This window comes from Microtus pennsylvanicus, chromosome 12 (genome assembly GCF_037038515.1).
Source record: "Microtus pennsylvanicus isolate mMicPen1 chromosome 12, mMicPen1.hap1, whole genome shotgun sequence".
NCBI classification, from domain to species: Eukaryota; Metazoa; Chordata; class Mammalia; order Rodentia; family Cricetidae; genus Microtus; species Microtus pennsylvanicus.
In genome coordinates, this window is record NC_134590.1 from 65,263,550 (window position 1) to 65,330,889 (window position 67,340).

General features: G+C 48.1%; 2 protein-coding genes across 11 annotated transcripts; both read left to right on the forward strand.

Moving 5' to 3' along the window:
• Positions 1 to 343: 343 nt before the first annotated feature.
• Pes1 (pescadillo ribosomal biogenesis factor 1) lies at positions 344 to 16,461 on the forward strand. The gene is made up of 15 exons (XM_075944092.1): positions 344 to 445; positions 5,229 to 5,308; positions 6,192 to 6,345; positions 7,360 to 7,469; positions 10,040 to 10,211; positions 10,289 to 10,378; positions 12,767 to 12,883; positions 12,966 to 13,040; positions 13,248 to 13,334; positions 13,478 to 13,608; positions 13,957 to 14,082; positions 14,188 to 14,372; positions 14,709 to 14,872; positions 14,960 to 15,121; positions 16,076 to 16,461. Exons 1-15 carry the CDS (start codon positions 422 to 424, stop codon positions 16,157 to 16,159), a joined length of 1,761 nt encoding a protein of 586 aa, XP_075800207.1. The 5' UTR covers positions 344 to 421; the 3' UTR covers positions 16,160 to 16,461.
• Positions 16,462 to 23,611: 7,150 nt separating this feature from the next.
• Gal3st1 (galactose-3-O-sulfotransferase 1) lies at positions 23,612 to 42,583 on the forward strand. 10 transcript variants are annotated; one of them, XM_075944097.1, is made up of 4 exons: positions 23,612 to 23,848; positions 33,413 to 33,501; positions 40,319 to 40,461; positions 41,174 to 42,583. In XM_075944097.1, the coding sequence occupies exons 3-4, from the start codon at positions 40,331 to 40,333 to the stop codon at positions 42,312 to 42,314; spliced, it is 1,272 nt and encodes a 423-aa protein (XP_075800212.1). In that variant the 5' UTR covers positions 23,612 to 23,848; positions 33,413 to 33,501; positions 40,319 to 40,330; the 3' UTR covers positions 42,315 to 42,583. The 10 variants fall into 10 exon arrangements, with proteins under 10 accessions (XP_075800212.1, XP_075800209.1, XP_075800208.1 ...); XM_075944094.1 differs by having other exon boundaries at positions 40,322 to 40,461; XM_075944095.1 differs by lacking the exon at positions 23,612 to 23,848 and adding an exon at positions 33,246 to 33,270 and having other exon boundaries at positions 40,322 to 40,461.
• The last annotated feature ends 24,757 nt before the right edge of the window (positions 42,584 to 67,340 follow it).

Sequence of the window (67,340 nt, forward strand, 5' to 3'; positions counted from 1 at the left end):
CAACCCTGCTCTCACCTAAGAAATGCAGTTCCTTCAGCAACCCAGAAGGCTCCGGGGCAGTCGCCCAGCCTTCCGTCCTGCTCTATCCCGAAATGCAATGCGGCTCTCACGTTGTCAAGCAACTGTATTTAGGGTGGTCGTAAAACTGCCTACATTTCCACGCTATTTTAAAGCTTGTCTACATAGAGTTGGCAAATAAGAAAAGTACAGAAAGAGCAACCCCAATGATTGAGCTTTAGAAAGTTTTATCGTAAATAAAGAGGTCGTCAGAAGCCTAACGTTCTCTGCATTCGCACAGGCATATTTTCGGGCAGCCCTAAACCGGCGGCGTGGGGTCCTTCGGGGTCCTGGGTGGGACACGTGCGCGAGGAAGTGGCTCTGCCTGTGCGCGCGGCTTTCGGGGGTCTCTCAACGTGGAGCTATGGGAGGTCTGGAGAAGAAGAAGGTGAGTGGTTCCCGGGGTGGTAGGACCTCGGACTTGTCACTCTCCCTGGCCGCTGGGGACCGAGAGGTCAGGAGACGGCGCCGGGGTGGAACTGCTGCGCGCAGGCCCCTGGAGGCCGGGGAAACGTGTGCTCTGTGGAAGGAGTTGTGGAGACGCAGAGCCGCCAACCGGCAGTTAAAAGAGTGAGCCACGGACGTAAAATTCATCATTACGACTTCGGACTTTTTGGGTTGAGCCAAGTCCGGTTTTGGACACTGGGGACTGAGAAGTAAGCAATCAGCTGGGGCCCCCACTTTCCCGGAGTCACTTCCCGTTGGACAAAAATACAGTGGCCAGAAATTAAGTGCGCGCTAAAGGAAGCTAACGAGATGCTAGCAGTGAGATGGAGAGTAACAACAGAATCAGTCCGATTAGTGTTGTTTCGGAGGTTCTCTTCTGACAGCATTTCAGTGGAAATCTGGACTGTCAGAACACTTAAGGTGGTGTGGGGCATGGAAGTGCAGGCTTGGGGTGTCCTCCATCTTTCCCGACGAGAAGTTCTCGGCACTCAGATAAACCCACCCACCCGTAGCTTAAAGAGGCCCGGGCTCCGGCAGAAGTGTTTCATTGTTTATAGGGTTAGGCATTGTCACGATCTCTATTTTAGGGTGACTCCTTAGACCAAACGAGACTTCAGAGCTAAGCAAGTTTACAGAAACTGAAATTTTCAAGCTTCTGGTTAATTTTACCTTTAGCAAACAGAATTTGTTGTCTGAGAGAGTATTGGTGGGAAGCAGGTGTGTGTGTGTATTCTTTTTGTTTGTTTCTGTTCTTGTTTTCAGAAAAGAAGGAAACGGTGAGCAGGTTTACAAAATAGTTCAGTTTTAGCTTTGTTTCAGATCAGAGATAGTTTTTTGTTTTGTTTGTTCAAGACAGGGTTTCTCTGTGTAGCTCTGGCCATCCTGGAAGTTGCTCTGTAGACCAGGCTGGAACTCACAGGGATCTGCTTGCCTCCGCCTCCCGAGCGCTGGGATTAAAGGCGGGCGCCACCACTACCTAGCCGAGACAGAGTTTCTTATTTCTGTGTAACCTGTGTTTCCTAAGTAAGCTTGCCAATGATAATGCCAAAGCCTGCTATTTCCCTTTTCTCCTTCAGATACTTAGTGAAGGAAGCCACAGTGGAAACTAAATGCCAAGGCCGGTAGGCAGGAAAAGCTGGCAGTATACAGGGTTTTGGAAAGACATCAACATGGCTGTGAGACAGTGAATAAGTGAGTTCCCATCTAGGTGATGTTGGGGGCTGTGTCGTATGTGGCTTAGGGTTATTCTGAGCAGAGAAGACAACTAAAGAAAGTGACTCGATCTGAGTATTCTTGCTTCTGTGTGGAGAATACCTGGGCGTGAAGGGACTCCAGGATGGGGAAGGGAAAGATGAGGTGGGCTCAAGTCTTTCCTTTGGATTGCAAGTTTCTGATACCAATCTGTTTTGTTGTGATTTTTAATCATTCTTGAGGCTGTAATATAATTACATTATTTCTCCCTTCCCATGTACTCCCACTTGCTCTTTCAAAATCATGCCCCCTCCCTTTTTTAGTAACTATTGGTACGTATATATGTGTCTGTGTATGTATATTTTCAGGACTGACCATTTGGTATTGGTAGCTAACTGGTGTGTTCTTCCCACTCAGCATTCCTTGGTTGCCTGCAGTTCTTTGTGTAGGGCTGAGGTCTCTTGGGTTGTCTTCTATCCACATTGGCAAGTCTGCTGTCTGTGTTCTGCTCATTTGGGCATGTTGGTGAGGCTTATGGGTAGCTTCTGACATTCCTAGAAGACACAGGCTCAACAAATGCACTGATCCTCTGGCTCTTAGAATTTTTCCATCCCTTCTTCCGCAATGATCCCTGAGCCTTAGGTGTGGGAGTTGTTTTGTAGTTGTAGTTAGGGACTATGCTGGTTTAGGAAATCAACTTTAGTATTGCAGTTGTAGGTTATCCTTCAGGATCGGTGGCTTTACTAGCTCCAAGCAGCTGGCGAGGTTTCCAGTACCGGGCAGGATTTCCCTGTGTTAGAGGGTCTGAGGTCCAGTTAGAAAACGGTTGATTACGCCGTGGTGTTCATACCACTGCACCCTTCAGGTTGTCATGCCATGCTGATTGCTGTTGTGGTTCCTGGGTAGCACAGCTGGGTAGGACTGCTGGTTGCTTCCCTCCTGTAGAAGCTTGCATAGCTCCTGGTACTCGGGGAGTAAGAGGGTCAGGTCAGTTTCAGCTGAGTGATGTCTGATCCCTGCATCTGAAGTGGGCGGTGTTTTCAGCAGTGGGGACTTATTTCCATCTCATGTACGTAACCAAGGGCAACAGCAAAAGCCTGTCATGTTTTGGAAGTCACTTGAACAACGTGACCAACAACTCCCAAAAAGGCTTCTCATGCCTGGGGTTGGGGTGTTTTTTTTTTGGGTGGTCTTTGACTCTTGGAGGGAGAATTGTCAGCCCAGACGAGAGAATTTCATTTAAATGATATGTGTATATTTATGCACAGGCTTAATCTGTATTATTGCTTTGTGCTGTTTGTAAAGAGTCCCTCAGGACTTTATCAGACATCCTTACTGTTATTTTACCCTCCTCTCCTGCGTCTATCTCCCGACTCCCTAATTTAGAACCCCCTCCCCATTTGTCCCATTTACCTTTATCTGATCACTTGTTCCCTGATAGTCCCTTCTCTGTTGTGCACCCCCAACCCCCACCCACTGGCCTCTTTTTACTTTCCTGGTTTCCGCAGTTACTCCAGGATATGTACTCACATCTGAAGGTGTAGGGCCAGCAGCCTCCAATGAGAGAGAACATGTGATGTTTGTCTGTCTGGGTCTGGTTTACCTCCCTTAAGTATGTTTGGGTTTTTTGTTTTTGTTTTTTAAGTTTCATCCATTTCCCAGGCTAGACCCTGAAGAAAGATCCAAATTTGTTTTAACCTAACACTTTCTTAAACATCTAGCAAGTGCTAGCCATTTATAAACTATAAGAAGGAAAACTTGGTCTGGAGGCAGAGGCAGCCAAATCTCCATGAGTTGGAGGCTAGCCTGGTCTACATGCAAATTCTAGACCAGCCAGGCCTACATAGTGAGACCTTGTCCCAAAATAAAAAGGGAAACCTGTACTTCGGATGCAAGTAGAGATGTCTCAGCGAGCTGTAACATCCGACACTGGGTTCCAGAACAGTTTTGACTCTTGAGGCCAAAGTATCTGTTGTGGGAATGGTTTGTCTTACTCATTGTAAGGTGTTTAGAAAAATGTTGTACTGTCCAACATACACACCCTAATCCAAAAAGTTAACTCACCATGTGAACCAGGTTTAATGTTTACAGTGGCAGTGCACAGTAACGAGAGATCCATGTGGCACGGGAAAATGGGAAACATCTTGTTTTCTAGCACTGGAGTTAGTAGTGAGACAGGCTCTCACTGTATACCACAGGCTGGCCGGAAACTCATTTTCGTCCTGTTTCTTCTTTCTGCGTACTGGAATTTAGGTGTTCACCACCATGGCTGGCTCAGTGGAAATACTTTTCCTTTTTACATATACTTTGTGTGTATGTATGTGTGTGCCCCCAAGAAACACGGTGCACATATGGAAGTCAGAGAACAACTTGTAGGAGACTGTTCTCTTCTTCCACTGTGTGTGCTCATCGGGATTTGTGGAAGTGCTTGTACCTCTGAGCCATCTCACAGGCCTCCGTGGAAAACATTGAATGAAGACTGTGGACCTTATCTTCGGCTCCTCCAAGGCTTATCATAGGCCTTTTCCCAATAGTCAGTGTCTGGAGGAAAGGATGAATAGTGTTTCATGTCTGTGGTTTGTTTATAATATAGGTAGTTCAGGGGACACTGACTCCTTAGATCCAGACCTAGGTTCAGAAGTTCCTGCTGTCTCCCTGCAGAGGAAGTTTTTTTTTTTTGTTTTTTGTTTTTGTTTTTGGAGTGGACACAGGTGGTTAGTGCTTCAGGCTGTTTGGAATAGGATGCTGCTTCTCTTTAGCACTGATGTGTATGAGATAATCCAGATGATTTGACAAGACCACCTGCTGCTTGGAGGCAAGTAGAAGCCAGGCCTGTTGTCTTCCTTACCCTCATAGCATCTAGCTTAATGCTTTGAACTTGGTTGCTTTCTGGTGAATGAAGCGGGTGAGGGTGCTGGGCAATGGTGTGTGGCTTAAGACAAGCATTTCCAGTTAGAGTAGTGTCATCCCTGAGGGAGGGGGAAATGGCTAGGGGATATCTTAGATGTTGCAGTGGTTTTCGTCTCCCTCCCGAGGAACATACTCTGTTAGTCTGTAGTAGTAACATTTTATGTGCCTGTGGTCCGTATGAAAAGGCTGGTGATTAAAAAGGGACAAATAAGATTATGAACAGAGGTTTAGTTAGGCATGCAGGCTCTGGACTCAGACCTGGGTTTGGAGACCTAACCCAAGCTTGTAAGCTGTGTGGCTTGAATGGGCAAGCTGGAAATGGACATTCCGATGGCTCTTACCCCACAGGCTTGTGGAGACTGAGGGATATAAACTGTGGAATTACCGTATGTTAGACAGGATATAGAGCTGTGCTGGGTAGGTCAAGACCCCAGCATCGCGTGGGTGCGGTGTCCAAGGACAGCATAGAGCTCCTTTGGGCGGGCCATTTCACTCCCTACAACAGTCCTCATCCTGGAAATCTGTCTCTGTCACCTACCCACTTAGCTGTCTCTAGAATTCCCTTTTCCCAGAGTTGGATGTCACTGCTGTTGTTCTAACAGAATTTTTTTTTCCTCCCTAAGTATGAACGAGGCTCTGCCACCAACTATATCACCCGAAATAAAGCCCGGAAGAAGCTGCAGCTGAGCCTGCCTGATTTCAGGTGAGGTTGGAAGGGAGCATACTAGGGTCTGGGAGCCTTGGTAATGGCATAAATGCACAGGGAAAACTCCCGGCCTTGCTTGAGCCATCCCAGCCGTCCTGTGATGTTTCTCCTCTTCCTCACCTCGCTTTGTCAGCTGTGGTCTGAGAACTGGCTCTTCAGATCCAGCTGCCTGGTCATTGCCCTTTACTGTTTCCCTTCTAACAGAAGGCTTCCTGAGTCCTACAACTGGGGACTCTCCTTGTAGAATCAAGTCCAGATGTCTCTGCAGTCTGTGGGTCCTCCCATCAGGCTAATCTTGACCACTGCAGCCTCCACTCTGTATGTGTTCTGTTGTGGGGAGGGGTGTGGTGGTTACAGGCTTTTGTTACTGATTTGAAGAGATTTTTTTGTTTTTGCTTTGGTTTTGTTTTCTGCAGGACTGGTCACTGAACATGCTACTCACATGCTACGCACACACTCTGCCACTGAGCTATATCCCAAGCCAGTTTTTTTCCTCTTGTTTGAGACAAACGCCCATAGTCCGGACTAGCCTCAAACGTATGCTCTTCCTGCCTCGGTCTCCTGGGTGCCAAGAGAACAAGTGTTCTTACTTGGCTGTCTCTCTTAGAGTGCGCAGCCTTCTGCCTTCTATATGTTTGAAATGTTGATTTCTCAGTATGGCATCCTGGTTTAGGTGCCTGCCAGCCTTTGTGGCTGTTCTGTCTGCTCCCACTGACACGCCTCTCACAGTCTTCTTGCACTGTGTGTTTAGGAACTTGTGACCACCAGACTCACTTGAGAGGTGAAGCACCAACTCCTTTGCTTCCTGGTCACGCTTGCTTTCTAGCACGCTGTGGCCAGTGTTGTGCCTTTGCTGGTTTAACGGTGGCTTGTCTTCCAGGCGGCTGTGTATCCTGAAAGGCATTTATCCCCATGAGCCCAAGCATAAGAAGAAAGTAAATAAGGGCTCCACAGCAGCCCGAACATTTTACCTCATCAAAGATATTAAATTCCTCCTCCATGAGCCCATTGTCAACAAGTTCCGAGAATACAAGGTGAGGCCTTGGTTCTTTCTTGTGTTTGCAGCTTTGTAATTCACTGAACTTGGACAGGTTGCTGATGTACTCAGGGCCAGTCCTGTAGAGAAGGGGAGGTCTTTCTACCTCAAAAGGATGTCTCAGACGGCCTGCCTAAAAATCATTTGCACCGGACCTGCACATAATTGTTAACCAATTCTGCTCCCCCACAAGACTATGACTATTTGCCCTCAAGGCAGAAATGGTACCATGTCAGGGGCTTTTGGTGCCTTCTCTGCTCCCAAGCCCTCCTGTTCTTTGTGGGGTTGCTCTCAGGGCACCTGGGCTTCAGTTCCATACACAGAGAAACATTAATACTAAATGCCACAGGACAGGGACAGCAGAAACCTATTTCCATCATGTGCAGAGGGTGGAAAGACTAATTGAAGTTAAACTGCTGCCTCCGGCGGGAAACAGGGTTTTTTGAGGAGTGGGCGCCACCTAGTGGCCAGCAGGAGACTGGGCAACAGCTACATCAAACAATGCTAGAAGTGGGCAAGTGGTGGGAAGTGTGTCCAGACCTGCTGTTTATAATCCCACATACTGTTTGGGCTTCTCAGGAGCCCTGGGTCTGGTTTTGAGCATCTGTTGGTTTGGAAGATGTGGCCTTAAAGTTTATCTCAGTTGGTTTTATTCTGGGTAGCTTGTTTTCATAGAGGTCAACAACTAGCTTTGTGTGCTGTCTAAAAGCGAGCCCTTCCAGCCATGATCTACCTCCGTGCAAAACAGGGCTCTTCCTAGGTGTGCATGTGGTGTCAGCATACCTGTGCATCATCAGAGGGGCCCTGGGCTGGCTCTGGTCATTATCATGGATCTGGAGCTCCATGGACTTGGCTATTTGGCAGAGCTTGGCCTTAGGGGCCTGATGGCATGGGCAGTAGCTGTGGCTGGTTTCAGAAGACACTGAGACAGCCTGTCTGGTGTATTCACTCTCCATGGAGGAGCTGCTCAGAAGCCCATGCCACAGCATCATGGCTCCTGCTCCCCTTCCAGGTGTTTGTTCGGAAGCTGCGCAAAGCCTATGGAAAGAGCGAATGGAATGCTGTGGAGCGCCTGAAGGACAACAAACCCAACTACAAACTTGACCACATCGTCAAGGAGCGGTGAGTCATGCTCCTCAGCGTGCTGCGGTTGCAGCTGAGTGCTGTCCTAGTGCTGGGGATGCAGTGGGGCGAGGAAAGACTTGACTGGGAGTGCGTGTCCTTTCAGAGGCGCTAGACCGAAAACCAAGCTGGCACATGAGTGTCGTGATTATAAGTTGCACTGGGTACAGTAAAGGCTGTACGGCAGTGTGCAGAGAACTGGGTACATTGATTACGTGCCCAGAGAGACCTCTGGAAAAGGACCTGTTTGAGCCAGCCAGGAGAGCACATTATGAGCAGAGACAGCAGCAAGTTCAGAGCCATGAGTTCCCACACTACAGACTTAGAAGGCATGGTAACATACTTCTGGTTCCTCACTCAACCTTCTCAAAAAGCCCCTCCCCTTCACTGGCTAATCAGTGAATCTTTCCTCTTCAGGAGAATTGGCAAATGCCTGAAGACCCTTGTAGCTTCTACAGTTTGGATGGAATGTGTTTGGTATCTAATGACTAGAAGCCAGCATTGCTGCTGAGTAGTCTTCAGTGTTGATAATAGTTACTGTATCGCAGGACACTTTTGCCTGGAATTGATCAGGTGTAGAACCCTATGCTAGTGTCTGTTTTATAGAGTGAAGGCCGACACATGCTCAATTCCAAAATGGTGATGGCTCATAACTTCCTGGGATGTGGAAGAGCCTTGACCTTGGTTTCATTCATAAAAGAAATAACATCTGGTCTCCTTAGCCAGAACCAAGGCGCATAGAAAACCTAATAGTCTAGAAAGGGTGTGTGTTTGTCCTCCAGATTAGAAAGTTAGGAAACTGAGGCACCAAGGAGACTGGGGGAAGTTCCTGACTTCTGTCTCAGGAACCTAGACAGCTGTCTCATCACTTGTTAAGTTCATGCTAGGCCTGAATCTTAGCCTGCTTTTGCTGACCTGAGACCTCTCAACTCAGTTGCAGTAAACAGTTCTGTCTGGGGCGTGGGACCTCAACCATTTGTAGTCGTGTGCCCTTCAGAGCTCTTTATGACAAGGCGGATCATCATCATTGTCATCCTTTTTGTTTTGTGTTTGTGTGCGACAGGTTTTCTCTGTGTAGCCCTGGCTGTTCCGGAACTCGCTCTGTAGACCATGCTGGCCTCAAAGTCACTGAGATCTACCTGCCTCTGCTTCCTGAGTGTTGGGATTAAAGGCGTGTGCTACCACAGCTCAGATTTTTTTTATAGTTTTTGGAGATAAGCTCTCCCATAGCTCTGGCTGTCCTGGAATTCACTATGTAGACCAGGCTAGCCTCAGACTCGCAGAGATCCTTCTTCTGTCTCCCAAATGCTGGGATTAAAGGTGTGCACCACCACTCCTGGCAGACCCTTTTCTTCAAATGAAGCTTCCTGGAATGTGGTTCAGATATCCTGCAGCTCTAGGGCAACCTGGCTGGAGGAAGGGAACTGAAACCTCTGCAGATGCAGCCATACTCAGGGTTTGTTTAGAGCCACAAGAAGTAGATGGATGGGTGGCTTGGTTTGGTTGATTTTAGTTTGATTTTTTTGGAGATAAGGTCAGCCTCCCAAGTGCTGGCTAGGATTACAGGTATGTACCACGCACCACTAGATCTGGTTAAAGATAACCTTTTTTTTTTTTTATAAACCTCGAGACAGGGTTTCTCTGTGTAGCTTTAAAGCCTGTCCTAGAACTCACTTTGTAGACCAGGCTGGCCTTGAACTCAAGAGATCTACCTGCGTCTGCCTCCCAAGTACTGGGATTAAAGGCGTGCGCCACTACTGCCCAGCTAAAGATACACTATTTTAAGTTAGCATTTTGTCCAGCAGTGTCATTTTCTAGATAAAATTGGAGCTAGAAGAGGCCTAGTGACCCAGTTAGGGTCGCAGCTCAGAACGGGACTAGAGTCCACGTGTCAAGACTTGTGGCTCAGTGTCTTCACTTTGTACTACAATTCTGCCCCTCTGTTTGGAAACTGTCAAAGACAGTGGTGACTCTTACCCAAGTGACACTTTGACCGCTTCCTCATTCACCATGGGGTTCCTGGAAATTATTCTAACTGGACATAGTCCCTGTGCCAGCATTTTACATTGGTTCTGTCAATTACACGGATCTGGGTGCTGAGGAATAGGAAGACAAGGCCCACTCAGGTGACCTGTAGCCTTGCCCAGGTGCAGGTGCTGCTGGGAAAGCAGCCCTACTACTCTTCCTGGCCCACTAGTCCAGCTTTCCATTTTTCCCTTTTTCTCGTGGGTCTTTGAAGATTGCACTTTCAAAGAGAGTCAGAGAACCACAGTTTGGTGTCCCCTCATTCACAAAAAGGTAACAAGTGGTCAAGGGTTCTGTGCTATGTCCTGAGGTGATCAGAGTTCCCTGGGAGTACCCTAGTTGTTCAGTCACTATAGAGTTGTTTCCAGGTGCTAGTCAACTTGGGGAAGTTGTTGCTACCACTGGGGCAGGGAAGAGCTGTGGCAGTGCCTGCCTGGCTTGGGTGTCAGGGCCTCTGGGGTTGCTGCTGGGGTGAGGCAGAGTGGGTAGAGACCCTTGGAGCCCAATAGAATGGGCTCATGCGCACTGTTCTTCCCACCTTACAGGTACCCCACTTTTATCGATGCTCTGAGGGATCTTGATGATGCCCTGTCAATGTGCTTCCTCTTCTCCACCTTCCCACGGACAGGGAAGTGCCATGTGCAGACCATTCAACTGTGTCGCCGACTCACTGTGGAGTTCCTGCACTATGTCATTGCTGCCCGAGCCCTGCGCAAGGTGAACTAAGGTTCTCCTGGGATCCCTGGTCCTCCCGTTAGCCCTTGGTTTTCATACTGTCTCTCCCCACCCCCCAGGTCTTCCTGTCCATCAAAGGCATTTACTATCAGGCTGAGGTGCTGGGCCAACCCATCGTATGGATTGCACCCTATGCTTTCTCCCATGATGTAAGTGTGCCTTGGGTGGGTGTGGGGGGGTGCCTTGTTCTTGTTCCTAAAAGATGTGGGTGGGTGCTGTCTTTGGAGTCCAGCCCTTGCTGGGTTCTTGGTTGTTGACTGCTGTGTAGGGGTGGGGGAGTTGGGGAGGGCAGGGTAGGATATGTGCTTTACAGCCCAGTCAGTCAGTAGTGCTGGATCAGTCATAGGATTCTCAGTGTCGGGTGTACACTCCGACCCACAGGCTAATTCTAAATAGGCTTACCTCCTCCAGCACTTCTGTTAGAGTGTGGTTCTCAGCCTTCCTAATGCTGCAGCCCCTTAATACAGTTCCTCATGTTGTGTGGCTCCCAGCCATAAAGTTATTTTTGTTGCGACTTCATGAATAATGTTGCTACTCTTATGAATCATAATGTAAATATCTGATGTGCAGCTGGCCTTAGGCGAGTCAGATTGAGAACCACTGTGCTAGGTGATCTTGAGCATGGTCCTTCACCCTTCTGTCTCAGTTAATAGCGTTCTCATCTTCTCAGGGGAAAGAAGTCTTGAAAGGACCTGGCACTGAATGGGTTTGAATTGAATTGTGATTGAATAGGCAGTGAGGATAGCTCCGGGGGCTGTGTATACTCAGTGTTTTGTACAGTTGCCACCTGACTCAGGTGGCAGAGCCCAGCCCTCCTCTCAGACCCACTGGGGTCTTTGTTCCCACTCGGCCTTTGACACACCATAACAAAAATGCTTTGCTCCTGTGTCCTCTGCCCATCCCCCCACAGCCTGGAGCCCTGCTGACTCCAGGGAAGGGAGCACAAGAGAGGCACTTAGCACATGGCACTGACTTTTACTGGCTTATCTGTAAGTGCTTAGGATTGTTCCTAGGCCTCTGCTAAGAGGAGTCTGGTTTTGCTTTCCATGGAAGCCTTGCTAGCTCCCAATCCCCCAGAAGGTCAGTCCTAGCTGGGCTTGCCCCCTGAATTGTCGGTCTGTGGGCTGTACTTGATCTCCTTTCCCTCATTCCCTCCTGTTCACTAAGCAGGGATTGGTAACTTGCATAGAGAACAACTGTCAGAGAGAGCTGAGGCTCTGTGCTCGGTGGGCTGCAGGGGTGCCTGAGACTGGAACCTGCCGTGTCTGGGTGAACTGGTAGTGGGGCTTCTGTCTGTGAACAAGAAGTGGCCTTGGAGTTCATCCGTCCCTTTTCCAGTTCCTTGAGGCAGGCTTGGGGAGCCAGTGTGCATGGTCCTTCCTTCCCTGCTCCTCCTCCTTCCTGCCTAACTTCTTTGGCCCTTTCTGTCTTTACTTCCTTCTGATGTCAAACCCCCATGCTTCTCAGACTGCTCTTTGTGTGTTCTTGGGGTGGTGAATAGGGCCCTGTGAGGGCCATCCTCCACACAGCTGGCCCTGGGGGAAGGGCATGGTCTGCCCATGCCTCCTTCCTCCCGCTTGCAGCCAACTACTTCCTCTCAGCAAAGGGTAGTTGTAGCAAGGACCCTCATGTGCCCCTCCCCTGGGCAGCCAATGCTGGGCATACAGCAGTGGGTCTTGGGGTAATGGCGGTGGTGAGGGCAGAATGTACCTACCCTGCTCAGTACTATGGAAAATGAAGTTTGTGCCTATCAGGAAAAGCCTGGTGGCATAGACTGCTGCCTGGTAGCAAGATGGAAAGCTAGCTCAGAGTTGTGGGTGCCCCAAGCTGAGGGGATGTTGTGATTATTATCAATTTTGACATGTCTTAGAAGTGTTTCGTGGTGGTTAACAGGGCTTGGTGGGCTCTTGGGTAGGCCTTTCTGACTTTAGAGGATGGGACCATTCCAGAGTTGAGACACTTGATCCAGTCTGTAGATCAGCTCCTTGTGGTAATGGCAGAGGGAAGCCATTCACTTCTGCCTGCCGGGTGGCAGCTGGGAAAGGTGGTCTACCTCTGCTTCAACATAGTGTTAGGCCTAGGCTGGGTCTGAGACAGAACTGCTAAACTCTGAGCTTCATCACACACTCTGCAGGGTGTGGGTGGACTGAGTCCTGTTAGCCACACCTGGCTTTCCGAGGCACCTCGGCCAGTAGAAGTCATCACCTCTTCTGGGCTGTGGACCATGAGCTGCACACATAGGCCTTGCTGGGCCCTGGGATGGGTGATGGACAAGGTGTGTGCTCTGTCTAGGTCCCACTGATAATTGAAGGAGGAGTGGGAGAGCCGGGGCCAGAAAGAGGCAGGGCCAAGTGCAGTGGAGCACTGCAGACCAGTTCCTGTCTTTGTCCTGCCTCCCCTTTACCACATGGGAACCTGGCACTGGTCTCCATGGACCCAGAGCCTCCCTTGTGCTTAAGATGCCCGTGGGTTTGTGGGCATAATACCTACCTCCACCCCTGTGCTAACACTGCTGATGTGTCTCCTTATTCTCCCAGCATCCTACGGACGTGGACTACAGGGTCATGGCCACCTTCACTGAGTTCTACACCACTCTCCTGGGCTTTGTCAACTTCCGCCTCTACCAGTCACTTAACCTTCACTACCCACCCAAGGTAGAGCCTAACACCTTCTCACCTAGCCCTCCTGTCCTACACTGAGGCAAGGGGCTGTAGGTGTACTCTTCCCTCTTCCCAGCTTGAAAGTCAGGCCCAGGCAGAGACAAAGGTCAGCGAGGACACATATGCTCTGGACTCCGAGAGCTCTATGGAGGTAAGATGGGCTTCAGGAGCACTGGCCCTACGCCATTCTATCCCGTGAATAGTGAGCGATTTGGCTAGGTAGGTGGTTCTAGGATTTACTTTTATGACTGACCCAGATGTGGCCTGGAGCTGTTTTTGCTCTCCAGCCTATCCCACGCCCAGATGAAGTTCCCCACCTGCAAGCAGGCCACCTTGCAGCTCTGCTTCCTACCTACAGAAACTAGCAGCCCTCAGTGCCAGCCTGGCCCGAGTGGTGGTGCCTACTACAGAGGAGGCTGAGGCCGATGAGTTTCCTATTGATGGGGTGAGTAAGCACGGTGCTGCCTTCCAGGCATACATGGGATGAGACTGGGTGGGGGCCTCACCTAGAATCCCGGATCTGCCAGTCCCTTCCTTCTGGTAGAGCTGGATGGCCTGGTGGTGTGACACTTGGCCCCTTCCCTGCAGGAGATGACAGCACAGGAGGAAGGTCGCAGGAAAGAGCTGGAGGCACAGGAAAAGCACAAGAAACTCTTCGAAGGCCTAAAGTTCTTCCTGAACCGAGAGGTGCCCCGTGAAGCATTGGCCTTCATCATCAGGTGGGGAGGCCTTTAATTAGCCCATAGTTGTGACTGTACAGTAGTCCGGTCTCCATCCTAGCCTAGTGGTGTATTGGTAACATCATGAGGGTGTCTCCACTCCTCACAAAGCAGTGTGTGCAGAGCCTACAGGCAGACACCTCCAGAGCACTCAGCTAAGGGGAGAGCTGTACTGTCACTAGCTGAGTTCTTTCTGGACCAGGACTGTAGATGTCATCCCAGATAGGAGGCTCTGGGGTGGGTAAGGCACTTCCTGGAAGGGTGGGTTTGTGGCTAGTAGGTTTAGGGATGCTTCCAGGGCAGGCAGCTCATGCCTAAAAGGCTTACGGGTTTTCTGCCTACCTGTAGGAGTTTTGGTGGGGATGTATCCTGGGACAAGTCTTTGTGTATTGGAGCCACCTATGACGTCACAGACTCCTGCATCACCCACCAGATTGTTGATCGGCCTGGGCAGCAAACCCCCGTCATTGGCAGGTAGACTCTCAAATGCCCTCTGGGGGTGGGGATTCCTAGGCCCTGATGCAGTGGTACCTCTGATTGTTCCCTTGTGACCTGACTTTGCTGGCTACTCTCCATCAGGTACTACGTACAGCCCCAATGGGTGTTTGACTGTGTGAATGCCCGGCTCCTCCTCCCTGTGGCAGAGTACTTCCCTGGGGTGCAGCTGCCACCACACCTTTCACCCTTCGTATCTGAAAAGGAAGGAGATTACATTCCCCCTGAGAAGCTGAAGCTGCTGGCTCTGCAGCGGGGAGAGGACCCAGGTGAGCTGGGCAAGGATGGGTAGCAGTATGGACAGGCTCCTCTGGTGGCCCTGGCTCCTGTGCCCAAGCTGGCCATTTCCCTTGGCTACAGAGTTGGCAGGCTCCAGAGAAAAGGACAGCAGGAACAGAAAGCCCTCAGCCTTTCAAGCATTTGCAATGTTAGTCTGCTATTGATATTTGGAGTAGCTGAGCAGAATGAACCAGTGTTGTCAGTGTTTGCACGGGTAGCAAGGGTGTTTTATTTGAAGGCCGCTCAGCTGGGGCTGTGAAAGCTGTTGGGGGCCATTGGGGGAGCATCCTTGAGCTGCCTTGGAATGCAGAAGTTACTGTCTGTAGGAGACTTGAAAGAGGAAGATGAGGATGAGGACGATGAAGATGATGACAATGAAGGTGATGGTGATGCGGGGGAAAATGAGGAGGAGGAAGATGTGGAAGCTGATTCAGAGAAGGAGGAGGAGGCGCACCTGTCAGCCTTGGAGCAGCAGCGTCTGGAAGGGAAGGTAGGGAAGCACTGGACAAAGCTCTGCCTGGGAAGCAGCCAGTTACCCACAAGGCCAAGTGCTCATGCAGCTGCGTTGTTTCCCCAGAAGCCCCAGGTGGTGGCCGGTACCGTGAAACTGGAAGACAAGCAGCGACTGGCCCAGGAGGAGGAAAGTGAGGCCAAGCGCCTGGCCATCATGATGATGAAAAAGCGGGAGAAGTACCTCTACCAAAAGATCATGTTTGGCAAACGGCGCAAAATCCGAGAGGTAGGTTTCTGCTCTCTGATGAGGCCCCCACACATCTGCACGGCTGAGCTAACCTGGCCCATTTGGCCAAGGCCTCACTCTTCTTAGAGAGTCCCCACCACTAAGCGGCATAGCTAATTCCCATGCTTACCCAGAGCTGTCCTGAGGATGGGCCTAGCCCAGCAGACTCAGGAAGTCTTTCTTAAGCTCCTGTGTGCTTGTTCAGTGTGTGTTAGCTGGGGGTTTATTTTGTGCTTGAGCATTTGCTTTGATCACAGAGTTGAGGGGGGCAGGCAGGAGAAGAAAACAAAGCAATTGTGTACCGAGGCCTCCAGAGTGGCTGGCAGCCTTGCCTTAGGGTGTGTGTGGGGGGCACCAGGTTTATCTTAAAAACAGCATAGCCAGGTGATGGTGGCACACACCTTTAATCCTAACACTTGGGAGGCAGAGGCAGGTGGGTCTCTGTGAGTTCCAGGACAGCTAGGAGTGTTTCACAGAGAAACCCTGTCTTAAAACACAAACACACAGAAATCACAGTAGTTTATCAGGTCTTTCCATGCCATTGTACAGTGTGACCTGTTCCCTGCTGATAGTCATGCTCAGGAAATAGAGAGCAGACGCTGGCCCCCTCTGAATGGTTCTTAGGAGCATCACCTGTGGTCCTGGAAAGAGTCTCCTCCTTGTGCCCTCTCTGCTAGCTTTCAATAAAGGTTTGAGTGGTATTCGTCTTTCCCTCAGAGCTAGTGCAAGAGTCGATTTAGAATCTCCAAGCCGGAGATTTGTGGGCTGTTAAATGTGCTATATAGGCAATGGTAGGGCTTCTGTTCTTTCACCCCGAGGTACAAGTCGGGGTCTCTGGTTATTTGCTTGTTAGCTTTTCTAGAAACTCTGCTAAGGGAAGCCCCCATAAGAGAAGAGATCCATCCCTCTCTGCTTGCTCTTTATCCTATCCTGAGTTCTCCTTCCTTCTCACAGGCCAACAAGCTGGCGGAGAAAAGGAAAGCCCATGATGACGCTGTGAGGTCTGAGAAAAAGGCCAAGAGGACAAGGCCTGTGTGAGCTCCAGCCATTCCTCCCTGGGAGCTGGACATGGCAGCAGCTAGTGGGATGCACACGCACCTGAGCACCAGCCCAGCACCCTCATACTCTGGTTGTGTGTGGCCAGTCCTAGCTTCCATGAAGTTCGTGCCGGTGTCTGGACAAAGCCCAGTTCTTCCTCCAGGAGTCTGACTGATATCCTCATTCTTTTCAGCTTTCCACAGTCTCCTACACAGCTGTGCCCATAATTCTCAGGGTGCTGTTGTGGAATAAGGGTGGGGAGCTCTTGTTATTAAATGGCTGAACTTTTGCAGCCAGTTAGATTCTGTGTTCAGAAACCTTCCTGGGTTGGAAAGGAGTCACCTGGACAGACCCAAATGGGTCCAGGCACACTCAGAGAACTATGGGTCCAGGGATCCGAGGAGGGACACAGACTCTGCGTTTGGGTTTCATAGTCGCACTGGCCTGATTCCTGTTTCAGCTAATGTTCTGAAACCTTCCCACAAGCAGTGTGCTGAGGGTTCACTCGTCTAGTCATGGTCTATAAACATCAGCTGGCTTGTACTTCCTGCTGGAACTCATCAGAAGGTGAAAGGTGTCTTAGGGATTCTATTGCTGTGATAAAACATGATCAAAAGCAAGTTGAGAGCTTGTTTGGAGGTTCTAGCAGGGGAGCACAGCTACTCGTATACCCTTGACCGAAGACCCGTCCTCCTCTATTCGGGCTGGAGAGATGGCTCAGCGATTAAGAGCACTGCCTGCTCTTCCAGAGGTCCTGAGTTCAATTCCCAGCACCCACATGGTGGCTCACAACCATCTACAATGGGATCTGATGCCCTCTTCCGGCACACAGGTGTACATGCAGAGAGCACTCATACATAAAATTAAATAAAGTTTTTTTAAAAAAAAAAAACAAGTTGAGGAGGAAAGGGTTTATTTGACATATACTTCCATATTCCTGTTCATTACTGAAGTCAAGACAGGAACTCAAAATAGGAAGGATCCTGGAGGCAGGAGCCTCAATGCAGAGGCCATGGAGGGTGCTGCTTACTGACTTCCCATGACTTGCCCAACTCACTTTATCTCACATTAAAAATATAAATAACTTTAAGTTTCCCACAGTCTTTACAAATTTAAATACCTTAAAATTTCAGTCCCTTTAAAAATAGCCTCTCTTTTAAAAGTCTCTCAACTGTGGGTTCCAGTAAAGTACTTTCTTCAAGAGAGAAAAAAATAAGAGCACAATTAATTCAAAGCAAATCCAAATTCCAACCGCCCAATATCTGGGATCCACTCATGATCTGATCTTTTGGACTCATCCAGAGGACTGGAGTCTTTTTCTCAGCTCCACCCTCAGCACGGTTTGTCTTCTAGGCTCTAGCTGCTGCTGGCGGTTTCCCCTTGCTACTGGCATCTCTCACCAATAGCCTCTCATAGGCTGTCTTCATGGTGCCAAAATTCAACTTCTTTGCATGACCCCTTTAGCCTGGGCCTTTAAACTAGTGAGACCTCACCTTCACCAGTGGCCTCTCACAGTGCCAAACTTCAGCTGCTTTCCATGACCCTCATGCCTTCAAGTCCAGCTGCCAACATGAGGTACAACCATGGGCACCCCTGGAACAGCTCTGAACACTTTGAGAAGCTTTCATGAGAGATGCTGGTCTCTCTCTGTGTATATGTATGTATGTTTTCAAGATAGGGTTTCTCTAGCCCTGGCTGCCCTGAAACTCAGAGATTTACCTATCTCTGCCTCCTAAATGCTGCAATTAAAGGCATGCGCCACAACCACCTGACTTTGGTCTCTTAATCACTGCTAATTCCTTAGCTCCGGCTAACCAGCATTCTTTTTTCAAACTGTCAGATTCCACTTCCTGGCCCCTAAAGGCTTGTAGCCATATCATAATGCAAAAATGCATTCAGTCCAACTTCAAAAGTTCCCATAGTTTTGTTTAAGTTTTTATTATTTAAAAGTCTAAAGTCTTCGGAGATTCATGCAATCTCTTAACTGTAATCCCTTGTAAAGTCAAAAGCCAAAAAGCAGATCACATACATCCAACGTATAATGGCACAGGAGAGACATTACCATTCCAAAACATGAGGAAGGAGCATAGTAAGGAAATACTGGACAAAAGACCGAAAACAAGCTGGACAAACTTCAAACTCCGCGTGCATTTTGCATGTCTGATGTCAAAATGTTCTTCAAATCTCCAACTCCTTTCAGCTTTGTTAACTGCAACACACTTCTCTCTTGGGCTGGTTCCACTCCCTGTTAGCAGCTCTCCTCGGCATGTATCACACAGCTCTGATAACTCCAAAATCTTGGGGTCTCTAAGGTAATCTAGACTTCACAGCTTCACACAATGTCTTCATGCAGTGAATGACCTCTGCTGTGGTCATGGTCTCTCTTCATTTTGATTCAGGGACACCCCTGACACATACTTGGCCTCAGTGGTTTTCCTTAGTCTCTAATGCAAATTCCATAGCCCCTTTCTGAAGCACAATTAATAAAAATTCAGGGTCAGATTGGGATTAAACCTGAAGATCTGAAAAGCAAAACAGCCAGTCACTGGCTCCTTACCTGGACCTCAGTCTGAAATGGTGATCCTGTCTTCCAGAGTCTCAGAAGGAGACTGTATGAGAGCTGTCTTGCCCTGTTTTATATTCCTCTCTAGGGTTGGGATTGAAGGTGTGTGTCACCATAATCTGGCTGTGAGGCTGACTAATGGGCCTGTTTTAACTCTCAGATCTTCAGGTAGTCTTTATTTATTTATTTATTTATTTATTTATTTATTTATTTATTTATTTATTTATTTATTTTGGTTTTTCGAGACAGGGTTTCTCTGTGGTTTTGGAGCCTGTCCTGGAACTAGCTCTTGTAGACCAGGCTGGTCTCGAACTCACAGAGATCCGCCTACCTCTGCCTCCCGAGTGCTGGGATTAAAGGCGTGCGCCACCACCGCCCGGCTCAGGTAGTCTTTATTAAAATGCATTTGGAATGCCACTACACCTTCTTAACTTCAGAACCACGTGACTGAAGCTACCAAATTCTGCTGCTTACTGGGCTTGGAACATGGCCCCCTCATTCAATTACATTTTCACCAGCTTTCTGTTTTTGGTAGTTTCCTCCACTGCCAAAGCTTGGCTGTCCTGAAACTGGATCTATAAAGCAGGCTGGCCTCAATCTCAGAGATCAGCCAGCCTCTCCCTGAGTGCCGGTATTAAAGCTATCTACCACCATGCCTTGCTTCAGGTTTGTTTTTGTTTTTTTTTTTTTAATAAATTCCTTTTCGCAAATTGGAAACAGCTGGGTGGGATCTTCCCCTAACATCATTCCCTTCACTCTTAATCTGTTTATTTCCTTGAACACAGAATTTAGCTCTGTTCCACTTCCTGGTGCCCCTTTTCTCCTCAATCTATACATTTTGTATTTGTTTTTGCTCAGCTTGTTCCTTTTTCATTATAAATCTTTATAAGCATGAATGTTGTAGGAATTTAGCAGAATCACTGTATGGGGCAGATATGAACAACTGTTTTCTAGAAGTACTTTGACCTTGAAGAATCCTTGAGGAAGCAGTGATTATTTTGCTGAAGGGGTTTTGCAACCATCCCACGACTTTGGTCACAAGATGCCTCAGGCACACCTGAGGTTCTTGTATTATTGTGTATTGCAAATGATACATAATGAAGGACTAGAGTTGGGGCGTGTGATGTTCCCCTTCAGTAAGACATGTGATGATCTCCTTCGGTATATTGGGGACCTTGGTATGTGTAACTTCCAATAAATACACCTTTGTATAGCTATTTGGGGTTCAGTCCGTCTGAAGAGGCCAGACCTTCCTACTGCCACATAGGCCTTAAAATTTCATCTTAGAGCCCCTTCAACTGACTCGTCCTACATGGTGCACCCTGACATGTGAACACTAACCACCACATGACAGTCTATGCTTGGTGGTTTTGAGATTTCCTTTGCCAATGGAATTAATCTAAATCTCTTCACTTTAGCCTCAGCCAGACTCTATCAAAATGTCACAAGAACAGTCTCTAGGCAACATATTAACATTTTTCTCCTCTTGAAACCTCTTGATCCAGGCATCCACAGTTCACATCACACTCAGTACCACTGCCTTCCATGCTCCTACTAGGATGGCCCATTAAGCAATACTTAAAGTGTTCAACTGCTTTGCTAAACCACAGTCCCAAGGTCCATATTTCTTCAAAAAACACACTAAGGCCTAATGCAACAATACCCAAGTCCCTGGTACCAACTTCTGTCTTAGTGTTTTGATTGCTTTAAGAGATACCACAACCACAGCAACTTTTGTAAAGGAAAACATTTAATTGGGGCAGGCTTACAGTTTCAGAGGTTTGTTATGTTACCATTGTAATGGTTTAAGTAAAATGCTGTAGGTCCCTGAGTGGTGGCAATGGGCAGTGGGCCATGAGGCCACACCACAGGTTGCTGAGTGGTGGCAGGCAGCAGGCAGTGGGTCCTGAGACAAAGGCGGGCCACGAAGGTAGCTGGGTCCCAGGCAGGGAGCTGCGTAGCAGGTGAGAGATGGATAGGCACGCCATGCAGAGTGAAGTTGGATATTTATTTAGTGGAAGGAAGGGGGAAGAAGAGAGAAACGGGGAAAGGGGAGGAGTGGGGAAAAGGGAGAGACAGAAGCAGCCTTTGAGAGAGAGAGAGACAGAAAGGGAAAGGACTCAGGATGGTGGAAGCTGAAGATCAGCTTGCCTAGGCAGACAGGAGAGGGAATGGGTATGGTTTGTCTCTTAAAGGGTCAGGATAGATCATTACAACCATCATGGTGGGACATGGCAGAGGCAAACATAGTGCTGGAGAGGGAACTGAGAATGGAGAATCCTGCAGGCAACAGAGTGGTCTGTCTCACTGGGCGTTCCTTGAGCATATATGAGACCTCAAAGCACACTGTCACAATGATACACTTCCTCCAGCAAGGCCATACCCCCTAATAGTGCTGTCCCCTTTAGGGGCATTTTCTTTCAAGTCACCAGAGTCTTTAAATTTCCCTCTAAAACTTCATAAGGGCAAGCCTCCTTATGCACTGCTCTCAACATTTTTCTCCTTTAAGCTCCTCAAGAACTTCCAACTGAGCTCTCAATGCAAAATGGCTTTTCTAGCCCAAAATTCCAAAGTCCATAATCCTCCTCAAAACATGGTCGGATCTCTCATAGCAACACCCCACTCCTGGTATCAACTTGTCTTAGGGTTTCTATTGCTGCGATGAAACACCAGACCAAAAAGCTAGTTAGGAAGTAAGGAGTTTATTTGTCTTGTGCTTCCATATTGCTATTCATCACTGAGGGAAGTCAGGACAGGAACTCAAGCAGGGCAGGATCCTGGAGGCAGGAGCTGATGCAGAAGCCATGGAAGACTCCTGCTTACTGGCTTGTTCCTCATAGCTTACTCAGCCCGCTTTCTTGTAGAATTCAGGACTATTCAAGACCACCCAGGTAGTGTCTAGGAATGGTGGCACCCACCATGGGCTGGACCCTCCCCATTGATCACTAAATGAGAAAATGCCTTCTAGCTGGATTTCATGAAGGCATTTCCTCACCTGAGGCTCCTTCTCTAGAGTGTGTCAGTTGACACACAAAACCAATACAGAAGGCTAACGGTGAGAAATGAGGCCTAAGGGCAGGTAAAGCCTAACTTTGTTGGGGACCAGCCTCGACAAAATACCTCTTGCCAGGGTAGAGGCATGGGGATTTAGAAATATTGTAAAGAATATGAAGAAGCTAATGAAAATAATAAAACAGAGAAACATATAGGATAGTTATCTGGAGGAAGTTCCAGTGAGTACTGGAATTCACTCACGTTTAATTTCCAATTGCTTTAAATACCCCTGACCCCAAAAGGTAAGAGTAAGACAAAAAACTGCATTAACATGATACAAGGAAATGAACATACCAATTGAAGGTTGCAGGCTACATCCATAATTAAACATTCTGTTGCTAGAACAAAACAAGTCACGCTCACACCCTAGACCAAAACATTCTGTAGGCAAATTCCCTGGGTGGAATCCAAAGTTATTTTTGTAAAGGAACTGGACCCTTAGTTGGATCCTTAGACTTTTGTTTCAGGTAGAAACATATCTACTTCTCTATTCCTGAAGTATAAGGTCTGGCTTTTAGCCACACCTGTTGACAATAACTTTGAGAGAGCAGAACTCTGATCTAAATCTAGGTGGAACCTTTGTTTGAGGTAGAAGCACAATAACTCTGAAGGAACTAGAGATAAGTCCCAACTCTCTGACCTTTGGTCAACATGGAAATAGGCTCACATTTTTGGGCCTCTACAACTTTCCATTCAGGTGTGCTGGTATCCCAGCTGGTAACCTGTTGGGGAATATTATGTTAAGGTGTGTTACTTTTATGTTGCATTTATTTAACTCTGTGAAGCTGTGATACTTTACCTGTCTAGAACACCTGATGGTCTGATAAAGCTTTAAACGTCCAATAGCGAGGCAGGAGAAAGGAGAGGTGGGGCCGGCAGGTAGAGAGAATAAATATATAGGAGAAATTTGAGAGGAGAAGTGTGGCTTGTGAACTCGAGAATCCAGTTCAAGGCCGCCCCAAACTGATGGTTTCACTATAGATGTGGGATGAGAGGATTCTGTCTGAAGCCAGCTCTGACGTGGCAGTTGGGGGAGGCAAGAACCAAAGGGTTGGGACTTTTGGAGCCCAGGAGATGACTCAGGCCTGCATGGGTATATGTGTATCTAGGGTTCACATGGACAAAGGAAAGCCCATCAGATACGGAAGAATGCCTGGCAGCCAGGCTGATGTGGAATTTTCCCCATTCCAGAATTGCCTAGAAATGTCGGGGGCAGTGGGGCTCTGACGTGGCCCATGCTCAACTGGATGGTCAGCTGGTTTTGTACTGCCCAAACTGGGTCTAACTCCAGACTAGTTCCCGTCCTTCGTTCTGCTTTGGAACGAAGGACAGCCTGAACCTAGACAGTCACCCACTTCCTATTTGCACAGCGCTCTTGAGGATGGGCATTCTTAAAAGGGAAGTTAGCAGAACTGGAACCGTTGAAGTGACAGCCTTTGGAGCCAAGCTCCTTCCCTGGGTAGGCCCAGGGATCCTGGCTCTTCTGCCTGTTTTCCTTGGGTGCCAAAATGTGTTTCTGGCCTCCCCAGGGGGAGCTAGGAAGGCCTGTGTTCCACTGGATCCCGAGGAGTTTCAGCACTCTCAATAAAAGGCTGGCAACTAGTTCTGCCGCCTTTTCCCTGAGCCCAGGCACCCCTCCCCAGCACTACCACCAAGCCCCAGGCACCCTCTATTCCCTTCTGGGACTGGCGGCAGGACAATGGTCTCCTTGGCCCTTGGGAGACAAATGGGCCTTGTTGGGCCGGCGGCGGGGGCGCGATATTGCGCCCCAGGGAGTTGAATACAGCTTCTGTGCCTCTCGGGCAGGCGCGCAGGGGACAGGATGGGGGAAGGGGCCGTGTCGCCCATTGGCCGTGAAGCCAGGGGCCGGGCCAGGCTGCTGGCCTCACCTGGCCGAGAGTGGCGAGAGCGGGTGCGGCAGCCGCTGCGGCGGCGGGGCGGGGGCATGGACCAGGCCTGGCAGAGCACGGGGCCCGGGCGAGTGCGCCCCGCCGCCCAGTGAGCGCCCCGGCGGCGGCGGCGCGGGCCGGGGCGACCCCTGCCACCCCGAGCCCAAGGAGAACCGGGCCAAGGTACGTCGGGAGGTCCAGCACTCAGGCTGGCTGTGTCCTGCCTCATTCTCCTACCTGAGCACCCCGCCTGCACTGCCTCCTTAGCCAAAATGGGATCGCATGCTCGCTCAGCGAAGGGTACAGGAGTGTTGCAGGGCATACTTCACCGGCACTGTGTCCTGCAGGCTCAGGCTGGTTGCTTGCCTGGGTGCCCCTCCCCATCAGACCCCGGGAATCCTAAAAGTGGGGTGGGTGGGGCTTGAGTGCCCGCTGCTGCACTCTGCTGAAACTGAGTCCGTCAATGATTAATCCTCTCGGACATCGTGGCCTGGGCCCTAGTGGAGAAGGAGGGGCCGGCCGGCCGGAATCTCCCTTTACCTGCCTTTCCCAGGAGGGGCTCTCAAAACCGAGACTGGGGACCGTGGGCGGTGACAGACTCTTGTGCTTGGGGAAAGTCCCTTGGATACGGGCTCCTGAGGAGATGAGGCCACCAAGGAGAGACTCTTCAGTTAGGACAGGAAAGCTCCTATATACAGTTGCAGTTCCGGAGTCCTGAGCCAGTGCTCCATGAAGGGTTCTGCAGGTTGGTCTACTCCCTTAGCAGGGGGGCAGCACAGAGCATAATCGTTGCTTCCAATGGACCCCCTCCTTGTTCCCTAGCTGTCTATAGTGACAGGCACACATCTGGCTGCAGCCATCCACCTTAGGATGGGCAGCAGGCCTGATACCTGACACCTGAGGTTTCTGTGGTGATGGTGCCATGGAAATCGTCTAGAGGAAAAAGGTGTGGAGGGAGATCCAATCAGAAGAACTCAACCTCTTCTGAGGAGGTGACCAGTGGGTCCTGCGGTCAGTACAGCCACCCCAGCCTTCCCTGCACTGTGCCTGTGCCCTGCGAGGCACCATTGCTACTTATCTAGAGGGAATTCAGGAATCAAGCAGGTCGGTTGCTCGGGAAAATTAGAGACTAAGGTCACACAGTTCAGAAGTGGCAGAGTTCACTCCAAGTCACAGGAATTTTTGCCGTCCTCATTTCAGGACCCTAACCCTACTCAGTACTCCCCTGCCCAACTAGGGTCCTACTTGTTTGATCTTCCTAGGCTTCACCAACCCTCCCCCTTGCCTGACACTGGTGAGTGAGCAGGTACACAAAAGCAGAAACAGTCGCTCCCAGCCCTTAGCTCTGCCCAAAGGAAGCTCCCCGCGGTCCTCCACTTCTCCCTTAATGGGTTCTGTGCCCACTTGTCATCCAGCAACAGATAGGTCTGTTTACTACGCTGTCTCCAGGCAAGAGTAAGCTGTCCTGCGCTGAAGGGCAGTGAGTCACCTGGGAGAGTGGCCCACAAACAGTGGGACTCTGGACCCAGTGTTATCATTTATAAAGACATGGTGGACCAGAGGCCAGTCCCATGAGGGGCAGCCGTGGCGGGCCACCCAGGGCCTCAGTAGGTCCCCTTGGTGGGTGGGAGACCATGGCAGGTGAGAGACAGACAGATACATCATGCGGAGAGAGAGTGTGGGTATAGAGTTTATGTAGTGGGTTATGGAGGGGGAAGGGAAGGGGAGAAGGGGAAGGGGAGAAGGGGATGAGGCAGAAGCTGCCTCTCTAGAAAAAGGGCAGAGAGAGAGAGAGAGGGTGAGAGAGAGGGTCCTCTTGCCTCAGCAGGAAGGGGGGTGGGGGTGGGGTTGGGAGTGGGCAGGACTTGTCTCTTAAAGGGACAGGGTACCTAGGTGACAGACCAGGCCAGTAGATTATAACAGTCCCATCTTTTTCTTAAAAAGGCTGGAAGTTAGGCATAGCAGGTTGAGGGAATTGGGATGGCGGAATGTCAGAATGACTATGACAGATGTTTTTGCATGATGAAAAATATCTTTAAGACTATGAAAGGCAGTGTGAGAGAGAAATTTGATAACTTGTATTTGTCTTCATACCTTTATAACTTGCAGATACACACTTTAATAATTGCATTTGTATATGTTAAAACACCTTTTATTAAGAACATGTTAAGAAATTGTACTGAAATTTGTTCTTTTTAAACTGACAAAACCTCTCAGCTGTCAAATTGTATCAGAGTTCTTTGAGAAGGATAAAATTTTACTTGAGTTATTGATTAAAAACCATAGAGAACTTACTTGGTTGGTTACCTAGAGCTACTCCTCAGGGTCCTCCATAATTGTTGAGGGCAGGGGTATCAGGGCTGTGTTTGCCTTCTGATGTTAGAAGCAGGGCCTGCCAGACTCCAGAAGGTGCTGTGGGCTAAGAAAGCTGTAGAAGACACGCCTACCTTGACCTGAGCAGCGAGGCTATCAATTCCAGTGATTCTTCGGTTTAGATGAAAGGCAGTTTCGTCCAGTAGTTAGCGCTTTCGTTTGATGAAGCGAATTGTAGATGGACATTGTTCCGTCTTCTTTCGAGGAAGTAGGGTGCAGCTGCTAGGAGCCAACCTGTCTCTCTGTTATGAAAAGCCTTTTAATAATTAAACATTTAAATGCCATATTCCCCAGATCTCTGAGCAGTTGAGGGCTGTTTATCAGGTATAGATAAGTTATAATTACAGCGTAGGATCTGCCTGGAGAACTGAGTCCAAGTTTAACTGTATTGGCTCTCAACTTAACAGGTGAGACTTGTACTTTTGAAAGACAAAGAAGAAAAAACTGTTTGTAATAGAAGCTTAATGGTGGAACTGACATCAGTGGAGAGCAACGTAATGTATTTTAAAGCAGGGTTGGATTACATATACAGTATTTTTGTCAAAGACAAATTTTGTCAAAGACCAATTTAAAATATGTGACTTATTGCTTTCTTAGTCTGGAATAAGATATAATGAACTTAAAACATTTAACAGTAAGAATGCATACATTTACACACAGTTGAATTTAAGTTCCGCATAAAGTTAAATAAAAAGTGAGAGGAAGCTGGCTAGGAGCGGGGACCATGATCACGTGGAGAGCCTGCTGCTCGCATTCTTTGGCTAGGGGCGGAACTTCCGACTCCTCCCTTTGTTAAGCTCAAAGAAAATGGCAGCAGCCATGGCTGTCCATGTGGTGTAACTCTTTACATTTAGCCGTGCGCTGGTAGAAGTTAGAAGTGTCAGCCCGTTTCCCATGGGTAAGGCAGAAAAATAAACAACTGACTCAGGTCGTTATCCATCGTCCACAAGATAACAGGGACTAGGAAGGGCAGTCGCCTGAGAGGCCCTAGGCCGGAAGGGAAGGAACGGTATCCCTGAAAGGATCCATAGGTCCCAGGGGCCGTGGACCCGAATAATGAATGCACTGATCAGCAAGGCCGTGCTAGGGCAGAGCCCGAGAAAGGGCAGTCGTGCATGCGAGAGGCTCTAGGCCTAAAAGGGAGCAGTCTCACCAATTGTCCCGGCGGACTGACAAAGTTGGGAAGTGAGCTGCTAGAAGGCTCAGGTTTAGGATTTTCGCCCACAGTGTAGCAGTGGTAGAAACAGGGCTGTGTGAATGAAAGAGAGACAGATTCCGCCACTGAGGTGGGAGGCAGCATGAGGTAGGGGGCCGATGGTGGGCCAAATAGGTAACCAGAGCCCAGCCCACAAGCTGAGAGTGACAGTTTAGCATGGGTGTGATTACACGCTGGGAATAGAAAGCAGATAGAAAAACATAAAAAAGCAGGCTGCATTTCCAACTAGCAATCACTGGCAGAATATAAGCTGATAATAGGCAGATAAGTAGCTTGATTATCTGAGGATGGGTTGGCACAGCCTCCATGAGTAAAGTGAGAAGATTCAGAGACCAAACTCCAGTGTCCCAGAAGTTCAGCATGGACCCTGGCTCAAGCTGAACTTTGGGTCATCACTCAAAGTCCAGGCCATGAGAATGGGTGGGCACAAACTGAACCCCTACATTGTCACGTGGAGCCAAAGGCCCGAGTGAGGGGCTTTAAGCTCAATGGGCCAGTGGTTGACCAGTACTGGGCTGTTTTTACGTGGAGGAACCTCTACTGAGTGGTTGCATACTCATGGAGGCATGGCCAGATATGTGCAAGGAACCTACCGTTTGATGTTGAGTGTAGAATTCCAGCAATTTTGCAGGGCGGTGGTGGCGCACGCCTTTAATCCCAGCACAGGCAGAGGCAGGCGGATCTCTGAATTCGAGGACAGCCTGGTCTACAAGAGCTAGTTCCAGGACAGGCTCCAAAGCCACAGAGAAACCCTGTCTCAAAAAACAAAGAGAGAGAGAGAGAGAGAGAGAGAGAGAGAGAGAGAGAGAGAGAGAGAGAGAGAGAGAGAGAGGAGATTAAAAAAAATTCCAGCAATTTTTAAGTTGGAAAAAAGACCATATAGAAAAAGAGTTAGAAGATTATAGGATCCCTAGTAGTCCTCAGCTGCAAAGGATAGCCTGACAAGTGTTGGAAAATGGTCCTGAGTCCAGGGTCCCCCACATGTCCTCAGCTGGCTCACCCACAGATTGGAGAGAATGTGGAGAGAGCCTGGCTGAGTCACAGCACCAATGTTATCATTAACAAGCATATGGTAGTGGGGGGCTGGTCCCATGGGGGGCAGTGGCGGGCCACCCGAAGCCTCAGAGAGTCCCCTTGGTGGGTAGGAGACCACAGCAGGTGAGAGACAGATACCTAACGCAGAGAGAGAGTTTGGGTATAGAGTTTATTTAGTGGGTTGTGGAGGGGGAAGGAAAGGGGAGAAGGGGAAGGAGAGAAAGTGGAAAGAAGGGAGAGGCAGAAGAAGGGCAGAGAGAGAGAGAGAGTGAGAGAGAGAGGGTGAGAGCAAGAGGGCCCATTTGCCTCAGCAGAAAAGGGGGGGGGTTGGGAGTAGGCAGGGATTGTCTCTTAAAGGGACAGGGTACCCAGGTGACAAACCAGGCCAGCAGATTATAACATCCAGTCTGTGGCTTGTGACAAATTTGTTTTTGTTTTGGGGGATAGGTTTTCTCTGTATAGCCCTGGTGGTTCTGAAATTCACTCTGTAGATCAGGCTGGGTCTCAAAAGCAGAGATCCACCTACCTCCCAAGTGCCAGGATCAAAGGTGTGTGCCACCACCGCCCAGTCTAACAAGCTTCCTGCTTTGCTTTGACTCCATAAGAAATGTGAATGACTGTAGAGAGGACGAGGCAGGATGGAATGGAAGTGTCCCCAAGAATCACCTGACGGGAGACCTCTGGCGTCATGAGGTGGGAACTAAAAGAATTTTCCAGGAGTTATCTGCTTTCCCACACGCTATCCTCTGGGGCAGAGAGATTCGGCCCTCCATAATACATTGGCTGGGACACTGGGTAAGCCCTCCCTGTCTGCCTTAATTTTGCCGGGCATGGAATGTGAGTGTTGAGGGAAGCTGGGTATAAAACATGGGAAAGCATAGGTCACTGGAAGGGTAGGGTGGTATGAATATTGATCCAGAATGATCTAAGGCACATTGCAGTGTGCCAGGCACTGAGCGGAGGACCCTGCATGCCTCACAGTTTTTGATCTTCCCAACAAGAGACAGCATGGCTGCACCTCTGTCAGGAAAAAGGGAGCCTCTTGACAGAGACCACCCTACTGGGGAACTCTGGAGCAGGCTGTTCTGAGGCCTGAGTGCAGGAATGGAGCAGTGGGTGTGCTTATCCTGGGCATGGTGTGTGGCATCAACAACGCCTCTGTAAGACTTTTTCTCCATGCCATGTGTTTATGCAAACAAGTGTATCTTCAGACTGTAAACAATATGGCAGGAATATTATAACGTACTGATATTTATTGCTAACTCCTCCATGCTCAGTCCTGGGTATCAATGTGTTTAGAGAACTAAAGTAGTGGCTTGACTTTTGATTGGCACCTGTGACTAGCCACTTCCTGCCAGAGCTGTTTTGTGCTTGGATCTGCTATCAGGAAAGGTGGTGATTTTGCATGGACAGGGGAGTGTCTCAAAAAGAACTGTGAATATGTTCTGTTGTTGTCATGGTTACTGGACTTGTTTCTCCACCTGATACATGGGGCTGCATATAATACTGAGAGGTTCTGGTGTGTGGTGTGCGTACTGTAATTGTGTGTTTGCCTATTGAAACAATAGGTTGCTAGACATGGTGACACATGTCTGTATTTCTAGCATCAGGAAATCGAGGCATGAGGATAGCCAGTTTGAAGTCAATCAGGAACATAGTGAAACCAGACCAAAACAGACCAGACCAGTCACAAACACACACGCACGCGCATGTGCTCACATACACACACACACAGGCACATATGCACACACACAAAAAAGAAACGAAGAAAGGAAAAGAAAAAGGAGGAGGAGACCTGAGGGGAAAAGAAAAAAGGTGCAGGTGATATTGATACTCTGACATTAAGAATTGCATCTGACAATGGGTGATGGTGGTCCACGCCTTTAATCCCAGCACTTGGAAGGCAGAGACAGGCAGATTTCTGTGAGTTTAAGACCAGTTTGGTCTACAAATCAAGTTCCGAAACAGCCAGGGTTACACAGAGAAACTCTGTCTTGAAAAACAAAGAAAAAGGAACTGCATCTGAATCATGAAAGACCACCCCATGTCAGCTGCCAGGCCTAGAAACCATTGGCACCGTGACTCCAGCCAAGGGACAGTAAGGCTGCTAAGATGCCAGGACTGCCAGCTCGGAGGGATCCTGTGAGCCAGCAAACTAGGGTGCAGACAAAACACCCCATTGGATGATATACTCCAGAGAGCCTCACGGTGAAGAAGTTTCTGGATCCTTGCAGGTCCAGGAGGTCTAACCTCTCCCAATCAAACCGTCCATGAGTACCCCATGCTTGCTGGTCTATCATTGGCTATGCCTTCCAATTCAGAATGCTCAGGTTTGGAAAGAGCAGTATGCCTGCCTCCAAACCAAGGTGTGGCCTGGCTTCTACTATGGCAATAAACCCATTTTTAGTCTTTATTTGTTGGGTGTGTGTGTGTGATGTGTATGTCAGAAGGCAACTTTCAGGAATTGCCTCCCCCTCCACCATATGGGTTCTGGGGATCAAGCTCAAGGGCAAACACCTTTATCTGCTGAGCTATCTTACTGTCCCATTATTTATAAATTTTTACTTTTCCCCAAAGTAATACAGACTATGATAAAATGTGAATGCTATATAGTCACATTGTATTTACCAAGTCAAAAGTGTTATTGATGGCAAGTGACCCCATTCCTTGAGGAAATACATTTTACATTTGGTATCATTTCAGACCCCTTAACCTAAGTACGAATTACAGTTTTGCCCTTATGAATGCATTCATTCTTTACAGTGTGTACTAAGGCACCTCTTTTAACCTCTGGACCTAAGTTTTCTTGTCTGTGAAATGGACATAAAAGGTCTATTCTAGTTTGCTTTCTTCCTAGGGATGGTACTGCCCAGAGTGGGCTGAGTCCTCTTATATGATAAAAAAAATACCCCACAGATAATTGGCTATCAGCTTGAGATGCAATATTGACCTCACTGGACCACAGCTTCTGTGTGCTGACCCTGAGAAAGTACTTTCAGAAGAGTTTGCCTCAATGTCCCTTCTTAATCACACCTAATTTCTCAACCCTGGTTAACAAGCATCAACTGTCCCAGTAAAGCAAAGACTCTGCTTCCACAGATCCTTAATCTGAAACATCACATGACCAGCCATGATGAACCGTCATCACTCAGGCCTCCACTGTCTGCATTTCTCTCAGCATTGCCTTCCAGCTTCCCACAAACCAGCCCGTCAATCTCTGAGCGCTCCGTGGCTTTTCCAGCTCAAAGTTCCAAACCCTTCCACAATTCTTCCTGCCAAAAATTCCACGGTCAGGTCTGTCATAGCAACAGTCCCGTTTTCCGGCACCAATTTCTGTTCTAGTTAGGTTTCTGGTGCTGTGGTAAACACCAGGATCAAAAGTAATATGTGGAGGAAAGGGTTTATTTTAGCTTACGGGTTACAGTCCATCGCTGGGAGAGCTGAGGAAGGAACGCGCTCAGGCAGGAGCAGTGAAGCAGAGACCACTGTTTGGCCTCATTCCCAGGCCAAGCTCAGCAACCTTCCCAAGCCCACCCACTTAAGCACGCTATTTCCCACTTTGGGCGGGACCTTCTACATCAATTAGCAAGGAAGAAAATGCCAGCCCTCTGCACCCAGACATGACCACAGATCAGTCAGGTGGAGAGTTCTTCAATTGAGGGTCCCTCCCCCCAGGTGAGTCTAGGTTTGTGTCAGACTGACAATAAAAGCTACCCAACCATGGCTTTAGTTCCAGTGGAAGGCAGAGGCTATGATCTCTATGAGTTCAAGGCCAGCTTGGTCTAAACAGTGAGTTCTAGACCAGCAAGGGCTTCACAATGAGACCCTGTCAAAGACACAACAACAACAACAACAACAAAGGTAGCTTGTACAGGATCTGGGAGCCTCTGGAGAGAAATCACCTTTACCAAAGACCCGCCCCCAACCTCATTTGCTGTCTTAATGCTCGTATTTCATTGGCTCTGATTCAGTACATGGGAATCAACTGTAAGGGAGGATGGGATTTATAGGCTGTGTAATGGAGAAAAGAAACTGTCTTTGGAAACTGGAGAGCCTCCTGAGGGTGCCCCTTTTTAACCCCTTCCCCTACTGGATCAGATGTCCTCGCTGCTGCTGTTTTCTCTACCACCCCTGTCTGCTCTCTCCCCGAGGAGCCCCCCCCCCCTCTGGGCAGGAGATGCACCCTCTGTAATATCTGTGGGCACAACAGCTTAAAGTCTATGGTGATCACAAGAAGATGGTCATGATTTGTCAGTAGAGAATGGGAAAGCGAGTTAAAACAAAAGTATGCTGGCTGGTGAGATGGCTTCCACACGTGACCCCTTATTTTAAGTTTTGGACAAGGTTCCAGTATGTGGTCCAGGCTGGCCTCAATCTCATGACCCTCCCCACCTGCAACAATGGGTGCTGATAGTATCTGTTGTTCTCTCTCTCTCTCTCTCTCTCTCTCTCTCTCTCGATATATATTATATAATAATATATATTATCTCCAGGTCTAAGCTCCTGGCAAGTGTGTATTTGGCCTGTGACTTTGTTGTTCCCTATTCTGCCTAACTTTCTTTTTTTGTGATGAACCCATAGAGCAGCCAAGAGGCTTGAATGAGCTGCCCTCAGGTGGATCAGTTCATCTTCCAGTCCGGCGCCCCCAACCACTAGCCTTCAAGCACGCAGCAGCTGTGCCCTTGGCCCAAGGGCATCTAGAATTGAACTAGTAGCTGAGCCCTTGGGTAAATGAACTACCTGGCTGTTGGGGTCTAGAGAGGGGCGGGGCCAGTCGGAGGACAATAAGAAGACAAGGGCACCACCTGGGCATTCCGTTCATTATCCCCAGGGAGGGCGCTCATAAATATTCATAGGCACTGGAGGGGGATGGAAGGAGCCAACCAGCCGCCGGCTGGGTATCATTAGAGCATTCTTGTCTCTGACTGCAGAGGCAGCCTGGGTGTTGGAAGAGGAAAGGGGCGGCTAGTCGCAGCCCAAGGTGAGTGTGTCCCCTCTGTCCCAGCACAGAGAGCAGGGGATCTGCGCGGTGGTAACTCCCTCCGGCAGCCTTACCATCTCGGGCAAGTTTTACAGTGTGCAGGTTGTAGTGGGTGAGTCCTGCTTCTCCTTCTGTCCTGCAGGGTCCTAGCTGAACTGGAGGATGTGGAGTCTGGCTTGCTACCAGTTATCGCGCAGCTGTGGCTGGGGTCACCCACGAGAACAGGGATAGGTGAGGAAAATGACAAGAGAACCATATGTCCTAGTACCCTGGTCTGTCACCAGCATGGGCAGAGGAGCTAGGGAACCCAGATTCTAGTCATGCTTCCTACTTCCCCTGTGCTGTGTGACCTTGAGGATACTCTTGCCTTCTCTGAGGTTTGACCTCCCTGCTTCTCTGGAAACCTAGTTCTAAGGTCCACTGTAAGACTCTGTTTCGGACTGGCGGGTACACAGCTGGATGGGACCAGGCCAGGACCCTGGGGGTCATGATAACTCAGTTCAGCAAATGTCTGCCCAGTGCCAGCCCCGTGCCTGCATGTTCCATCTGAAACATAGGGACAGAACATTAGTATTATTTTGGAGGAGAAATTTAAGACCCAGAGAAGGAAACAGCCTTGCTTAGGGCATACAGCAAGCTGGAGTGTGTGTGAGAGAGTGTGGGTGTGTGTAGTTATTATGGGGAAGAGGAGATCAGAAGACAACTTCTGGACCTGGGAATCAAGCTTCGATTGTCAGTCTTGGGAGCAAGCACCTTTGCCTGCTGAGCCATCCTGCTTGCCTCGTATTTAATTTCTTGAAACAGGGTCTCCTTGTATAGCCCAGTTTGTCCTCAATCTGGCCATCCTCCTGCCTCTGCCTCCTGAGTTGTTGGGATTACAGGTGTGTGCCATATGCCTGGCTCCAGAGCTGGGCTTTAAATAAAACTAGATTCCTAGCCTGGTTGCTGGCTCTTTCCAGCTCTCTTGTGTGGCTCTCACATGCATGTTCATGCACATATGACTTCCGTGTGTGGCTCACTCATGGCAGGACACTGGAAGTTTGTTCATTTGGCTCTTTGAGACAAGGTCTTGATCAGAAGCCCACTCTCTCTGGCCTCCAACTCAAAATCCTCAGCGTTCTGAGTCCTTGGATCATAGGCATGCACCACCTCACCCAGTGAAGGGACAATATATATATATATATATATATATATATATATATATATATATATATATATATAGTCATTATCATCGCCATTCCTGGTACTGGAGACAGAACTCAGTGGCTTGTGCGTGCCAAGCAAACTCTTTACCACAGAGCTACACAATTAAACAAACCTTCATGGGCCCTCTGACATACATGTCATGTGTGACCCTCACAGAAAGTCTGTCTCACCATAAGCTATCTCACCGTGTGGCTACCACTGAGGTGGTAGCTGCCCGACCAAGGGTCTTATCCATGTTCTCCCCCGAGATGCCCAGGCCACGGGGCATCTTCTATTAAACATCTACCAAGTGCTAGGCTCAGGCATCTCTGGGATGACTCACCTGTTCCTGATTATGGGCACAGGTACCTCTCCTGGGAGGCAGGACTGGGCCCTTGTCAACAGTGATGACAATGGCTAATCGGCAATGCTATTAATAATTAATACTCTGATTAATCACCTGGCTTTGGAACGGGGTGGCTTTGGGGTTGTTCTAGCCAACCCATTTGCTTCTCCCAGTTTGGGCAGAGAAGGGCCTGCCTTCCCTACCTTGGCCACTGGGGACCCACCATCGGCAGCAGCAGACAGTCTCAGGAGGTTCGTTGCTCAGTTCACAGAGACTAGACAACTAGGGGGTGAGGAACCTTGAACACCTCAGGAAAGGCTGGCCCAGGAGAACCAGCCACCAGGGTCCCTTCTACTTCCCATGTCTGCATATTGACCGTCAGCTAGCTCTGCCCACCAGCGTCAGACACCTCCTAGGACAGAGGCCCTGGCGATGCCTTGATCTGCCTTGCACCGCAGACACTTCCTTTCCCCCAGGCTTCATAGACCTCAGACAGGAGCTGCTATTTATAAAGCAGGACGCTGCATGTAGTAGATCCACAGACACGGGCTCAAAATCCTGCCTTGCGTATACCTGCTGAGTGACCCTGAGCAAGCCCTGTCACCTCTTGAAGCCTCATTTTCCCCATCTACAAAACGGGGTGATGGTACAACGTGATGGTACCCACTGAGTGGCGTCAGTTGCTGGCAGAGATACTAGTGGTCCCATCAGGGTTCAGTATACGCAGGGAGCTGGTGAGGTTTGGGAAAACCCAAACAGGAGAATGAGTGAATGAGTGACGTTTTGTGTGTGGGGGAACACACTGTCCTGGGTGGGCCAGAAAGCCCCTGCCTGGCAGCTTAGGATGCTGGTCTGCCCCCTACTGCCAGTCCTCCACCACTGCAGCTTCTCGGAGTTCCGGAGGAGTACCCTGGTGAGTGGGGCTGCCGAGGCAGGGTGGGCCCTCAGGCTTACGAGAGCCAACTAAGAGAATCTTGATCCCTCCCGCTAGAGAAACTAAGCTCCTGTGCTCGCTGTCTGTTCTGGGCCGAGCCTTGGTCTGTGAACCGGCTTTCTCCGGAGCCCCGTGAAGCAGAGAGCTGGTGGCAGTTTCGTGGTTTGTGGGCAGCTCCCCCAAGCCCCGCATCGCCACTCGGTGCCCAGAACTCAGGAGGGTTGCAGCTAGTGATACCAGTATACCGACCGCTCAGGAGGTTCCTCAGGTAGACTCCTCTCCTCAGCTTCTCTCCAGTTTATAACCGAGAAAGCATCTCCGGCTAGTTCGCAGTCCTTGTTAAAGCCCAGCCCTGCCCAGCCTTGAGGGATCCTGATGCCGAGGTCCAGCCTGGCGGTGGTGGCGCCACCTGTAGCCTCAGTACTCGGGAGGCAGAGGCAGACAGATCTCAGTGACTTCGAGGCCAGCCCTGGTCCACATAATGAGTTTCAGGACAGCCAGAACTACGTAGTGAGATCTTGTCTCTAAATAAACAAAGCAGTTGTTGAGGTCCACACCTTCCCCTCCTGACTGGTTTTTGGTTTAGCTTGTTTTTGTGGTACTGTCTTACACTGTAGCCTAGGCTGGCCTGAACTTTTGATCCACGGCTTTCCCCCGGGATTACTGTCATGTGTCATCACATCTGGTTTGCGCTTTGTAAACTTTAAAGTGTGAGCGCATGCCTAGCTCAGTGGTAGAGTTCTTGTCTGGAATGCTGTAGACCTGTAGAGGCATTGTATTGTCCCTTTTCTTCTTCTTCTTCTTCTTCTTCTTCTTCTTCTTCTTCTTCTTCTTCTTCTTCTTCTTCTTCTTCTTCTTCTTCTTCTTCTTCTTCTTCTTCTCTTTCTCCTCCTCCTCCTCCTCCTCCTCCTCCTCCTCCTCCTCCTCCTCCTCCTCCTCCTCATTATTATTATTATTATTATTTTGGTTTTTGGAGACAGGGTTTCTCTGTGTAACAGCCCTGGCTGTCCTGGAACCAGCTCTTGTAGAGCAGGCTGGCCTCAAACTCATGGAGATCTGCCTGCCTCTGCCTCTTGAGTGCTGGGATTTAAGGCATGCACCACCACCACCTGGCATATTTCCTTTTTTATTAAATTGTCTGTGATCCTTTTTTAAAGGCAACCATTGTAAAAATGAGTAATGTAGAGAAATATCTATACCTCTCCCAGCTAGGTTCAGAGGATTAGACTGTGGAAATGTAGAACACAGGCTGCGTGTCCTCAGCCCAAAATCTGATACTGAAGATGATCTAAAATCTGAAACGTTTTGAATATCAACATGATGCCACAAGTGGAAAATCCCGTCACAATCAAACAGGCGCATTTCAAGTACCATAAAATTCTTTCTAGCTATGCATTCTAGGCAGATAGCAAATGAATCTCATGCTTACGTTTTGGCTGTATATGCGTATATACATGTTCATGTGAATATGTGCATGTGTTTATGTATGTTTATGTATGCACATGCATGTATATACATGTTCATGTGAATATGTGCATGTGCTTATGTATGCACGTGGAGTCCAGAGGCCAGCATGAAGTCTCTTCCCTGATAATGCTCCACCTTACATGTTTTTGTTTGTTTCTCAAGACAGGGTTTCTCTGTGTAGCCTGGGCTGTCCTAGAACTCACTCTGTAGACCAGGCTGGCCTCAAACTCAGAGACCCGCCTGCCTCTGCCTCCTGAGTGCTGGATTAAAGGCACGTGCCACACTGCCAAACTTCATCCGCCTTACTTTTTGAGGCGAGGACTCTCACCAAACCTGCACTTGCTGACTGGCTAAGCAGTCACTGAGCCCCAGGGTCCCCTGTCTCTGCCTCCCCGACACTAAGATAACAAGAGTCCTGGCTTTTGTTTTTTAGTGTGGGTGGTAGAGAAATTGAGTTCATCTTCATGTTTGATTGGCAAGCACTTTGCCAGCTATACCATCGCCTCAGCCCCACCAAGAGAGTTCTTTAAGCATACGCAGATATTCCAAAATAAAAGGTACAAAATCAGAAACATTTCTGGTTCTAAGCAATTTTGGTAACAAACACTCACATTCCACGCCCATCACTGCATTTTGCTTTTGTCCAGACTTTCATGTATATTTTTACCTAGGGACATATGTGGACCAGGAGAAGTAGTGTGTATCACTCTAGGATTTTCTTTCTTTTTTAAAAATTATTTATTTATTTATTTTATGTGCACTTCTGTTTTGCCTGTGTGAAAGAGGAACTGGAACAAGAGTTACAGACAGTTGTGAACCACCATGTGGGCGCTGGGAATTGAACACTGGTCCTCTGGAAGAGCAGTCAGTGCTCTTAACCGTTGAGCTATCTCTCTAGCCCCCACTCTAGAATTTTCTATAGTTTTTTGTTTGTTTGTTTTGCTTTTGATTTTTAGGATTTTGGTTTTTAAGTCAGGGTGTCACTATGCAGGCCAGGTTGGCCTGGAACTAGTTATATAGATCAGGCTGCCTTGAACTCAGAGATCCACCTGCCTCTGCCTCCCAAGTGCTGGGATTAAAGGTGTGTGCCACTTTATCTGGCTAAGATTTATTTATTGTAAAGTGTGTGTGAGAGAGAGAGAGAGAAAGAGAGAGAGAGAGAGAGAGAGAGAGAGAGAGAGAGAGAGAGAGAGTCCACAATGTCTAGAAGGGGACACTGGATCCCCTGGAAGCTGGAGTTACAGGCAGTCGTGAGCCACCCAATATGGGTGCTGGGAACTGAACTCCAGCCCATCAAGTACTCGTATAGGTTTAGTTATGAGCCTAGAGGTTAATGGCCGAGCCATCTCTCCAACCTTCTGTTGATGTGTTGAGTGAGACAGGACCTCATGTCGTTCAGGTTGCTCTCAAACTGGACATGTAGCTAAGACTGGCGCAGTCTCCCAGATGCCAGGCCTTTTCTTTCTTTTTCTCCTTTTTTTTCTTTGCTGGGGAATTGGCCAAGGGCCTTGAGCATGTTAGCGAGCAACTAGCTCGTGTTGCTCTTTGGTTAACTCACTTCCCTTTTCATCATGACTTCTGGGACGGGCCTGGTAGACATGATGTCCCTTTTGTCCTTTGCTGATGCTCACGGAAGTTCTCTCTCTTTCTAATCAAGTTGCTATTGGCACAATGCCTTTGTACACTTGACACACTTATCCATAGTGACAGGTGGGTGACCCTCGTTTGACATCCCTGCCCTCTGGAAACACTCTCCCCAGCCTTTACCAGCTTCACTGAGTGAGCGATGCTTCTCCATTGTTGCAGGAGGAAACGTTCCCTCCTGTGTGGTTTCTTCCTCTGACAATTGCTTCTCTCTGTCCTTTTCTGGGAGGCAAACTTCCTAGTTGACGAGCCACAGGCTCAGCAAGTGCTACCACCTTTTCGGGGTGGGCCCGGAGGGCTCCCCTCAGCAAGCAGCCGTGGGCACCTTAGGTAACTTTCCCATGGAGGCTGCCTGGTGGTGCTGCCTCCAGATGCGTTTGGTAGCGTGCCATGCGTCGGTCACAGGGCAGCGTGTATGACCTCCTGCCGCCTCGGGGGCTTGGGAGCATCAGCTGGGAGAGAAGTGGAAAGTTCCAGACCTTGGCTTTACACCTGCGGGAAAGTGGAAAAGTCCCCCTACTCAAGCCTCCACTCTCTCCTGGATTCCAGTTCTGAAGCCTCGCTCATTACCACTCACATCTCTGTCTGCTGTGGGCAAGGCCACTGCATCCAGGTCAAACTGCTCTCCAAACAAGCATACCACAGCAAAAACTCACTAAGACACCCGTTACAGTGAGTTAGCGGTTTTGTCTGTTTGTTTCTCTGTGTAGCCCTGCTTGTCCTGGAACTCACTCTGTAGACCAGGCTGGCCTCAAACTCAGAAACATCCACCTGCCTCTGACTCCCAAGGGCTGGGATTAAAGAAGGGCCTAGGACACCACCGCCCAGCTGAGTTAGCAGGTTTTTTTTTTTCAAGACAGGGTTTCTTTGTAGCTTTGGAGCCTGTCCTGGAACTAGCTCCTGTAGACCAGGCTGGCCTCGAACTCACAGAGATCCGCCTGCCTCTGCCTCCCGAGTGCTGGGATTAAAGGCGTGCGCTACCACCGCCCGGCTGAGTTAGCAGTTTTTAATATAACTACTTTCCATGCAGTATTTTGAACATAGCTATAAACTAAATATCTTTTTTTTTTCTTTTCTTTTTTTCACCAGGGAGGGTGGTACAGGAGACAGGAAGGCTGGCTATGCCTTCTGAAACAGTAAAGATTCTAAACTTCCCTATGAGCGGGCCTGGGGCACAGGACTAAGAGGGTTCTTCTTTTGTCCCCCGGAATGCATTCATTATAAAGCCCAAAAGGCCTACTCCCATGGCCTTGCCAGTCAGTCAGGAGTTAGCACCGTGCTCAGCAGGGTTTTCTCTCTGCCCCTTTGCCTCCTCTCCTCGAGCCTGCTATCTTCTATCTCTCTGCCCTGTCAGGATCCTGCCAGGGAGTCCGCAGAGCTGGCAAAAGCAGCCTCTACTGTGAGCCCTGGCAGCTGTGGAGACTCCATGAGACTAACCTCTTGACCCTTCTGCTCTTCTGTACTGTCCCTAGCAGTTCTCTGAGATGCCTCTGCTGTCGAAGAAGCCCTGGGAGTCCAAGGCCAAGGGGCTGGTGCTGGGCGCTCTCTTTACCAGCTTCCTGTTGCTGCTCTACTCCTATGTGGTACCGCCTCTCCACCCCAACGTGGCCTTCACGTGAGTGCCATCCAACAGAGGGAGCAGGGCAGGGTACCGGTCATGGTCCACCTGCACCGTGCTGCGTGGGGCAGACATTCTGGCAGAACTCTTCGGTGCCACCCAGGCCTCACTGTGTACCTCAGCGAAGTGGAGATAAGGGCAGATCCCGCCCCACAGAGCGCGAGTGCCGCCTAACACTGTGTCCAATCTGAGGCTCCCACAAGGCCACAGTGGGGGCCAGGATAGAGACGGAGTGTGATTTGTCCCCAAACACTCATCTGGCCTAGGGCCCTGATTCAAACTTTTCAAATTTGGGCTTATGTGACTGTGTTCTTCTTCCTAAGCAGCCAGACTATCCCATCTCCCCATGCGGCTGCTCAGCATATATCTGGGGCAGCCTGTACCACAGTTAATGGTATTAAGGTAACCTGAAAAATATTGGTAATAACCAACTAACCCCCTCCCCCGCCGCCAAACACACACACACACACACACACACACACACACACACACACACACACACACGAAAAACCCAGCAATCTCGGGCAGGGGGAATTTCAGCTCGGTAGAGTGCTTACCCAGCACCCACAAAGCAAAGTGTTCAAACCTGCAGGCTTGCATTAGTAGGTCGTGGCCGTCAGGCTGATCTAGATCAAGCTCCTACCAGACCCTCCCATGGGACTGTCACCTGCAAGCCCCTGACTGCCTTTCATCCTTCTGTCTCCCCCAGGACCTCGGAGCCCGCAGCGCCCTGCTCCCCTGCTCCCAGTGAGTCAGAGGTGGCCACTCCCGGCAACGGCTCTGCCGGAAGGTGCCAACCTCGGCAAGACATCGTGTTCATGAAGACGCACAAGACCGCCAGCAGCACGCTGCTCAACATCCTCTTCCGCTTCGGCCAGAAGCATGGGCTCAAGTTCGCCTTCCCCAATGGCCGCAACGACTTCCACTACCCGTCCTACTTCACACGCAGCCTGGTGCAGGACTACCGACCCGGGGCCTGCTTCAACATCATCTGCAACCACATGCGCTTCCACTACGAAGAGGTGCGCGGGCTGGTGCGGCCCGGCGCTGCCTTCATCACGGTCATCCGCGACCCTGCGCGTCTCTTCGAGTCTTCCTTCCATTATTTTGGGTCCCTGGTGCCGCTCACCTGGAAGCTGTCTAGCCACGACAAGCTGGCAGAGTTCCTGCAGGACCCCGATCGCTACTACGACCCGAGCGGCTACAACGCGCACTACCTCCGCAACCTACTCTTCTTCGACCTAGGCTACGACAGCGGCCTGGACCCGGGCAGCCCACGCGTGCAGGAGCACATCCTGGAGGTGGAGCGCCGCTTCCACCTGGTGCTGCTGCAGGAGTACTTCGACGAGTCCCTGGTGCTGCTCCGGGAGCTGCTCTGCTGGGACCTGGAGGACGTGCTGTACTTCAAGCTCAACGCGCGGCGCGACTCGCCGGTGCCGCGGCTCTCGGGCGAGCTGTACCGCCGTGCCACCGCCTGGAACCTGCTGGATGTGCATCTCTACCGCCACTTCAATGCCAGCTTCTGGCGAAAGGTGGAGGCCTTCGGGCGCGAGCGCATGGTGCGCGAGGTGGCCGAGCTACGCCAAGCCAACGAGCGCATGCGTCGCATCTGCATCGATGGCGGCCAAGCGGTGGATGCCGAGGCCATCCAGGACTCGGCTATGCAGCCCTGGCAGCCCCTGGGTGTCAAGTCCATCCTAGGTTACAACCTCAAGAAGAGCATCGGGCCGCATCACGAGCAGCTCTGCCGGCGCATGCTCACGCCCGAGATCCAGTACCTGTCCGACCTCGGCGCCAATCTCTGGGTCACCAAGCTCTGGAAGTTCCTTAGGGACTTCTTAAGGTGGTGACATACCCTGCCCACTTTCCGGTCTGGCTCCCTGCTGCAGAAGGGCTTGCCAGGGTGCCTCTGGCCCCTAGCCTTCCCCAGTCATGCCTGGTGCCACCCTGGGGTCCCCTGGGGTTATTAGCTGGCCGGGACTAGTCTCTCTGCACAAGAGAAAGAGCCTAACCGAGAAGTATTTGACTAATTATGTAATTTTGTATTAAATCTCCTTTATTTCCAGACCTCTCTTACAAGGGGAGACTCAGAAATAAAGGAATTTTATGTGTTTTTGTTAATCGGCCTCACTGTGTTCTGGAATGGGACCCTTGGGAGGGTGTCTGTAGACGCGAATACAGCAGCGGGCAGGGGTCTAGTGTGTCTGTTACTTGCTGAAGTCGTGTGTGGTTCAAGGACTTCCACAAGCTGCCAAAACATGGGGAAATCACATGTGTGACCGATCACTGGCTAAGTCCCTGGTACTAGTGGATGGGCGCTTTCTGGGCACTACCCCAACACAGAAACTTAGTGACCTGGGATTATAATCATTCTCCTGTGACACACCAAGGAGGAGGGGGTATCACTGCCAGCGTTATACTGCAAATAATGACTGACCTGGTAGGCAGAAGTGGTGACCAGATTAGAGCAGAGATTAAGAACGAATGTGTGCATGCAGTGTGTGCATGTGTCTCCATGTGACAGGGATGCTGGGAGCATTCCGCGGGGCATGGGGCAGCATGCCCTGAGTCACGTCGGCACTCATAGTGACTCTCTGAGCAGCACAATTACTGTCCCTTTACAGATGTGGGGACTGATATCCCAAGAGGGGAAGGGACCACGTGCCAAGGACCCCCCCCAATACTTTTCCATTTTCAGTACCCATTCACTCTGTACTCATTGGCTTCTTCCTGGCCTCCAACTGGCAGCCTCTATCTCCAATGCCCCTTTCACACACTGCCTCACAGGCTGCTCTTCAACCTCAGAGACACCGGATCCACGCGGTAGCCCCCATTTCTCTGAAACCGCTTACGTCCAGAGATAAAGATGCACCTGAGCATGGTGAAGTGTCACCAGGATAAAAAGTCCCATGCTTTCAGGCAGCTCCAGCTAGGAGCTGAGTAGCCTAAGTCACAGCAATTGTGGACTCTCTTGTGCCAAGTTCAATCTAAGTGTTGACATATCAAACCTAAATGTCCAACAACTTCCTGGTTTTATAAAACAAGGTTCAGAAAGGTGAACTTTGCTCCAGCTTCAGGGGATTCCCCACACCCTCTCCTGACCTCTGCAGACACACACACACAGACACACACACACAGAGAGATACACACACACACACACACACAAAACGTTTTTAAAAATTGATGAAAGAGAAAACTATTCCTAAGAAAATGTATTTTACTCCAAATCTATATAGTGGAGATATGATGGTGTAATATGATAGTATCCTTGGATTGAGAAACCTCATAATTACATTTCTTTAGGCCTCAAAGAGCCCAGAAATGCCAATTAATTATTAGCATATGTTCTGATATTATTAACTATTATTATGACTGACATAACTGGGCCCTTGAAGATCCAAGGAGAACAAGTTGGGCAAATAGCAGGTTCCAGAAGTATAATTTACATGCACTTACTGTTCTCTGGTCCTCAGAGCTTTGCAGTCAGTCACACACTTATTAATATAATTAATATTTGAATGAGTGGTTGCTGGGTAGTGAGCAGTGTGGGAACATGGGTATCCTCACTGCTTCCCTAAGGCAGGGATGGAGACTCAGGCTGAGAAACTATCTCAGGGTCACAGAGCAAGGCTGCCAGAGAGGAAACAGTCTGGAAACCTAGATTCATTTGACGCTAAAGCAGTGATGTCCACGGCCTGAGAACTGGTGTCTCAACACAGCTGGGGAGGTTCAGGCCCCCCAAGCATTTGAATAATGGCTCTGTGGACTCCAGTGTGCTTTTCCCACCCATGGACAGCAGAGGGCAGGAGGTGTTGACTTTGTTCAGGAAGGAGCACACTTAAGAAAACCAGGCATCTGCTGACCTGATATGTATGTGGTCTCAAAGCAGGGCCACAGTTGCTCGACTCAGAAGTGCCCACAAACCCACCTTTTTTTTGATTAGTGCAGTTGTGTCCTGCCCAGATATATGTTGAGTTCCCTTTTGACCAGGACCTTACTTGGGAATAAGGTCTTTATATATCAAATTACCTCATCAAATTAGATGAGGTAATTCTGTGGTAATATCTCTGTTGTCCTTATTAAAAGTTTAGAAGGGAGACAGGCATGGCAGTGTGTGCCTGTAACCCCAGCACTCAGGAGCCTGAGGCAGGGGCTGGAGAGAAGGATCAGCAGTTACGAGTACTGGTTGCTTTTCCAGAGAGCCCGGATTTTAGTTTCCAGAACACACAGGATGGCTCATAACCACCTCTAACTCTAACTCAAGGGGTTACAACACCCTCTCCTGGACTCCACGTGCATCCGGCATGCATGCAGGCAAAATATTCATACACAGAAAATTAAAATAAATAAATATTTAAAACAATAAGATATAAATAAATAAACCAGAAAGGAATGTAGCTTAGTTGCTACAGTGCCCATCTGGCATGCAGGAAACACTGGGCTCAATTGCTAGGCCCACATAAACCATTCATGGTGATGCATACGCTCCTGTAATCCTAGCAAGTAGAGCGTGGAGGAGAGAGGACTGTGAGTTTGAGACCAACTGGATACACAGGGAGTTTGAGGCCTTCCTAGGCTACATGAGACTCTCAGAAACAGAAAACAGGAGAAGAGGACATGCCATATGGCTACAGGCAGGGGTCAGAGGGGTGCCGAATGACAAGGCACCTGGAGGAGCAAGGGGAAATGGCAGCAGGTAGAAAGAGGCAAGGAAAGTTCTACCCCTCATCTCAGGAGGAACATAGTTCACAACCTGACTTCAGACTTCCGTTATCCAGGGCTTGTGACATCCAGAACAGGAGGGCTCTCTCCATGGGCTAGCACTGACTGTATGAGACCCACACCCCCTCCTCCCCTCCTCTCCAGTGCACCATCCTCGTAGAACTCAAGGCCATGTTTGGGGAGAAGCCGGCACAGCCGCAGCCGTGCTGTGGCATGGAACACGTTCCCTCTTCCCTATGCAGACTGCTATAGGCTGGTTTCTGTTGCTATGACACTGGGACTGGGAAATTTACATGTCTGTGAGTTTACACCTGTGAGGGCCTCATGCTCTCATCACTTGGTGGAAAGCAGAAAGGCCTGAGGCAGGTCACGCCTACCAACAGTCTACTCTGGCAAGAGCTAACCCCATTTCATGAAAACTGTACCGATCCAAGCGTGGAGCAGGCTCCTACAACCTCCTCACCCACACAGACCCCAGCCCCTCTCAGAATTCTTACACGGGGAACTAAATTCCCACATGAGCTGCAGGTGACAAGCCACGGTGACACAGAGCTCAGCTTCAGGATTACCGGGCTTTCATAACTATCTCTGCTTCCTGCGAGCTCCCCGACACCCAGCCTGCAGGTTACTGCAGTCTCCATGTTCATAGGCTGCCAGGGCTCCCGCCGCCAAGCTCCGCTCTCCTGGGGTACGACTGTTGATGTGCCTGTCTGGAAAGTTCCATCTGTGGGCTCCCACAGGACAGGGACCCAGGCTGATAGTCACAGTTGATTTCCATGCCCAGACCAGTGCCTGCACACAGTAGGGTTGTTTTGTATTTTTTGCTCTTGTTGTGTTGTTGTTTTATTTAGTCTTTTTTGTTTGTGACAGGCTGTTGTTATGTAGCTCAGGCTTGCCTTAAACACACGGCAGTGCTCCTGTCTCGGGTTCCCGAGTACTGGTATTGTGGGTATGTGCTACTCAGGTTATTTTTAAAGTTTTATTTGTTTGTTTATTAATTATTTATTTTTTTAATTTTTATTTTATGTGCATTGGTGTTTTGCCTACACACACACAGAGAGACACACACACATATATGTGTGTATGAAGGTGTCATATCTGGAGTTACAGACAATTGTGAGCTGCCATGTGGGTACTGGGACTTGAACCCAGGTCCTCTGGAAGAGCAGCCAGTGTTCTTAACTACTGAGCTCCAACCCAACTATTTATTATTTTAAATTATGTATATTGTGCTTGTGTGTGACTATGTACATATGAGATGTCAGACCCCCCCCCCCGGAAGCTGTCATGTGTGGTTGCTGGGAAGCAATTTATGGTCCTCTGCAAGAGCAGTGCACGTTCTTAACCCCTGAGCTCCTTTTCCAGCCCTCCTCAGTTTTGTTTGTTTTTATGTGTGGTGTTTTACCAGCAGGTCTGTGCGCCAGTTCCTGTAGCTGTCAGAAGAGGGCGCCAGAGCCCATGGAACGAGAATCAGAGTCTGCGGCAAACTCTCATGTCAGGTTCTCTGGATGAGCAACTTAACTACAAGCCATCTCTCTAGTCACGGCCCAAAGTTCTTAATAACAGATGAAAGACAGAAAAAAGAAAGAAGCAGGGAAGAAGAGACGTGTAGGCGAAGACGAAAGAGTTTACTTTTTTTCCATGTATAGCAAGGAATCACAGGAGATGTTGGAGCAGGTAGGACAGATTTCAAGACAGGTCAACATGAAGTTGTTAAGATGATGGAGTTGGTGGGTGTGCTCAGTCGAGATTAATGGGGTGGTCTGGGAAGAGTGCTGGGGTTTCCTGCAGAGTTCTGTGCACAGCGGAGCAAACAGCCTCTGGGGGTCCCCAGCCTATCCAAGTTGGTGCATCAACACTCCAGCTGCCTCCTCTGGGCTCCCCTGCAGTCAGCAGGTTACCTGACCTGGATTGGACAGAGTCCTGCTAACTGCCATCCCAGCCCAGAGAGGAGATAGGCTCAGGGACCCCCCACCCGCCTTGAGCCCTCCCTTATCCTTCTCCAAGGCTTGTGCCGCTGGTTCATTATCATCCCATTTCCCAGAGGGAGAAAAGGAGTCAGTACAGCCCTGGGGCGCCCAGCGGTAGTGGATCATCTTCCCTTGGACAGCCCCCTCTCTAGGGAGGCCTGAGCCATCAAAGGCACTTAGGGAGCCCCTCTGACCCCAGCTTGTCCCTGCCTTGTCCTCAGTTCTGCCTACTCTGTCAAATCCTGGGGCCATTTTCTACTGACCTAGGTCTTAGGTAAGGCTAGGGGTGGGTTGGGATGAGAGTCAGACACAAACAAGAGTCTTAGCTAGCTGCTGCTCTGTGAAAAATAATACTCAGCAAGACTGCTCGGTGGGCAAAGGTGTTTGATGAATTGCGTTAGATCCCCAGATCCCTGTACTGGAGGAAGGGGGACTGCACAAAGCTGCTCTCTTGCTTCCATGTACAAACCATGGCATACACATGCCCAAACACACAACGCACTGTTGTGATGACTGAATGTCCTCCAAGCCAAGCAACTGCCATCTTGGGGCATTCAACTGTGCGTCCTATTACCCAGCTATCCCGGTTGTGCTTGTTGACTGTTTAAACCCCTACCCAGTATTCAAGTGCTTTCTACTAACTGGTAGCTCTTCTTGTAACACACACACTGCACACACACACACACACACACACACACCCCTAGAGTAGGAGATCTACCCAATGCAGTTATTGGAAGCTCTTATCCCAGCTGCATAAGGCTTTCCAGGTGCGGCCTTTTAGGGGGAACACCCACACCCCTGTCAGTATGCCTCACCTCTGCTCTGTAAGGAAATCCTACACAGCTGTTGGCACCCCAGAATGAACTGTGGCAGAACTGAGCCTAGGTGTGTTGTCGGGACCAAAGAGAAGGGGTAAACATTGTTTACTCTTCCCCTGGGAAGGAATTTTAACAACATGAAATAATAATAATGATAATATAATAATAATAATAAATTAAAATATCTATCTTTTGGTATTCCCAGTGGGTTGATTTTAGGATATGCCCCAGAAAATATCAACATCTGTGGTGCTCAAGTGTCTCACTTTCTAATGCAGCCTAATACACCCTCTATGCCCATCTGAGAACATGTATGGTTACTCATAAGACACTTAAAATGCCCTGTAAGCAACTGTCACACTACTGTCTTCAGAACAGTCCAAGAAGAATGTCTGTGCATGCCCAACAGATGCAATCTTTGTTGTTGTTGTTTTGTTTTTCAAGACAGGGTTTCTCTGTGTAATAGCCCTAGCTGACCTGGAACCCGCTCTGTAGACCAGGCAGGCCTCGAACTCACAGAGATACTCCTGCTTCCTTCTCCTGAGTGCTGGGATTAAGGCGTGCAGCAGGCATGCAGTACCATGCCTAGCTCTATGGAATCTTTTTATGGTTATTTTATGTGTATGGTGTAATGCCTGAATGTGCACCATGTGCGTGATGGTGTCTGAGGAGGTCAAAAGTTGGCATCGGATCCCCTGGGTCTGAAATTACAGGTGGTCGTGGGTCGCTCTATGTGCTTTGGAAATTGAACCCAGGTCCTCTGCAAGAACAAATGCTCTTAGCCTCTGAGCCATGTCTCCACACCCCCACCAGACGTAATCTTTAAAGAATTATGATCCAGTCCATTGCACCCTGGAATCCAAGTATACAGGGGACTAGCTATACGCCAAAGCATAGCTGATGTTTCTGTTTTGTATTGTATTTGAAGTAGGGTCTTGTTATCTTTCCCAGATTGATTTTGAACTTCCGGTCTCAAACAATCTTTCTGTCTCCACCTCCCAGGTAGCTGCACCCAGCCCAGCCTTGAGTTACTATGTGAGCATTCTGGGCACACATGCCATAGTGTTGTGGAGTTCAGTGCACAGCCCATGTCTTGGTCTTCATCTTTGCCTTTGTTTGAGGCAGGGTCTCTCACAGTTCTTTAGTAACTACACGGCAGGCCCATGTGCTCCTGGGAACGCTCCCATCTCTACTTCCCATTTCCCTACAAGAGTCCTGGCACTACAGCTGCTGCCACCATGAGTTCTGTGGCTCCATCTTCAGGTTCTCCACTTGTGTAGTAAGCAAGCAAGCACCTCATCGTCGAGTCAATTCCTCCAGCCTGTGCTGTGTGCTTTTATAAAACCCTGTGCATATATAAAACAAGTAAATCAAATGCTACCTGGTTATAAATCCTGAAGATTTAAAGACTGAGCCCCATGTAGTGGTACATGCATTTAATCCCAGCACTCAAGAGGCAAGAGGATCTCTGTGAGTTTGAAGCCAGCCTGGTCTACATATGGAGTTCCAGTCCAGCCAGAGTTTATGATAAGAGCTTGTCCCAAACAAACAACAGAACATGTTGTATGCACAGTAAAAACACTGCATGTCATAGGACTCCAACCTGAGTAGCGCGGTTCAAGAAGCATCCGTTGGCACTGTAGCGGACGGCAGGCAAACTGCAATGTATCTGAATTGTATGGTCAGAACCAAGACCACAGTGAAGTTTTGAGACGCGTAACCAGTGTTCCGGATGAACACTGCCGGAAATACTTCGGATTCATTACACACCTGACAGTGGGGATTGATGTTACTGGTTTATTTTAGACAACAATGTCTCCAATCAACCAGACTAGCCTTCCACTTGCTATGTAGAAGAGGCTGGCCTCCATTTTCTGATCCACCTGATGTCAGTACCCAAGTGGTAGGATTACAGGCATGAACCACAGCCAGTTTGCGAATTTGATTTTCAATTAATTTCATCATTGTGAATTCAGAAACTATTAGCAAATAGCTCACGGCCCTGACAGACATCTGTGACAGCTGCCCCCATGTTGGTTTGCCCAACCAGCCCCAGAAGCTAGGACTCAAAGAAGCAAGGCTCATTGTTTTGGAAGGTGAGTCTGTGGTTGCTTAGCCCTGCTGCCTTAGAGCCCACGCTGAGGAGACCACAGTGGAGCGAAGGCATGACAGACAGAGCATCTCACTCCGTGGTGGGCAGGACCCCAGTAAGATGAGTATTGTTGTCAGCTTCATTTGTGCCTTGGAAGGGTGGAGAGACCCTGATTTCTTCCTGCCAGGTCCCGCCTCCTGCCAATAGCACCAGAGACTGGGAGCAAGTCTTCAGTATTCGGGTCTCAGGGGGCACACTTACAAAATGAACCATAGTGTCTCACGAGGTGTATCCATCCCTTATTCTACTGACCATCCCACCCAGGTATTCTCAGTGTGAGAGGGAACTCAACAGGTGTGCGCATACCAGGGGTGAGGGCGCTGGAGGCCATCTTTAAAGTGGCTACTGCAGAGGGCCGTGGTGGAAGCAGCTGGAATTTGAACACTGGTTGTGATCCAGCGGTATGTAGAGAGAAAGCTGGTCATTCTCAGTCCCTCGCCCCTCTTCACTTCTCCCCCTCTTTTGCCTTCTCTTTCCATAATAACCCAATCAGGTTAGTGCTGTCCAATGTCTCAGGTAAAGTGCTGAGGCACCAGGAGAGGGAAGAGGAGGGTTTTGAAGATGTTGACATCTCGAGATGCCAATGTGGAAAAGCATGCGTGTGTGTGTGTGTGTGTGTGTAGATTTGGAGCAGAGCCCCTCACATCGTGCTGGTTCAGAGGCAGAGCGAGAACACCTGTGGTGGGCTCCTCCTTCCCCGACTTACCCTAGTCATGCTCCCAGCCTGTGAGAGAGAGCCAAAATTTCACAGCAGGTCTTCCTGCCTTGGTGTGTGTTTTACTAATCTAGGTGCTTCTGAATTCTGTCAAAAACACACAGAGTTAACTTCAGAACTAACCAGATGTTCTCCTTGCAAATGGATAAGGAAATTGGGTCTGGAACATGGTAGGGTGGGGACCCCATGGAGCCTAGGGGAGTTCTTGGTAAATGTGATGGCTGCTTTTCCTTGTAGTTGTGACGAAATGCCTGATGGCAAGAACTTACTGGAAAAGAGGTTAATTTGGGCTGTGTGTTCGGGGCCCTGTCCATCAGGGTAGGGAAGGCACAGCATCTGGGGTTCCATCATGGCATCAGGAGCTTGTTGAGTCCCTTGGGAGGTCCATCTGATCAGACAAAGATCCAGACAAGACAAGAGGCAGATAGCACATGTAAGGTGACCCTAGCATCAAATTTCAGCTAGGGAGACCTTCAAAGAGGGCCACCAGCTGGGTACCAAGTGTCCAAAAACGTGAGCCTAGGGCGATGTTTCACATTCAAACCATAACACAGGGACTGTTGTTTTGGTCATTTCTCTCTTTCATTCTCGTTATGATGAAAGGTTTGCCCAGCACCTGCTCTGCTGTGGTGGGTTGCTCACAAAAGGTGTAAAGATGTAAAGCCACAGGTCCATGCAGATCACGAACTTGTGTGTGTGTGTGTGTGTGTGTGTGTGTGTGTGTGTACACCAGTGTGGAGGCCAGAGACAATACTGAGTGTCTTCCTCAATTGCACACCTTATTTTCGAAGCAATGCCTCTCACTGTTTTGACCATACATACGACTGGACAGCCAGTCCCGGGGACCCTCCTGTCTCCATGTCCTAGCACTGGACTTACAGATGGGGAGTCGAGAATTCAAACCCAGGTTTTCATGTTTGCACAGGATGCACTTCACTGACCAAGCTAGTCCCCATCCCCAGAATCCTCCTCTTGTAAAACAGAATCTCTGTCTCCAGTAAGATCTAACCCAAGGCAGCTTAAAAAAGAAAGTGTTTAATTAGGGGCTTACATTTCCAGAGGGCTGGAGAGTCTATACCATTGTGGCAGGGACCATGGCAGCCAGCGGGCAACTGTGGTGCTGGAGCAGTGAAGAGCTTACATCTGATCTACAAGCAGGAGGCAGGGAGAGGAAGAGGGGAAGGGGAGGGTAGGGAGGGGAACGGCAGCCGGCAGCTGTAGCTTTTTGAAATCTCAAGGTCCAACCCAGTGACACACCTCTTCCAACATGATCACACCTCCTAATCCTTCCCAGTTTGTCCAACTAGGGTCCAAGCATTCAAATGTATTAGCCTATGAGGGACATTCTCCTCCAAACCACTACAAGGTGCAAATGTTGACAGTGTGCAGAAAATGGCCACCATAGCTTTCTTCCCCCAGAAGTTTACCACGTGGAGTCTGTTCTCCAAAAGAGCCGACTGCTGCTGAGATTATCTAAACCTGCCTCCTTGTTCAGCTGTGTATAATAACCCCACTTGTCTGTATATAACACACACACTGAGTTTCCAGGGTGCTGTGGCTTCTCCACCAGAGAGGCCAATCCACACGACCCCAGCTTTTCTGTGTGTATGCCTGTTATCATTCCTTCATTCCCTCACAGCCTCACTTAGGTCAGTCCTCAAGCCATGCAGAGGGAGGCATGCGACAAAATGTCATTCTTTACTGGGAGTGGCAAACTTGGAAAAAACTCAGCACTTGGAAAAAAGAAACAGAAGGGTTGCATATATAGATGGGGGTTCAACCTCAGCTATGTATGTCAGCCAGTCAAGACAACATAGTGAGACCCTATCTCAAAAATATAAATAAATAAATAAATAGTAATAACCACAACCACCTTTTTCATGCTGAATAATATTCTACTGTGTGTATATGTCACAGTTTGTATAACCACTCACCTGAGAACAGACAGGTGGGTGGCTTCTGCATACTCCTTATGAATAATGCCACTGGGTGTACAAGTATTGCTTCCAGACTTACCTTGCAAACTTTTAGGGAGAAGACAAGGGAGTAATGACACAGAGTCTTAGAATGTACCTAAGGGTGGCCTTGAACTCTAAGTCTTTGCATCTCCACTTCCTGAATCCTGGGATTACAGGTATGTGCCATCAAACCTGCCTACCTCATTGAGTCTTTCCAATGGGTTTTCATGTACACACAGTGAAACATAATGAGCATATGTAATATGTGTAAATATACTACAATATGTAAATATACTTCATATTATATAACACATATTCATATTAAAAGTCTGATTAAAATAAATGTCAGCCTTGCAGCATTCAGTGCACCGCAGTGTGATCTGCAACCCTTCTGGTCTTTACACAGCGTGTGTGTCTTGGAGAGCTCTCTGTCCAATCAGGATTTAGTCCATCCCACCCTTGAGAAAGTTTGCATAGTATTTCACAGAATAGAATAGAATAGTCTCATCAATTTTTGAACCAGTCACCTCAGGAAATATTTTTTGGGGATCTTAAAAGGTAATTCTGTGGGATGGTCTTAATTAGAACTAAGGAGACAGTACCCCAAGGCTCCAAAAGAGAAGAGATTGACCCCAAATCACACGCTGATGACAATGCTTGGGAATGATTTTCATTTTGCTTTATTTTAACTAACATTTGCATGTGTGTGGATGCAAGTGTGCCAGGGTGTACATGTGGAAGTCGGAGGACAGCTTGGTTCTCTCCTTTTACCAGTGGGTTCTGAAGAGTACACTCAGGTCTTCAGGTTTGGTGAACAAGCACCTTTACCAAAGTCATCTCAGTAACCTGCGCTTTGGTCTTTGAGGCAGGATCTCATGTAGCCCAGGCTGGCCTAAAACTTACTTGATGTTTTTCTATCAGCTTAGTGACTGCAATGGATCTACTGATATTTTAATTATTTTTTTCATCCCTATTTCCCCCTGAGTCAGCACCCTACTGGCCACTCAGTCCATATCCTGAAGGACCTTCTGATTCCACAATCCCAGCAACATGTAAGTTTAAATTAAGTCTCTATTATTCTATTTACCAATAAAAACTCAGAAGTCAGATGTTGGGGTGAAAACCTGCTAGATCAGAGAAACTGAGAAGCAACCAGCTGACCTTTCTTTTTGGCCAGAGACACAAAGGACACATCTCTTCATTTGTCCCCGAACCAAAAGAAGCACCAAACTCTAGTCCCACCCTTTTTATCTTCTTTATCCGAATTCCTGGCTTCTCTATGAATAATTCTGGTCAGCTAGTCACTGGTTCTGCCCCATGATTGAAGATTAACTTTATTAAAAGTCTTGGAGTGTTGCAGTGTGATCGAATGTTCTGCAACAATTCCCCCTTTTTGTCTAAATAAAAAGGAAAGGTTTTAACTCTAATGCCATATCTTGTGTCTGGCCAACAACATCAGCTGGGTCCCTCCTGGCTTATTTGTCCGTGCTTGGAGGGAAGTGTGATGATTAAGAAATAGTAGGTAGAAAAAACAGAGAAATAGACAGAATTACAGGATAGAGTCAGGAGGGCAACTCAGTGAATCCTGAATCCACCCATGTTTATTTTTTATATGCTTTATATACCCCAATCCAAAACAGAGGAAGAAGGCAAAAGACTGCTTTACCATGATACAAAGAAGAAACAGAGTAATTACCTCTTCAATACCCAAAACATCAAGTAACTACATTCTGAGTTTAGTATTCTGTTGTTTACGTAGGACATGCAGCAACCACACCTTAGGCCAAGCATCCTGTAGGCAGCCACACCCTGGGACAAACCTCCTGTCATAACCTTGAAGGAGCAAGAGTAGGCCTGAACTCTCTGACCTTTGATAGGGTGAAAGGGAACCATTTTTTTGGGGCTCCAACACTCTATCACAGTAAAAACTATATACAACAAGAACAATTATCAGGCAAGAATTATATTCACACTGGGCAGTGATGGTGCATGCTTTTAATCCTAGCACTCGGGAAGCAGAGGCATGTGAATCTCTGTGAGTTTGAAGCCAGCCTGGTCTACAAGAGCTAGTTCTAGGACTGCTAGGACTGTTACACAGAGAAACCCTACTTGAAAAACAAAACAAAGAGTTACATTCACAATGTCCAGTCCATTTGTATTTGGCAAATTTAGAGAAAATACTCTCATATCTATTTTATGTTGATGAATCCAAATTTTCTATTTAAACCACTTTCTATCATATCTTCTATTACCAGCCTAAAATATCATTTTAGACCTTAAAATATTTTATTAAATAAACAACTTAAACTTTTATGCCTCTCAACCTCTATAAACTTTACATCTCTTTTGTAAGTTTCTTTTTTTTAGTTTGGTAACAAAGAAAATGGTAAAACTCAAATAGCTAGTCTTCAATTCCGTCAGAGACCTGAGAAGGATAAAAGACTACCTGAGTAACCAGGAAAGGCAGAGCAAACAGCTTCCAAAACTACAGAAATAATGGAGACATCTGGCTGCCTGGACAGTCACCCAGTGTTCCTCTGCAATGTTGGAGCATCCATCTTCAGTTTATAGACCTAGCATAGCTGAAGGGCTTTCCTGTGAAGCAGGAATTTTTGAAGGATTGTTTGGCAGTTGCCTTCGGTGTCTTGTTTGTCCAGTTTGGACAGCATACTGTCAGCAGTTGAGGCAAGGGCAGTTTCTTGCCCAGTGGCTAACTTTGCCATAATGAAAGAAAACTGCATGTGAAAGTTCTTCAAGGCCCATCATCTTCTCTGAAGTAGATATGCTGCCAAGAGCAGACATGTCTCTCTGTCATGAAAAGTCTTATGTTATTAAAACATCTTACATGCCATATTCTGTAGGTCTCTGAAGTATTTGAAGATCATCTACCTATCCAAAATATATCTCTGTTTGACCTTGAAAACATACTGAATATGACTTCAAGTTTGATTGCTATATATAACTAACTACTAACCTGTATTTCTTAATTATCTAAATAATTTATAATAATAGCTTTCAAGGACTAGAACTTTACATTACATTTTAAAATGAGCTACATAGCTCCAATACCTTACAGACTATTATAACAAAAATAATCTTATATCTGTGTCAATATACAAAAATTCATACCAATGCAAAATATTTGAGATTAATAGTTGTTTTTAGTTTAAAAGTAGATCAATAACATACCCCTTTATTCTATCATTTCTTTATCTCACTTTTTTTTCTTTTCAGAAAGAGATCCTTGAATCCAACCTCCCTTACTATGACCAATTTGCAATTAACTCCTCTAAATGATGATAAACATCCATAACCCACCAAATAATCAAAAACCACCAACCCCACATCTTGGGAATGTGGGCATCATGCTCTTAAACTTACTTCCTGATGCCTGAGGGTGACAGCATTTTTAGGGGACCCTGAGAAAATTGAGAAAATGATCAAGTCCTGGGAGAGTTAGCTGTATTTGTTGTCCAGTCTCTGTGTAATGGGAAAGGGCAGGGCTTGTCTTAAAAGAGTAGTCTGTGAGGCAGGACCCTCTCAGCTAGCAGCTTTGAAGTTGTCCTGAACAGTTTGTAGTTTGAAACTGATCTTTGGGTGGTGTTTGTCACAGTCCAGGTGAATCTGTCATTGCAGGGCCCCATCATCTTTTTGGAGATCACAAAGGTCTCTGTTAGGAATAGTCACAGTTGACTACAGAAAACTGAAACATTTTAAATGCCATAGACAGCTGCCAGAAACAAAGACCTGTATTTTGAGGCCTGTATTTTGTTTATGCCATCTTAAACTCACAAGTTAAGTAAAATATTCACCTCCATCACCTCTGCAGGGTAAATTCCAGGCCTAGGAAATTAATCTGGTACCTTATCTCCTAGTGAGACAACAGGCTCCAGGCTTTAGAAGCAATTAGCACCTCCTTTGTTAGTTAATATCTCTTTCTCTCAGCCAGAGACCTTTCAGACCTGAATTCCAGCAGACCAGACTTTCCTGAAACCCTCCCCTCCCCGCTGTCTGTTTGCTATATAACAGCTTCTGAAAAAAAAATAAAATTTGCAGCTTGATCAGAAAGCCTGATTTGCTGTCATTTCTCATGTCTCTTGCCCTTCCATTCCTCCCCTCCAAGTTTATCAGGGACCCTTCGTCCATGTCCCGCTGGACGGGATAGACAGCGGATCTCTGAAAGCCTATAGGGCCACAATCTACTAAGTAATCTGGGGTACACAAACTTAGTTCCTAGATATCTACTTCAGACTCAAACCTAAAAACACACACAAAAAGCTAAATGAAACTTATTTATAAAATTAGTTAGTATTCTGTATGAATACTAATATCTCAGCAGAATGTTTTATATATATGTATATATATATGTAAACAGTCTTATCAATTTTGAGATAATATTTATTTATTAAGGAAGGTGTTAAAGAGTCAAAATAAAACTAAAGGGTTATGAGATTAGTAGCAATAGTTAGTCCTTAACTTTGGTCTTCTTCTGATCCATACCAGGAGGCTCTTCTAACATGAGACAGCGCTTTTGGATTGTCCTTTAACAAGAATGCTTGGGTTTAGAGAAGGAGAGAGCCACATTTCAACATCAAATCCAGCTTTGATTTTTAACTAAATTAGGACTAAAAAGAAATCTGCCTTTATTATTTTAGAGAGCAGCAAAAACAGTGTTTGGGAAGGTTTGTGAAATTCAACCCTGTTGGGGTGTGCTATGCCACTAGGCCAATTTACTCTTTTTCTTGGGACATTTTCTCTTAACAGTTTGTCCTTCTCCTTTAGATGTCTCATTTGTCCAGTGGTCTCCAGATTCCTTAGGTGGATGTTTTTAGTCTCCTGCATAAACAAAAACAGAACCCTGCTGAAATGGTTTAAGTAAAATGCTGCAGGTCCCCAAGTGGCTGCAGTGGGCAGCAGGCCACGAGACCACACCGCAGGTCCCCAAGCAGTAGGCAGCAGGCAGTGGGTCTCAAGAGAAGCCAGTCCCAGGCATGGACAGTGCAGTTCCCCAAGTTACTGTAGTGAGCCTAGAGGGGCAGCAAGTTCCAGGCAGGGAGGTGTGGTGGGTGAGAGACCTCAATGGGGCCGTCAGTCCCACAAGGAAAGACAGACAGATAGGCACGCCACAAGACCACACCACAGGTCTCTGAAGGTGGCTGGTCCTGGGCAGGAAGCCATGCAGTGGGCAAGAGACAGACAATAGGCACACCTTGCAGAGTGATGTTGGATATTTATTTAGTGGGTTATGGAGGGGAAAGCAGAGAAGAGGAGAAAAGCAGAGAGAGAAAGGCAGAGGGGGGAGGGGGGAAAGAGCCTCAGCAACAACCTCTCTGGGAGAGAGACAGAAAAGGGAGGGACTCAGACTGAAAGCTGAAAATCAGCTTGCCTTGGTGGAAGGGGGAAGGGAGTGGGTGTGGCTTGTCTCTTAAAGGGACAGGACAGATTATTACACCTGCCCCAACCTTAACTTTGAGTAGTTTCTTTTTTAGTAGGTTATATTTTTATTAAGGCAAACTATGGTTTTTTTGCCAACAGAAAAAGTATTTTATTTTAATTAAAAATTTTTTTAAATTAAATGTACCTTGATATGTGTGGATAAATATACTTTTCTCCCCTCTCTATCTATCTATCTGTATGTATGTATTATGTATGTATATATTTAAGATTAAGGTGTATTTAACTTTAGATCTCAAAGAACCATAATTTTGAATTTTAGTCTGTCTTTCTTAGTAACCTTTTCAATTTACTTAAAACATTTTAAATCCTTTAACTGGGCTTTTAATATCATACAGCAAAAATGCCCTTTTTATTTGAGAAGAAAACTTACAAGCTGGTGTGTCCAAGATGGTATAGGCCACATGGCAATGTGTAGTTTAACATTCTAATGTGGAATTAAGACATGTGGTTTAAGAAGTCCCATTTTTCCTTTTATGCCAGTAAGGCAATTGTGCCTTTGGTAAATTATCATTCATATATATATATATATATATATATATATATATATATATATTTCATACCTGTTCAAGTGAAAGGCATTCCTTAGTCTTACATCTCAGCTTAGATTGAATGATGAAGCTGTTTGATGAAATATCACCCCTCCTTAATCAAGAGGTCTCTCCTATTCGAATCTAATCTTTATCAATCTTGATGGGCTCTATCACTTTTATTCTATGTAAATGAAAGCAGAACCTCTTCCTCAACGTAACACATATCCTGGTTTCCATTCTGAGGGTAGCACATCTTTACAATATATAGGCTGATTTAATCCAGTTTCTCTCTCCACAGCCACTGTTCCTTTTTCATTAGCATTTTAAAAGTTTAAAGTTAATAAAGCACTGTGCACTCTAGCTCTGGGGTCTTTGTTACTCTTTCTGTTTATTAAGCATAGCTTTTTAAAAAAAATATTTATTTATTTATTATGTATACAATATTCTGTCTGTATGTCTGCAGGCCAGAAGAGGGCACCAGACCTCATTACAGATGGTTGTGAGCCACCATGTGGTTGCCGGGAATTGAACTCAGAACCTTTGGAAGAGCAGGCAATGCTCTTAACCACTGAGCCATCTCTCCAGTCCCCTAAGCATAGCTTTTAAAGTATGATTAGATCTTTCTATAACTGCTTGTCTTGTAAGACTGGGAGTGATAGGGGGCTGGAGAGATGGCTCAGTGGTTAAGAGCATTGCCTGCTCTTCCAAAGGTCCTGAGTTCAATTCCCAGCAACCACATGGTGGCTCACAACCATCTGTAGCGACCTCTGGTGCCCTCTTCTGGCCTGCAGACATACAGACAGAATATTGTATACATAATAAATAAATAAATAAAAGATTGGGAGTGATAGACCTATAATATCCTTCATGTTGTAATATGCAAAAAAATAGTTTCATTTTACTACAGACATGCTGAAGCACTATCAGTCTTAATATGTATAGGTATCCCCATAATGGCCATGACTTCTAATAAATGTGTAATTACAGAATCAGCCTTTTCAGAACGTAAGGCAGTTGCCCATTGAAATCCTGAATGTGTATCTATGGTAAGGTGCACATAGCTTAATTTTCCAAATTTTGCAAGATAGAACATATTATCCATTTGCTAAATTTTATCTCTTTGCATTCCCTGTGGATTATTTCCTGCAGGGAATGGAGTCTGATTATACAAAGAACAAGCAGGACATTTCCTTCTACTTTCCTTGGTTTGTTGCCAAGAGATAGAAAAATCTGTTTTCAAACCTTTGCTATTAATAGTCTTGGAGTATCACCGTGTAATCAAAAATCCCATGGCGCTCACTGCGTAGCCAAGAATGACCTCCATCATGATCCCCCTGCCTCTAGTTACCAACTGCAGGGATTACAGGCGTGCAACATGCACAGTGGGAAGACCTTTTTATTATCCTCCTATGTATTCGCAATCAAGACTAGTGTGCCCAGTACTGGGGAGATGACTCAATGGGCAAAGTACCTGCTGCACAAGCATGAGGACCTGAGTTCAAATCCTAGTGCCCACATAAAAGCCAAACACTGTGTAAACCAGGCAGAAACAGGAGGATTCTTCAGGCTGGCTGGCCAGTCAGTCTGGTGGAATTGGAGAGCGCCAGGGTCATCCAGGGAGAGGCCCTGTCTCAAATAATAAGGTGGAGTGATTGAGGAAGACACAACACTAATCTCTGGCCTCCCCACGGACATACAATACACTTGGACTGATGGACACACACAGGTGTGGTATCTCGGTGATTCCAAATCTGGTCAAGTTGGCAGTGGGGGTGTGGGATTTCTGCCGACAAGACAGGCTCACCCTGAGAAACGCATCCTTGGGTGACTCCAGCACAGTTGTCACTGGGGTCTCATCAATGGCACTGTCCTTGTATATAGACAAAGTCTCCCTATGCTGAAGCACAATTAATAAAAACTCAGGGTCAGAAATTGGGGTTCAACCTGAAGATCCGAAAAGCAAAACAGCCAGGCACTGGCTCTTACCTCCACCTCAGTCTGAAAATGGAGATCCTGCCTCCAGGAATCTCAGAATGAGACTGTGTGTTGAGAACTGTTTCCTCCCATTTTATAATCCTCTCTAGGGCTGGGATTAAAGGCATGCACCACCCAGTTTTTGTGGCAACTAGTATGTTTACTGGTATTAAAGGTGTGTGTCATTATGGCTACTGGTATTAAAGGTGTGTGTCATTGTGGCTACTGGGATTAAAGGTGTGTGCTACCATAACCTGGTCTGTGAGGCTGAGCAGTGGGTCTGTTTTCCTCTCAGATCTTCAGGCAGTCTTTATTTATTAAAATACAATGGAAATACCACTGCACTGTGCAGCACAGCTCATCATAGGTCTCACAATCCTCCTGCTTTGAAGTATTACGCACTTGTATTTGACATTGTGTTGGGTAGTTTTATGTCAAATTGACACAAGCTGGAGTAATCTGAGAGGAGGGAACCTCAATTAAGAAAACGCCTCCGTAAGATCAGCTGTAGGCATTTTCTTAATTAGTGGTTAATGGGGAAGGCGCAATCTGTGGTGAGTGGGGTCATCCCTGGGCCTGCGGTCCTGGTTCTATAAAAAAGCAGGCTGAGCAAGCCATGGAGAGCAAGCCATAAGCAGCACCCTTTCATGGCCTCTGCATCAGCTCCTGCCTCCAGGTTTCTGCCCTGTGTGAGTTCCTGTCCTGACTTCCTTCAATGATGAACAGCGATGTGGAAGTGTTAGCCAAATAAACCCTTTCCTCCCCGGCTTGCTTTTTGGTCATGGTGTTTCATCACAGCAATAGAAACTCTAGCTAAGACAGACATCCTCAAAAGAATCGTCTAGAATGAGTCAATAATTAAATATATCACTCCCTTTGATCAGATACAAGCAATCCCTTGCTTTGTTAGTCCATAATTAAACTTGCCACCAACAGAACTCCAGTGTGGGGTGGAAGTGAGGTGCAATGTCTCTCTGATTCCTGATGGTTCCTCTGAGGTTCTTTCCCACACCCCACCATGAATTTTCACAACAACCTCATGACTTGATTTTCTACTCTGAACATCCATCACCTCCAGGACATCCTCCACACTTGGTTATCTTCCTGGCACAGTTAGAATAACATTGGTCGCTTTCTCTGAGAAGGTGCCTTAGTTACAGTTACCACTGCTGTGACAAAACACCATGACCAAAAGTAGGGAGGAAAGGGTTTATTAATTTGGCTTAAACTTCCACATTGTAGCTCATCACTGAAGGAAGTCCGGACAGAAACTCAGACAGGGTAGGTGCCTGAAGGCAGGAGCTAATGCGGAAGCCAAGGAGGGGTACTGCTTACTGACTTGCTCGCTATGGCCTGCTCAGCCTGCTTTCTCTTAGAACCTAGGACCACCAGAAAATAGGCTGGGTCCTCCTGCATCAGTCACTAACTAAGAAAATATCTACAGCCCAATCTTACAGAGGCATTTTCTCAATCGAGGTTCCCTCCCATCTGATAACTCAAGATTGTGTCAAGCTGACATAGAACTTGCCAGCTCAGAAGAGATGGCCCGATGTCAGGACCTGAAGTTCCTTGGTGACCTGACCTTTAATCTCTTTGAGCCCTATGACCTCACAGCTCCTCTCCTCTTTGTCGCCTCTGTGACTTTCTTTGGGCTCTCTCATTCACCTAGAATGTGCTCTTACCCTTCCCATCCAAGAGGCTCAACATCATCTCATCCAAGAGCCAGTCTGGGTCTCCCTAGTACAGTGGTCATGCTTTGATCTCAACTAACGGGTTTCTTTCTATAGCCAGGGTAGGTGGTAGTCAAGGAGGTAAGGTTTAAGTTACAGACAAGGCAGGAGTTCAAGCCTGGACTCATTGCTCCTAGCTTCTAAAGCTCGGCCCTCTCATGCGTTAGCACCAGGAGATGAGCTCGGTGCTGATGTCCCTGCTTTCCAAGCCAGACCTTAAGGTAGTGAAACAGTCAAGGAAAGAAATGCCCAATGAGAACAATATCTGAAAAAGGCACAGTAGCCTTTGTCCAAAGAGTCACTGCCTGGGCATGTGTGCAAAGAGGTGAGACGGCGTTCAAGTGTGAGAGAAGGCGTGAACAAGGGCCCTGAGCTGGGTGAAAGCGACGGGAATGACCTGAAATCCCTATACTCTGCCCACCAGCACCGTGCATCGTGGCAAGGGCCGGAGACCTCTTAGCTTGTTGAAGAAAGAAGACAAAAGTCCAAAGGTGGTCTCAGGGCTCCGGACTAACCCATTTCTTTTCTGATCCTGGATCCCAAGAGCAGTTGGTCGGGTTCCCCTTGCTCACCCTTTTCCATCTCCCTGCCCCATCTCTACAGTTATCTCCCTTCCTTAAGAGTGGGGTAGGAGCCGGGCGGTGGTGGCGCAAGCCTTTAATCCCAGCACTCGGGAGGCAGAGGCAGGCAGATCTCTGTGAGTTCGAGGCCAGCCTGGTCTACAAGAGCTAGTTCCAGGACAGGCTCCAAAGCTACAGAGAAACCCTGTCTCGAAAAACCAAAAAAAAAAAAAAAAAGTTGGGTAGGAGGGGCGCATCAGGCCACGCCTTTCTTTGGGGTCACTCTTAAATGGCTAGGTGTTGGACCTAGCAGCCTAGCAGTCTGAGAGTCAAATTTCTTCCTCCCAGTCCAGATATGAGGCAGCTTACCAGGTTCTGTGCCAGGCAGCATCACCAAACTTAGGCTACACATCTGGGGGGATATCCAGTGGTGTCTGTCTAGTCAAGAGTTTGAGGGTCGAGACCAATATACCTATGGTATGGGGGCAGCAAAAGAGGGCCTGTGGAGCCCCTTGCACTCAGCATGATGCCAGGGCCCTGTATCCCGAAACCTTTTCCCTCTCTTGGCAGGTCACCTGCTTTAGCTAAAGCTGCCAGAGGAACACCTGTGACCCATGAATGAGGCAGAGACTTCAGGAACACCTGTGAGCCTGCCACGGGCGTGGGATGTAGTTACATCATGTTCACACCAGTGTCGAGCTTCTCCGCCCCTAGGGCGGGCCGATCTCTGGGCACAAGGCAGGGAGAGATGAGGACACCATGAAGGATGAAGCACTGCAGCCAGGTTTCTATTACTGCGGTAGACAACAGGACCAAAGCAACCTGGGAGGAGAACATTTCTTTCTGCTTAGCACTCTCGGGTCACACTCTGTCACTGAGGGAAGTCAGAGTGGAAGCTTCAGGCAGAGCTGCGGTGAGGAGACCTGGTGTGGAGCCCTGGAGGAGCTCTGCTTAATGGCCTCTTGTTTCCCGTGGCTTACTCAGCCTGCTTTCTTTTTATATATATATATATAATTTATTTAAATTTATTTTATGTGCATTAGTGTTAAGGTGACAGATTCCCTGGAACTGGAGTTACAGACAGTTGTGAGCTGCCATGTGGGTGCTGGGAATTGAACCCAGGTCCTCTGGAAGACCAATCAGCACTCTTAACAGCTGAGTCATCTCTCCAGGTCACCTCCTCGCCCCCTTCCCGCTCCCCCCCCCCCCCCCCCCCCCCCCCCGCCTCAGACTGGTTTCTTTTTATTTATTTATTATGTATACAATATTCTGCCTCCATGTGTGCCTACAGGCCAGAAGAGGGCGCCAGATCTCATTACAGATGGTTGTGAGCCACCATGTGGTTGCTGGGAATTGAACTCAGGACCTTTGGAAGAGCAGGCAATGCTCTTAACCACTGAGCCATCTCTCCAGCCCCCCAGACTGGTTTCTTATAACACCCAGGGCGACCAGCCCAGGGTGACATTGCCCACAGTGATCTGGGCCTTCACATGTCAAACATTAATAAGAAAATGCCTCCCATGGGGCTAGAGAGACGACTTAGCAGTTAAGAGCGCTGACTGCTCTTCCAAAGAACCCTGGTTCAATTCCTAGCACCCATATGGCAGCTAACAATTATATATAACTCCAAGATCTGACAACCTCACAGACATACATGCAGGCAAAACATCAGTGTACATAGAATGAAAATGAATAAATTTTTTAGGGAAGAAAATTCCCCTCCCTCCATTTTAACATTTTGGATCCAAGAGAAGAAGAAGAAGAAGAAGAAGAAGAAGAAGAAGAAGAAGAAGAAGAGGAGGAGGAGGAGGAGGAGGAGGAGGAGGAGGAGGAGGAGGAGGAGGAGGAGGAGGAGGAGGAGGAGGAGGAGGAGGAGGAGGAGGAGGAGGAGGAAAAGAAAACGTCCTATAGATTTGCCTATACCCAATCTGTTGGATGCATTTTCTCCATTGATACTCCTTTCTTCTAGACATACCTAAGTTTGTGTCAAGTTGACAACAGAAACAAGCAGGGAAGGGAACCATCTGCTCTCCAAACCTCTGGCCCAGATGGTAAAATGTCCTCCATGCCAACAGGAGCTAATGTTTGAGGTGCCATGACCTGCAGGTTCAGCTTGGAACAAGGGACTCAGGCAGGCAGAGAGACAGAATGGCAGCGAAAGCCTGGCCCTGCCCCACTTTCCTGGTCTCAGTCCTGTTTGTGCGGCTGGGTGGCCCTGAGAAATGGGAGACCTGAACTCATTTTTTGATTCCTGAGTGGGAAGGGTTAAGAGTCAACCTGCAGGATCCAATACGGCAGCCACTCATCCCTGCGCCAGGTGGGACTCTGCACGAAGGCTGTGGGACCGAGCTGCCAACTGGAGAGGCTCAAACAACTCAAGCTTATCCTCTCGAGGCTCTAGAGACTAGAAGTCGAAGATCGAGGAGTCGAAAGAGTTAGCTCCTTGAAGGATTAGAAGGGAGGACCCGACCCCGCTTTTCTCTAGCTTCTGCAGTTTACTGTAATCTTGACTTGTGGAGGCGTCATCCCAGCTTTAGCCTTCATCTTCATGGGGTGGTGGCTCCCTCTGTGTCCGAATTGTCCCCTTTCTGCAGTGCTGGGCATGGAGCCCAGGGCCTTGTGTATGATAGGCAAGCATTCCCTCAGAGCTCCATCCCTGGACAAATTCTCCTTTTCCTAAGGTCGTACTGGATTGGGGGTCCACTCTGCACTCAGCTTCTAATAGGCACCTCATAGAGGGCTCCCACTCCACTGTCACCAGTTTCATCTGTGATGACTCTATCTAAGGTGTTTGGAATCACTGGGTGTTGGCATGGTGAAGGCGTAATTTAACCTAGCACCACCTGTGAGCTACTGAACACCCAGAATGAGTCTAGGAGTCTTGAGTTGAGCAGTGTTAAATATGTAATGATTTAAAAGATTTAGAACCCCCCCCTTAAAATACAAGACGTCTCGATATTCCTTAAGTATTAATGAGATTGTTTGCCCCACTTCTTAGTCATATTGGCCATATGTTAAAGTGATAATGTTACGGATTTATACTTGGAGGGTATTTCTGGGGGTTGAACCAGGGCCTCAGGTGCTGTCGTGCTACCACTACGCTGCACCCCAGCCTCTTTCAAAAAATGACTTATTTCTTGTGCATTGGTGTTTCGTCTGCATGTGTCCGTGTAAAGGTGTCAGAAGCCATGGAACTGGAGTTACACACAGTTGTGAGCTGCCATGTAGGCGCTGGGAATTGAACCTGGGTCCTCTGGAAGAGCAGTCAGTGTCTTTAACCACTGAACCATCTCTCCAGCTACTCCTACCCCTGCCTCTTTTTACATTTTATTTTGAGAGGAGGTCTCACTGTGAAGCCCAGGCTGGACTTAAATTTTCTAGCCTCCTGCCTCAGCCTTCTGTGTGCTGAGCTAACAAACACACACAGCTGCTCTGGTTACAGATACAAATTTAAAAATCTTTGTACCATCTATGGCTTCACTGATATGAAGGGTTCTGTTGCTTCTTTTTCTCTTTCTTTCTTTCTTTTTTTTTTTTTTTTTTTTTGGTTTTTCAAGACAGGGTTTCTCCACAGCTTTGGGGGCCTGTCCTGGAACTAGTTCTTGAGAATCTGGATTATGGTTCTGGAGAGATGGCCCAGCAGTAAAGATGCTTTTCATCAAGATGACTGAGTTCCATCCCCAGGACCCACACGGTAGAAGGGTTCTAACACCAGAGAGTTCACCTCTGACCCCCACACTCACATCATGGGATACACACACATACACACACACACATACACACACACAGTCAATCAATCAATCAATCAGTGGGGGGGGGGGGGATTAAAACCCAGAATATGTTTTCAACTTCCCGGTTTTCATAAATATATGTTTTTGCTATTGGTTTTTTTTTTGTGTGTTTGTGTGTGGTTGCTATTGTCTGTGGGGTTGTTTTTAGGTTTTTGGAGTCAAGGACTTGCTACATAGCCCAAGGCAAGGATGGCTTCATACTCTCCATTGTCCCTCGCCTTCCAGCTGTGTGAGTGTGGCAGACAGAGGTCGAAGTTGGCTACCTGCTGTGTTCCTCAGTCTCTGTCTACTTTATTGTCCTTTAACAGTTCTCTCACGGAATCTGGCCCTCACTGATTGGCTAGACCATCTGGTCAGTGAGCAGCCCCCCCCCCCCACACCATCTTCCTTCTGCTCCTCAGGGCTGGGATCACACATGTGCACCGCACACACCCAGCTTGGGCACACACCCAGCTTGTCTGTGAGTGCCGGAGAATCAAACCAGGCCCTCACTGTTGCA

Excerpts from the sequence above, each read along its gene's own strand:
- Pes1 (XM_075944092.1), top strand. The coding sequence starts at position 422 with ATGGGAGGTCTGGAGAAGAAGAAG. Across the intron at positions 446-5,228 it reads GAGGTCTGGAGAAGAAGAAG|TATGAACGAGGCTCTGCCAC; the intron begins GTGAGTGGTTCC and ends TTCCTCCCTAAG. Across the intron at positions 13,335-13,477 it reads ATGAGTTTCCTATTGATGGG|GAGATGACAGCACAGGAGGA; the intron begins GTGAGTAAGCAC and ends CCTTCCCTGCAG.
- Gal3st1 (XM_075944097.1), top strand. The coding sequence starts at position 40,331 with ATGCCTCTGCTGTCGAAGAAGCCCTGGGAGTCCAAGGCCAAGGGGCTG. Across the intron at positions 40,462-41,173 it reads CACCCCAACGTGGCCTTCAC|GACCTCGGAGCCCGCAGCGC; the intron begins GTGAGTGCCATC and ends TGTCTCCCCCAG.